This window comes from Anopheles marshallii, chromosome 2 (genome assembly GCF_943734725.1).
Source record: "Anopheles marshallii chromosome 2, idAnoMarsDA_429_01, whole genome shotgun sequence".
In the NCBI taxonomy this organism is placed as follows: domain Eukaryota; kingdom Metazoa; phylum Arthropoda; class Insecta; order Diptera; family Culicidae; genus Anopheles; species Anopheles marshallii.
The window spans coordinates 24733985-24805818 of NC_071326.1; the positions used below are offsets into that span (position 1 = coordinate 24733985).

The 71834-nt window shown below is 45.0% G+C and overlaps 5 protein-coding genes across 5 annotated transcripts in view; 4 read left to right on the plus strand and 1 right to left on the minus strand.

The window, feature by feature from the left end:
- The first annotated feature begins 8619 nt into the window (after positions 1–8619).
- On the plus strand, positions 8620–40145 carry LOC128717407 (uncharacterized). Its single transcript, XM_053811440.1, has 7 exons — positions 8620–8665; positions 11391–11457; positions 23176–23276; positions 28858–28949; positions 29294–29404; positions 38969–39238; positions 39714–40145. The coding sequence occupies exons 1-7, from the start codon at positions 8620–8622 to the stop codon at positions 40143–40145; spliced, it is 1119 nt and encodes a 372-aa protein (XP_053667415.1).
- Positions 24649–26787, minus strand: LOC128707542 (larval serum protein 2-like). The gene has a single exon (XM_053802499.1). The coding sequence runs from the start codon at positions 26785–26787 to the stop codon at positions 24649–24651; it is 2139 nt and encodes a 712-aa protein (XP_053658474.1).
- A 3001-nt stretch (positions 40146–43146) lies between the features above and the next one.
- LOC128706962 (larval serum protein 2-like) lies at positions 43147–45282 on the plus strand. The gene has a single exon (XM_053801907.1). The coding sequence runs from the start codon at positions 43147–43149 to the stop codon at positions 45280–45282; it is 2136 nt and encodes a 711-aa protein (XP_053657882.1).
- A 7038-nt stretch (positions 45283–52320) lies between these two features.
- Positions 52321–57515, plus strand: LOC128717422 (uncharacterized). The gene is made up of 4 exons (XM_053811441.1): positions 52321–52525; positions 54511–54639; positions 57090–57212; positions 57373–57515. The coding sequence occupies exons 1-4, from the start codon at positions 52321–52323 to the stop codon at positions 57513–57515; spliced, it is 600 nt and encodes a 199-aa protein (XP_053667416.1).
- Positions 57516–60830: 3315 nt separating this feature from the next.
- LOC128719678 (dynein axonemal heavy chain 10) overlaps positions 60831–71834 on the plus strand; it is a 42159-nt gene continuing 31155 nt past the window's right edge. Inside the window, exons 1-8 of the mRNA XM_053813306.1 lie at positions 60831–61053; positions 61402–61482; positions 64295–64333; positions 70243–70316; positions 70487–70610; positions 70679–71493; positions 71560–71671; positions 71734–71834. The exon at positions 71734–71834 is cut by the window's right edge and continues 27 nt beyond it. Of these exons, the coding sequence (XP_053669281.1) occupies positions 60831–61053; positions 61402–61482; positions 64295–64333; positions 70243–70316; positions 70487–70610; positions 70679–71493; positions 71560–71671; positions 71734–71834 (1569 nt within the window). The remainder of the gene's footprint in view (positions 61054–61401; positions 61483–64294; positions 64334–70242; positions 70317–70486; positions 70611–70678; positions 71494–71559; positions 71672–71733) is intronic.

The window sequence follows — 71834 nt, forward strand, 5'->3', positions numbered from 1 at the left end:
CGGATGGTTCGGTTCGCTTACGACGAAACAGAAATCAAAAGCAAAATAGTCGTCGAATCGTCCTGCCACCGCTGTTCGCCGGTTGTTGGATGAGGTGCAATCAGTTGATAAATTAACGAGCAGAAATATTGGATAATTTCGTAGTTGACGGTGCACAGGATGGAACTTTTCCCATCGGATTGAGAGTTCAGATTTGAAAACGATGATTCGCTACCCGCATAAAGCATAAGTTGAGTTGGTTAAGTTGGCCAGCGTCAGCAAAGAGCGAACTGGAATAAGCAATTGATGAGTGTGTTATATCGTGCTTACAACTTCACCCACTTGGGGAAAATGTCGTAATCTGTTATTTAATGGGATCACTTCAATGTCTCTGCGAATTATAAAAATCTGTGGCAATCAGAAAGACATTTAAAATCGGCATTGTTTTAGATGTATTAGTATAACAATTGCAAAAGTGAGTTCTTGCATAAATCTTATTAAGTATTTTAATTAGCAATCATTCGTTGAGTGGGACTGGAGTGGGACTCTGGATTAATCAATGTGAATTGCGACCATAAGTTTAGCTTATGGAATTTCTTTGCCAGACAAGGCCAATCAACTAATAATTACTTATTATTGCTTTACTCATGACTGAGATTTATTATTTTTCCCAAGGACTGTAGGGACTCAATGAGCTTCTTCTGCTACTTCTTCTTTGTTAGTGAAACTATGAGCTCAAGAGGTCTAGGCCAATTTAATTTGTTACTCTCTTTGCCTTTATACACCTTTGATCGGACAGTCAGTCCTGCCTAGCCCAGTTGGGATTTTCTATCGGTCCTGTTAAATATGTCAACGGATCGCTCCGACTCAATATGCTTATTAGGTTTCGATTTTGCATTGGTTCTCTTAGATCTTGAGGTTGACTTCTACAACTTGAACGCCTTGTACTGGACTTTAGGAGAATATCATATAATAGATCCAACGTAGATTATATGGGTTAGTAATACTGAATCGTGGCTTAAACTGAGTAACATTAAAAATTCTCAGAGCCACTGCTGTTGGCAGCTGATCCAATTAAACAAAATATTAATAAGTAGCAATTAGAGTTAAGGATGAAACGGTAATCCATAAGAGCAAATAATGCGTGATGGGACAGATACTCATTTTAAATCAATGTGTGTGCGCGTGATTGAAACTCCAAATGAAAATAAAAACTTCCCACGAAAGCGTTAAATGCAAGAAAACAAAAACAAGAAAACGGCACACAAACCCAAACATACCGAGTGCCGTTGCGGATAGTTCGGTAATTAAGATTTTGTAGAACACATTCGTGACATTCGTGCGATAAATCGATTTTAAATACTTTCACCATGAAGCGTCATAAAAATCAAACACCCATGCTCACTCTGTGAGGCCACAGTCGAGCAGTCGCACGAAGTGTGTGCATTTATTTGAATTCTGTCCCAGTTCGGGACGGGAATTGAATTTGCTTGATGACAAATTGATTTTTCTCCCCGTCCCCGATCCCCGGCCCGCGTTTTTGTTTCCCCGTGTGTCTCACGCAACACTTGGGTCCGCTGGCATGCGGGGCTATCGCACACAGCGCACACAGCACGCTGGAGACAATGGCCGGTTCGGTAAACTATGCGACGAAATACAGTTATTTGCAGCAGTGTCGATGCCAATCTGATGAAGCATTTGCCGTTGCCGTCTGGAACGATGGATGGAATTGGTTTTGTGTTTTGTTTTCTGTGCTTTCGCTTGTTTGCATCCCTGTTGTTCGTTTCGCTTTATTTCCGCCTGCCAGAGTGTGTGTACTGTACCGGTTCGGTGCAATGCAAATATCCATCATTCGCGTTGCACGCGTTTTGATGAAACCTTGTCGTTTCTAAACAGAAGGGGACGGCGATGAACCAACCACGGTAAATGAAACAAAAAGGGACACCCCTCGTGTAGAATAAAAGTAAATGGACGATGTAGAATAAATCATAGACATGGATTTACATTCAAATCGACTAACCGGCGGGCGGGTGGTAAAAATTTGCCCAACGAACGCATATGAATATTGGTCGGTTGAACGGGGCACTGCACCCGTGCGCAAAAGAATTTTTAATAAATAGTTTCGAATTCAATATATTGAGGTTCAATGGAGGTTTTGTTTTTCATCTTTGCGCGAACACTTACTAACCCATCATAGTAGTGTTGTTTGCATTGCGTTTCAGTGCAGGTGTTATGTTGTTCCGCCGGACAAGCACACCTGTAAAATGTGACTAAATTTATTTATCTGGTGGTGTGGTGTATGGTTTTTCTTGCGTGATTCGATTTCTCATTGTTTGTATTGAAGAGCGATAAACGCGTTGGTATGGAATAAAATACTTATTTACAGTTTTCTGAGGATATCGTTGGAGAGCATTATTTTTTTCAATTCATTGACATTTTCAAACGATATACGAAGGAACAAAGATTTGATCTGCTATATGAAGATCATAGTCCCTTAAAAGCGACCACACCAGCAAATCTGCCCGCTTCGCCAGAAAACAGTGCCACACAAGAGTAAAAACAAATTACACTAAAATCCCAAAAGGATTGTAAAATTTATTACCCTTCTCTCAAGGTTTTCGCAGCCTGCGACCTGCTCCAACTGATGGAACCATCACAATCACCCGCATCATCATTCTCATCACTCTCATCATCATCATCAGCCTGCCCGGGAAACCATCAAGCCCACGAATGATGTGGAGATTCATGCTCTTCCTTCCTTTGGACGGGATCTCAAACCGAACCCAGCCACACAACACTTCGGTTGGCTAAAAATGCCAACATCCTTAAAAAGAAAGTATGGCTCCTTCGAGACCTTCTAGCGAAGGCCTACACGGCCTCTGCCGTTGTCTATTTGCCGCGCACAGATTGCACGCGGGTCGGTGGCTGCTCTGTGGGGCTGATCCACTGGGTGGCTTCTCACGTGATGGTGTGTAAATCTTGCCCCATCTTAGCTCCCAAGCCACGTCCACGTCCAACAGCACGTCAGTCCGCCTTCCATCCGGTGCGAAACCTTCAGCCAGTACCGGCGGCACGGAACATTGCCCAAGATGTTTCCGCTCTAGTGTTCCCCTGTGGCCGATTTGATTTTATTTTGTGGCTCTTTAAAAGCTTGTATGGGTGTGTGGTGAGGATTATTTTCCCCGTGGTAGTAACTCATGGTGGAGATGGAGCGACCAGATTTTAGCGTAAAACAATGAAGTTGAATGATTGGGTGTTTTCGGTTCGGAGGTGTGAGTCAAAAGAAGCGGCATCTAGGGTGGCCACACTGTAACCGTCATAACCGTCCGGAAGTGTAATAGAAAAAGCCATCAACTGACAGTGATTGGACCGAGTGTGATGGAAGTTGACTGCTCCGATGGCTTGACGGAGGATTCCATACAAACGAAATGCATCCAGATGTATGTTGATAGTGTTATCGAATAAGATGTGAGAAGATCTCTATTTGCCACAATTTTCGATAGAAAAGACTGTTGTTTATAGCCAAGTGCCATAGCATCTTCCGACTATTGTGTACGATAGATGAACTTCCATTTAATTAAAAGCCTGAAATGTAATTGCGTTTACGGGCTAGACCATCCGCAAATATTACAACATCAATGGATTTGATGGTTTATCACAGTTGCGGTTTATCAATTGTGGTTTATCACAGACACAACCACGAAATCTTGTCGTTTAAATCAAAGCTCTTTCTCCCAAAGGATCAATAATGAATACCTACTCTAAATTCTTCAAAAACCACATTTATTAAGCAGATTTACAATCCAATACACCTTCTTATTTTAATAACTCCATCTATCGATTTACATTTGCTGTTTCCGCAAAACAAAGCTCCGTTATTCTAAACGTTTAACTTGTTTGCAACACATCTCCACTCTGGGTGTTTTGGTATTTTTCCCATCACAGTACAACGCACACAGATTGGATTGTTTGGCTTTTTGAGTGTACACTCGCACACATACACAGACAGGCGTAGCTTACGGTGCATTGGTTTGGCGATAGAAAACGATTCTGATACGCAGACAATGTGTCTACTCCCCAAATGTAGTAATAACATTTCATCCGTAGGCTTACTTGGCGATGGCAGTACTTGGCACGGAACAGGCAATCGTAATGTGGAACTTCAGCTCCATTTGTCCACCGGTCGCCACCCTACAAACCACTCTTGCCGATCCCGATACCAATGCTTGTAGGTAGCTGTGTGCGCGTGATACACATTTTGGCTGACATCACGATGACAATTCGGCACGGCAGGAAATGCCGAAGCACGTGGTCTGACTGCTGTTGACTACGCCAAAACCCATTGTTTGCTGATGGATGAACTTGTTGTTCATTGTCGATTGGTACACATGTTAGATCATTAGATATATGGAACCACACCGGGGACTCCGCCGGCAAACGATCCATCCACGCACGGTTCTGGGGTGGTGCCATGATTTGAGGCCCTGATTTGATTACAACGTTGGCGATGTATGCCGGTTGTGCGAACGCAAGACAATGGCCTATGTTTCGCTCTTCGGTGATGTGAAATGTTAAAGGGTGTATATTGTTGGAAGGTTCATCCGTAACATTTGAGAGAAAGTAAATGTAATGGGCTTTTTGTTTGCTCCTCTGAGTCGGTATGACAAGAAAACATATTTAAATTGAGTGATTCCATGTATTTAACATTGAGTAATTACAGAGCATTTACCCAGTTCATCAAATTTATTTATTAAATTGTCCTTTTTCTCGACTTGCATAACAAACCCAATTACACACGCTTGAAGTAGCTTGATAAAAAAATGGTTCATTTGCCGCCAATGAGCTTTTGGAAAAATATAAAAAATTGACAATGTTTTACCACCTTGAAATGAAGAATGTATAGCTAACTTGAACGTTTCTTACTTAAACTTCAAGTCGACCGTGCAGATTCCGGCTAAAGAAAACATCCCCCCAAGGTCAGCACGCTTCGTTGCATACAATCGTTTTTTGCTTTTTCACACGCAGCCTGTACTGTCACCTACGGGCATACTACCGGTTTAACTAGAAACGTTCTTTCACGGATCACCGCACCGTGTGAAAAGCTCTTAAGTGTTTTCCCATTTTAAGCTTCTTTCCTTCGTCCGGGAGTAATACTAACGGGATGGATACACCTTCATTTTTTGTTATTTCATTAGGTAAGATTACGCAGTGAGTTCTCGGTAGAATTACTTACTTCAGTTCGATTCAAACACAGTGACGTTCAACAAAGTGTTGATTATTCCAGTCAGAAGAAAGGCCATCCAGTTACTTTGTATTGTGTTCGAATACGATGACAAGAAAACGTTTCTTACATTTCATAAAACAAAATGAATTCAGCTTAATAGGTGAAATTAGCGTCAACATTTGTAATGCACCAAATTTTTAGCACTGAAAATGGTGTGTTTATTTGCAGCTTTTATTGTGAACCACGTGGAATTCCCGTCAATCACCAGGCGTCTCCATTGGGCGTATCAGTACTGCTCCACGGCGACACGAAAGTTACTGCTTCGCGCATAAAACCACGCCGAATCGACCGCGTAATCGTGGGCTCCTAAAAATACCAAACATGATCAGTAGTGTGACAAAAAGACAAACCGTACCGTACCCGCATCCTAACCACACTTATGAAAATATAACACATGATGCTCAATATTGTTGCTTTTTGTTCAACTTTTTTGTGTGCAGTGTTTTACGTGGGAACGTAAAAAAAGTGATACAGTATTGGGGGAGTAGGTAAAAGTGCGAGAGTGTGGGAAGTTAAGCGAGATGGATTCCAAAACAATACCGGAAAAAAAATCTCGGGAGTTCTACACTCACTTATCTGCCGCCAGATTTGTTTCTCCACTTTTCCCACCACGATGTTACTCCGGCCGTGTGGCCCTTCAGCCTCTTCGCATCATCGTACACACACACATATATATTTCATCACCACTTTATTTCTGGCGCCAGCGAGGAGCCTTTGCTTGAGAGCGCCAAGGATTCACATTTTTTGTGTGCCTCTTTTCGGTTGACTTTCCCTTTTTTTTGGCTGATGTTTTCCGCTCCTTGCCTCGCAACGCTTCTGGCGGTCCTCGCTTCCTGGATATATTGGTTTAGGGTAGGTGCCATTATGCGTGAACATAAAAATGATTTTAGACTCTGTTTATGGATCGGATGTTGTGTTGCCCGCCATGGTTGGATGGGAAAAGCACAGAAACAAAACCGAAAACGGCAACAAACAAAACGAGAAGGGAAAAAAGACGCACACAGCCCACAGGGAAACAGTGTGAAAGGAAAGATGACAGCAGCAATAACGTGTGTTTTCGGGTGGTGTATGTTTTTCTTTCCGTCATGGTAACGTCACCGTTCGTCATTTTAGCCACTGGCACCCGGAAGGACGATGGTGCTTTCTTGCGTGTTTGTGCTAACTTTAGCGGGCGAGAGCGAGCAGGTTGGCAAATCCCTTGCGGGCATCGGTTGAGATTCACCACGGTAGAAAGCAATTTTGATTTATTTCTCAAACACACACGAGCACGCGCGCGCGCGCGATAAACACGTACTGTGTGCTGCAATATTGCTAAATTTGTGTTTTGATTAAGCTTAAACGGCACGGTGCGCTGCAGTGAAACAAATTAGCATCACGAGCGCCATGTTAATTACGCAAACCGCAATCAAATGCTCGCCAACATTAGTGATTGCGTTTAATGGAGTTTTATCGTTTTGTCATTCCTATGGAATCGTTCCAAAAAACAAAGCGTCGCATGTAAAACCCCAAAACACCACATGGGGAAAAAAGCATGGGACAAAAACGCTCCCTTAATGTTGTTAATATTTACGAACTCACACACACACACACGGCTGGGAAGAAAATGGAAGGGTATCCTAATTTTATGGCGTTTTTATGTGGCCTCATAAAGATGTTTGGGGTTTTGTGGCCGTGCGCAAACTCCAGCCACTACTATTAATAACACGAAAATTGTTTAATAACTTGTTTATTTGAGACCATCGTAAAAAAACCCCTGGTACGCTAGTGTTGGTGAACAATTGTGACACCACACGGACGGCAGGCATGTACCGTTTGAACATGGGTTTATAGCATGCGGCCAGCACAGTCCTTAAGATAGCGGCAGCAGAAGTAGCAACATTAGGCCCTTCGCTTCAGTTGGTGCAATAATTGCTGTATGAATCTTCATCCGTTCGCTTGGTTACAGAAGAAATACAGTGCGAAACGGGAGCGCGCGCGCGCTCGTGTGTGTGTGTTTGCTTTTCAGGTCAGTCACATCGTTTCGGCCACAGAAGAGCACACTGAATGGTGTCCCAAAATGTGTAGCCACCGCCCATACTAGACCACACAATGTGAACCACCCGCCTGCGGTTGCCCGCAGGAAAAGCCATTCCCAAGGCAATCGTAAGTCGTAACACCGCAGGCCTCGTAACGGAGTGTACGGTAGCCGTAAATGTGCATATGCTGTGTCCGGTTTTATTATCCTCACTGGTTTGAGTGCGTCCAACGGCGTTGCTGGGACGAGCATAGGGTGAAGGTTTTCTTGGAAAGAATCTTGCTTTGATCAATTATGAGTGCAGGGACAGACGAACATCCACTAAAGGGCAGTTTTTCGGACAACATCCTTTCTTTGAGTGGGTTAACTTTTCAAGTGTGTCTTTCAAGGCGTAAAGGTGTGGAACGATTACTTGAGAGTTTTGCTGTCCGAGGAGAACTACAAGTAGTTGGTACGGGGTTAAAAAAACACTTATGAAAGGTTTTGGAACTGTTGGGAATGTTCAAAGCGTACCAAAGTTTGAGAAAAGCATTAAAAACATCTTCAATCGTTAGTTATGATTGTCTTGAGAGCACATAAATCCTACTTAATTGAAATTATAATATAATTAAATTTGTTTCACATTGTTTTTGCCGGGTAGTTTCCGATTTACCACAAGTTAACCTTAACTCCTGTTAGTTTCAAATTAAATAATCCATTCGAAGATATTCTGTTGTACTCTCAACTGAAATTCCTCATCATTTTCCGGTACCATCAACGTTTGGAACTGAAAGTAAATTTTGTTTCTCTTTCCTGATGTTGCTTTGATATTTCTGAAATCGTTTCAATACATACGCAAGTGTCGCAATCGCAATGTAGCTTAAATCGGTCATGTGGAAACAGCTGGGTGGCAATAAAAATAGTTCACGTATTCGTCCTTGAAATTATATTACAATTTTTGTAAAAACACTTTTCTGCATTGGAAACTGGCTATATTATATATGTCATTAATGTACGTCAAAGCCATAAATGTGCGCGGAGAATCTGAATAATCTGTGCTTTAGAAAAGACTATTGGCTATTTAAAAAGTAATTCGTACTTCTTAGCCTCTTTTTCCTAAACACAAATTGTTCAAGAGCGCTTTTCAAGATCAATAGCTGCTACATTCCTATAGTTATACGTCACTCCATAGAGCATCTACAGCAAAGTATGGTTATTCAACAGCTTTATGACACTTTTCTGTAGTTCCTTTTCTAGGTAGTAATATAACACACACACACACATAAACCGCTTCACTTCCAGGTGCCTTTCAATCAGCAAATTTGTCAACGCATCCAATCCGCACTCCATCACCGGAGCAACAATGTGCGGGATGGGTACGATCGATCTACGCGCCATAAATCACCGATGTATGTGTTACGTTTGGGGCATTTGGCAATTGCCTAGGGTTTCCATTCCTTTCCTCCATTAGTGTAGTTCTTTTAATCAACGACACAACCCCCCTTCACCCTGTTCGCTTTTTCCCCGTTCCGTCTTTTTTTTTTAGTTCCTCAAAAAACCCGAACTGATGGAAAGTCATTTCATTACGTGAGCTTTTTCCGATCGTTGCGTACGTGTTTGCGGTGGTATGCTGTTGTTCGCCGCACCAGTTCACGGTCGGTGCGTAAGTTTATTTGTGGCAAAAATGATGAATAAGCAGTTTGGTCTTTCAGCACCCCCGCAAGACGTGTACGGTCATCATCAAACATCATCATCATCATCATCATCATCGGCATGATCACTAACGTCACCAGAAACAAGTGAGCAGGCAAAAAAAATCAACGTGATACAGTAGTAGATTGCACGTCTGCACCACATACAACATCATCGAATAAAAAGAGAAAAAAAAACCTACTAACGAAGCTTTCACCACTAGCTACGTTAACTTTTACCCGTGGGCCACCGTCCAACGCTCCTCCCATTAAGTGTCGAGTCGTCGAGGTTGTACCCTTCAGGGTGAACATTTATCAATCTGTCGATAAGTTATAACTATTACGAAAACTGGCTCCAGCAATGGACAACCGCAACCGATACGTCCCTCGTATGCTCAGTTCCAAACGTTGGTGCCACCGAATCCGAAATGCGGCGTACAAGAACTCTGCCATCGGACGTCCACCAGCGTGTTGGCACAACCCGGTACGGTTGTGCGGTTCGACGGATGATGTTTTATTTCTTTTATCCATCCCATTTGGTTCTCTCAGGAAGACTAATGTTCGGCCCCTCGGCTACGACCAGGCGCTTGGCACTGTTGCGGGCTGGTCCATCAAATGAACCGAGCCGATTTCGTTTCGATCTGTCATCGAGTAGTGGGCACACCTATTGGGAGTAAGGGCGCACATTCGATTAATTTATTTCATTTTTCTCTCTCTGGTCGATTTTTCCCCCGCTTTCCGTTTTCTCGGGTCGGTTTTCGATTAAAGCACCAACAGGAGCCATCAGATCGGTTCGGGCTCGTATCGATTCCGTACCGACAGACCCTTCGGTGACCCTTCTGTATGACCTTAAGCTTTTTTATGTGTGGGCTTTCTGGAATGCGCACAATGAGTGCCGGGCTAAAAACTGTAGGCTTATTTCCTGCCCAGGCCATTTCAGGTCAGGTTTCTTTCTCGCTTCTATTTGCGTGCGAAATTTTTTTTCTCCGTCGCCGTTTGCAAGCAAATAAATGTTTTTCAATTCACTAAATGAATGAACAAACGAACGCCGTACCGCAGCGGGAACCGAAGAACTGTGTGATTCACTGCGTTTATGCCCGGTCGGAGATGGACACATAGCACGGGTGTGCTGTGCTATCTAAAATCTGCCAAACTGAGCGTTCTGTTTGCCATACATTCGATGACTCTGCCTGCGGACATGTGTGCTGTTGCCGCTGCTGCTGCTGAAAGCTTCATTAGATACGGTTCGCTTGCTATCGATTGACAGTCGTATCGAAAGTGAGGGTGACGATGGTGGTACTTCTCTGGCAAAAAAAGGGGGACAGTCTGCCAAATGGAGATATTTAACGAAACCGTACACGGAGACCGATCGATACGGGTCTCTGCGCGGATTGCGAACCACCCGATACCATCCTCAAGTTTGCGCGATAATCCGGCCCAATAACGTCCGTCCATCTGCTGCTGACCAGTAAGCAGGAAAGGGCAACGCACAGTTCCACCAACACAATAGACGTTGGTGAGTTTGAGAAATAAAAATAATGATACTTTGCACGTTGATGTGGGCGATGTCCGCTGTGCCACGGCTGTGGGCTTGATCTGGGCTTGATTTTCAATCCGATAAGCTTCGCAACAAGGGCGGATTGTAATCGAGCGGTTTCCGAGGCGGGCGGGCAGTTTCGGTAAATGCTACTAGAGGGCCACTTTTCGGATCTATCCCAACGTACTTACGGGGTTGGGCATTATGGTTTCATGAATGAGAACCTGGGAACGGGGCCGGTTGGGTGTGCGTCATAAGCCTGTCATATTTCCTCATTAGCGAGATTAGATTTCACTCAACTCGATGGAAAATTGCCTACATTTACGCCAGCTTGCTGGACATATTGTGCTGAATATGGGTTACATTGGAACGCATGAACGGAGCAAGGTTAAATGAACCGTTCAATTTTCGTTGCACAAACAGAGGTACTGGGACGACTTTGACGGTTTTTGGAGGTAGAAAATAAATGATTGAAGTTTTACAACATAATCGAAGCTGTTTTTATTTCAATCAACCCAACGAAAAGAAATCATTATTAGAAAAGTTTCTCTACTGTGTCTTCCTATTACAGAACGAATTCGTATCGTTTTCTCATTTTCTACTTTCCAAACAATGCGTATTTTTCCAAAGTATTTAGCATATCCATAGCCATGTGCGGCTTATCTAAATTTCAAATTCATCACCATTCGGTTTTTTTTTGTAACGCCATTTCCCTTACGTATTGATCATCAAAGGTTAAGTAAAAAGTTAACTTTTGTCAGTGCCACAGTTTACTCATCCTTCTAGGGACTTTAACTTCCACAGGAAGGCCAATGTTCTAATCGTTGTGTAAACTCACCTCATCCAAAGTCAGTCGAGCTGATTTTCATTTTCACTTTGCTTCTCTTTCTTTCCACCTCTTTGCAGATAATGCGCTCCCATCCCCAACTCGTCCGATAGAAGAGGATATGCCGATGGATCTGGAAGCAAAAATGTAAGCGCCCAGAGCTTATTAGAATTCATCCTCATTTTAATCTATCACATTTTATTCGCTTAAATCTGCATATTGAAGCAGTTTCAACTGCTGCCAGCGTATGGCTGGGAAGTGCATTGAGCAAAGCGTTTGCCCCACTTGCACGTGAAACTTCGTGAAATTCCCGTATCGAAGCCATTGCCCAAATCGAACCCCGAAGGCACCATCGATGAAAAGATTTGAAAGTGGGCGCGTGGAATTGAAAACTCGGGAATGCGCACGGGGAGGAAAAAACCGGGAAACTCTACTGGTCTGGAATCGAGTACGGAAATTTTTTAGGAGAACTTCATTCGTCCGCAATGGAGAAGGAAACGACGCATGAACGAGAGTGAGTTGATTACTTTTTGAAAAACTTTGATTCGAAAGCGAATGATTGGAAAGTTTGGTTAGCATCGGAAAAAAAAATGCAAAAATCCAAACAATCTCGAGAGTGGAAAAAATAAAACAAGTTCGAAGCTCCATTGAGCAGGAGTGCCATTCCCGCACTTCCGATGTTGTTTACGCGCCCAAAATGAGCTTCCGGCAAAGCATGAGCAGGGGGGGCAAAAATATCGAAGCGAGTGTAAATGAATCGAACGATTGGCGTCCCGCGCGATCTCACACTGGAAGTTACCGTCCCAGTTAGTTGTTTGCCGTGAATCTGTTTGCTGGATGTCGTTGATTTTTTCTCTGTTTGTTTGCTGCTTTGCTTCCTTTTCCTGGCGCCGTAAGTAGACGTACGCTTCAAGGTGCATTATATGCAAAAACGGATCGGTGCTTTGAAGTGTGTTTTATTTTTCGCTTACTTGTTGGTCGGCTCACCAAACCCGGCTAGTTGTTGCGTAATGGGTGCTGGGGGTGCGGATTTCGATAAAGACAAAAGGGGTTTTGTAATGAAACTTTCTGCAAACTGCTCGGGCAAACGGAAATCTGTTTGTGTTTTCTTTGATGAAAGGATGAAACTCATTGGAGTGGATTGTTGAAAAAGTGAGAAAAGCACAGAGCATGAGAATATTGTACTGTTCAATATTTTTTTGTTGTTGTATTTTCGTACAATGCATTAATTTAAAAGAGTTGAAAAATAGTTGGCATTCGTTGTGGAAGCTTTGCTGGCAATAAATGTTGTCGAAATATATCAATTTATATTATCGGAAATCTTTAAACAGCATTTGTTTCGCTCTGTTCAATATTAAAATAATTTTGTTTTGGTGAAGTAACTTTTTTTTTGTTTTCAGTTTACTGAAATAATTCGTAAAAGGTTTTAATATGACAAATAAAACGGTCTATTTTTTTGTCGTGCCTTAATTTAACAACCCAGAACTTCGGGGAAGTAGTGGTAAGTTGTATAAGTTATAATAAGATGATGATGGATAAGCCATAGCCATAAGAAGGGAATGCAGATAGGCCATATTGAAAGGTGTACTTATTTATTTGTAGTTTGGTATTTCTTCGTTTCGCATAACTTTGCGATATAAATTGACGATAATTGATGATAATGACCAACAACGTATTTGAGTTTTATTTTCATTTTTCAGAGCTTAGACTTTTTATTAGGTATTCTCACTGGATATAAACCTTATTTCAATATCCTCAATCCTCAGGAGGTCGAAACCATTTCCAAACCAAATATTATACAACAAATAGTACAATACATCATTAAGATACAGATATAATTAATAAAGCAAAGAGCGGACACTCTTATCCACTCAAAAAGGCAAATACCCCAAAATTACTCCTACAATTGCTTGCAGAATGGAGAGAAACCCCTTAAAACCCACCTTCATGAATATGCTCGCCTCAGCCCATTGAGCAACCCAATTTTACAGTCATGGGAAAAGGAATAAAGTGAGTGTCAGCAAAGTTACAACAGCTGATGGATGGGCCGTGCGCTCGCAGCGAGAAAGGGGCCCGCCGTTTTACCTAAAAGTGGCCATATTGTCCCAGGTTTTCCATGCAAAAAAAAAAGGAAAACCCTATGAGGACGACAAGGCGACGAGAATGACTCTTGAATATTAAGTAATCATTTATTTATATACACTTCGACCACGGGCACGCGTAACAAGCGTTATCTCATTTTGAAAGATTGCAAATTTATTCAGCCATGGGTGATGGCACAGAAAAGAAGGAGAAAAAAAGCAGGCCGAGGAGCTAGTTGGCAAGTGAGGGGCAGGGATGGGGACGAAAAGAGGTCACACACAAAGAAGATGTAAAATTGCTAGCTCAGATTTTTCTATTTGAAGGGCGCTTCAGTGTGAAACCGGTATCATTCGCTCCTGATTTGGAACGCACCCGGGTCGCTCGTTCCGATTCTTCACCGTACCAGCAGTACTTCCGGCGATGGTGGGGACCATGATTGAAGGTGAGCCTACCGTAAAATGGAACAGAAAGGGACAGGGGGTAAGGGTGTGGCGATTGGGTGAAGACATGAAAAATGCCCACATTGTCATTTCCCTCGACGCTTCGGCATGCAACTCGTTGCGCCATTCGTTTTCCCACGCACACACTCTGCAGGATGGGGTGGTTAAGGGATCGTAAAGGGAAAGGGGGGAGCTAGAGAAACGGTGTAGAGTGTCTGCCCCGATGGGCCAGATATTTATTTTGTCGTACAGCTCATCCTAATTTATGGTGAAATTTTATTTGTCCCACTGCTGAATGGGCTGCTTTTTTTCTGGCGGGCGTACGATACCGCACTGTCTTTCTCTCTCGCTTTTCCTTGCAAATAGCAAATTGTATGGAAAATCAGGCGGATTTGTTTGGTGAAGAATATGGTTGCGTTTGGATGGATTGCATAAAGGAAAAGGGCATGGTAAAGGAAAAGGAAAGCAAATGTGATGAGTTTGCAGTGGGTAATTTAAATCTATTCGAATGTTCGTAATAATGCCTACGGGAGCATATTTCAACCGGACGTAGGTAATGGATGGCGGTGTGGCGTATGTTTAGAAATAAATTTTCAATAGTGCTCAAAATGACTTCCTTTTAAAAATTATGCCCATTCGTCTTCGGTTTAACAGCAGGCGTTTCAATCTTAAAATGTGGCTTAATGAATAAACCTATAGTGTAATTGGTCATCCATTGCTGGATTGTAAGAAAAAAAAACTAATTTTAATTTTAAATTATCTCAAGTGTTTCACCTTTAATGGTTTTGTATTTCAAACATTAACTAGAATTTAGAAAAAATGATAAATCACATTTCAAAAACTGGAACAAAAAAAAGTTTCATTTTTTGTAGCTCAAGTTATCAGAAATGTCTGATAATTATTTCTCTTGAGCATGAAACATGAAACAAATAATGGCCATTAGAGAAAATGTATCCTTGTTTTGTATTTTAAAAGTTGCTACCTCCGTTTCACCGTTTAGTATTTTAAATGTAGAAAGTAATTTATAAATTTTATCAAAACCCTACTCAGGATTGTGTATTCTTTCTCGTAATCATTCCGAACCAAGAGTTGAAGATTGCCGTTTCAAAATCCCGATAACCATCCTCTGAGCTACGGGATATATCACCGCTTCAGTTTAAAGTCTAAATTGAAACAATTAATGACTTTGCTCAGATAACTAATCGTAAAATATACCCTTCTCCATTTGATACGATTTTTTGAAATATTCCATTTGAATCCCTGCCTTATATCATGAAACTTTAACAAAACATCCCTTCCACTGAATCATACAGGCATGTTTCATTTGTTGATTCAACCCACCTGTAACAGCCGGAAGTGTGCTGTTGCTTTATAAAACACTGTCCAAAGCGGAACAGCTCCAACAATTATGCCCGGGACCAAGTGCTTTCGTCCCGTTTCCTGTAGCCATTGTGCTACGGTGAAGGGTTTAGACGACGAATCGTGTGTGCCCGGATTGTGGTCTTGGATGCGCGGCGGCGGCGACTCTGCGGCAGACGGCAGCGGTCGAAAGTTTCACTTCCGTTCTGTTCCGGATGAGTACCCCTCCCGAAACGGTTCTGCGTTTGGACCGCCCATGCAAGCGATGCCCCGGGAACGATACGAATCTAATCCCCCCAATGGAACGCCGTGACGATTCGTGCTCTTTTGTGTGGGCTCTTGATGCATGTGCGAAACGTTTCTCGCATTTCCAATGGTATTGTTAAGCAGAATCGTTTCCGAACAAAAATACCCGAAAAGGAGGTCAGTTTTGCAAACAGAGTCGTTCTTTTGCAAATTTGACGTATTCGGTTTCGGTAGAAGGTGTAGTTTAGCGCCATTAAATCCATCCGGTTGCAGTTTTCTGTAAAAAAAGACCATGCGACTGTAAGTACACTTTAAGAAGCATAAAGAAATATGCGTGAATGTAAAAATTGTGTTAAAAAGTGTGCCATAAGTTCGACAAAACTAGCTTGAAAAGCTGTCAATTTGGTAACATACCACGAACGACAAACCATTCATCTCTTTAATCCATTTTAAAGGACAACATTAAATAGTTGGCCATTCACCGGCTGAACGTGTTATTACCCCGTCACGCGCACTGATCGGAAACATTGTGGAAAGCGGTGCGATGGACCGTGCAAAATGTTCATCCTTAGGTTCATCGTTTTGCTCGGTCGCTCCATGCGATGGCTTCATTCATATGGCAACGACAGTCACGCCATCGGTTCAACGGACATCAGGGCATCCATGCGACCGGGTGTCGTACCGTGCGGATGATAGGAATGATAATAAATCGCCATTTGGAAAATAAAATAAAGCCACGGAGGCAGAAAAATATCCGCAATCATCCGTCGTCCGTGATCGGTCAAGCTGTTTCCAGGCCACAGCAAACTGGCTGCCGGGATCGAATGGTGGAAAGCTACGCCAGAGCTAATTATGGCGTTATTAGGAGCTTTACGACGGTGGTTCAGTTTTCTGAGCGTCGTGCGCGTACTTCCGGCGCACGTACGTTCGTATTTGGCTGTGTGTGTCCGCATTTATGTGACCGTTAGTGAAATCAAACAACGTTCGAACGGAACGAATGAATGCACCGTTTTCTACCGGTAGTGCAGTTTTAAGTTCGAATGTCCGTTTCGGGAAATCTCCATTACGTTTTCGCAACCGGAACAGTGTTTGTTGGGGTTTTAAGTAAGCGAAGTGTATTTATCATACTTAATTTTGAACTACTTTTATGTGGGTAATTTTTATAAACAAATGTTGTTAAAGTATGTATTTCATGTAAAAAAAAAGATCCTCCTCAATTAAGCTACGAGTTTGCGTAGCCTTTGATCTGTTCAGCCGTCAAGCAAGTAAATGCTTCCATCCATCATCCGATTATGCTGCGTTATTTTGAATACAAACAACAACAACAAAATACCCCAAAAAACCCCTTAAAACATCACCGCCTGCACACACGCACACCCCCAACCACATACGAATCGATCTCTTTTTTGTTGGTGATGCGTCTCAAGAGAAGCGTGGAATTGATTTTTAATAATCCCACCAGATTACCGTAATCCCAAATGACATCTCATCATTAGCCCGCGAGAGCTTTCGTGCCCGAAATCAATCAGGCTGGCTGACAGTGACGCTGCACACGTACGCACGCACCCGTAATGCCACGTAAACCGCCTCTCATATTTCAACAGGAACAATGACAAAAGGCACTCACACCGTTCGGAATACGGTAAAACAAAGAAATCAAATGAAAATGACTGTATCCCCGTATTTTCATTCACTCCGAACTCCGGGTGGCAGTGGGGTAAGGTTTGGGGCCGTGGCTGTCTATGGAGAGGAGTTAAAGAGGTTTTCTCAACAAATTTAATTATTTTGATGGAAACGAGAAAAAAATGAATAGGGTAAGTATAGTAAGTAATCCTTTTTGGTTAAAATAACCTTTATTTCCTTCATATGTTTCTTCAAAACACGTTCAAAACTGTTTCAAATCAAAGCACACCTCGATAAAAAAAACGTTAGCTAAACAATAATCCATTTACTATCTATTAAAAAAACGTCTTTATAAACGAATCTTCGTGTTACATATTCACAATCCTTGCCGCTTAAAATAAAAATCCAAAACATTGCTTACCCCTATACAAACAGCGTGATTGACAGATTTGTTGGCACACAGCTTCATGCTTGCGGTGGAAAACAAAGCACTCGAAACATAAACAAGTCGGCATGTATCTACCCCACAGGGTTAACATCTCATCATTCAGCGCATATACCACGTATGGTTGAAAAGATCACAATACAAAGCGGGGGTTTTCGGTCGGCAAATGAACGAACGGTACACTTACCACACAGCAGAAGCCAATGAACCTGGTTCGGTGGGTTATAGCCATTTTGTTTGGTTTTCCGTTTTTTTTGTTGTTGTTGCTGAGTGTATGTTGGAAAATATATCTCCTGATTGCCTGCCGGTGCTGATGCAGACCATCGACTCGTTTCTCTTCCACCGCCCTGTACTCGGCGGCGTGGCGATGGATAAAAATATGGCGTAAAATAAATAAAAACATAAATAATAGCGAACAGTGCCTGCGTCGCTGCTTTCGTAACAAACAATCGACTCGAAACCGTTTTTCGCCAGCCAGACAAAAGAGAGCACTGGCCAGAATGCGCGTTCGCTGGTGCTGCAAGCTGATGCAAAGCGTAGTATAATAAAAACAGTACTTGCTTTTACTTGGCGAACATATTACACACACAACACTCGCACTCACACATACACGAGTTTGGAGAAAAAAAAACTTCCCGAAAATGGCACGCCAGTACATGGGTAAAGCGAAAAGAAAAATGTGTTTGTGCACCAACAGCATCTCGGGCTATATTCCCGACGAGAGTAAAAAAAAAACAGCACAAAAGCTCCACCACCCACCCAATGGAGAGGTGAGATGAAAAGTGCAATAATCGCTTGTTGTCGGGGTGGAAATACAACAATTGCATTAAGGAAGAGCAATTCATGGTGTTGGTCACAAAACTTATCCACGGTTCACTTTTGGCCACTCACACAACCCCATTCCGCAGCTGAAGATCAAACGGAAATGATGGCGCTTTTTAGTGTTTCTTGTGCTGTACTAAATTTCCCACGCTGGATAGTTTGAGTCAATCATGTCAAAACACTCTTAACAACGATTTGGTTTCAACGTCCACTGCCACCCGCTACATTTTAACCACCACGAACAGCTGTTTCGCCCAGTGTTTGGCCACTCTGGGCGTGAGCCCCCGGCTAACGCTTCGATACGACGAAAACAATTTTTCACTGTCCAAAAGCGACATGATCAGTACGTGGTACCGAAACTTACTAAAATAAAAATAAAATACACAGCAGCAGCGAAAGGATAACAATAAATGAATGGGATCCTTCCTGTACCGATGGGATCGCCCAAGCTGGACGGTGAAGGGGACCATTTTTTTTCTCTGTGTGTGTGTGTCTGTGTTTGTGTGGTGTACACCCATGGAAGCATTTTTCGTAACTTGCCGCACCACGAGGAAAACATGAATAAATGGGAATATTCGCACAACAGATAGCGGAAAGCAGTAGCAGAAGACAAAGGCGGGACATAAAACTTCGGCAAAACAGAGTAAATCGCTCTGTGAAAGGATCAACTCCTCTAGTGCGCCTTTCGCGTGGACAGTGAAGCGAACCGCACACCGGGTGGAAGTGCAAAAACGTAGTTAATCCTATCGAAACATTAAATCTTCCTTTCTTGAACCGATTGCATTTATGCTGCTATGCCGTTGCCGAAAATTCTACTCCTCTCATGGAAAGAGAGATAGAGAGAGCACGCTCCGGGAACTCAATGGCACATTGAAGGAAAGGTGTCCGGCGATGCCCAACAATACAAAAAAAGAAAACAGGGCGACATAACGGCCATCCCTAGTTCCGTTGCAGTTTTTCACTCTTTCGCCTTGGTGCGCTTTTGTCCAACCCGACCTGGCTCCCGGCACACGGTTCTTTGTTTTCCCGCTGGCAATTAAGTGGGCTGGACGGGTTTTCACGAGAGTGCTTTCAACCGTGCCAAGTAGTGGCACTCAACGTGTCTATTTAGCTTAGGCGTAAGCTTTTGTGTACGTCGTGCTTGCAGTGCGGCGGGTGCTGGAGCTATTCTGACTCCTTCCGTTCCAGGATCGCAGCAAACGCTGGCGAGTGGTAGCCGTGTTGCTAAAACTGTCAACTATCCGGAAGGATTGACTAACTACAAAGTGGAGTTGGGATGGTTATTTTTGTTTCCCCGTGAAAAAGGTGGGCCTCTGTTCTGTAGAATATCACTATGACGGATTAAGGGCAGCAGTGTCTATGTCCTATAGCACGGAGATGCGTCCTTGTAAAAGAATGTATTTATCTATGCCTAGCGATCAAAATAGATTGAAGATTGTTAGCGATACTGGATGCCGAAAGAACACTCTAATTTGACTAGGTGAAGTGAATAATTCTCTCGGTTTTGGGGAGTTTTACTCAAGCATGAGTGAAATCTTAAAGGTAATATGGTTTAAGACGATTTATACAAAGAATTTCAAAGGAAAATCATCTTTTAAACTCAATCATCTTTCAACTCAACAGATTTAAGCGTTTAAACAACGTCATTGATCGTAAGTCGCAATGCTTTTGAGAATGGGAATTAATATAAATAAATCATGTTAGAATCATTAATATAGGATTATTACTGCTTAAAGTGAAATAAAGAAAGCTTTTTGTTGCGCCTGAAAACATGCAGTTGGTGGTGGAATTGTTTAATGATGGAAACAATTGGACGTGCCTTAAGCATTGAATTCTTAGCCTTTATATACACAATTTCTCAATAGTATCAGGCTACAACAAATATGGGAATCTTTCAGTACTGTACGTTTCATAAAAGGCACATTATGACTATTTACAACGATGAATAGAAAATTTTCTTCGCTATCAGAATTGTGACGTAAACGGGCTTGCACCAGGAAAGCAAACAAAAACTATCCGTATTGGATATTGAAACCCTAAACAACCGATGCAAAAACGCACCGGTGGCATTTCAATTTCCTTCGAGGCGATCACCTGACGTATGTAAATTTTGACAGTCGCATTAAATCATTCTCGTTTTACTTTCGTCGCTTGCTGTCTCGCGTTTCTATCCTGCACCTCCCTCATATCCTCTCAACAGTTACTCACTACCACTACAAAAACACGTTCATTGAGGTTGGACAGTTTCATAAAACCATTCTGTGTGACCCACCAGTCATCCAACCAGCCAGCACCAGGTACAATGCTTCCGATGCCACCGCTATCAGGCGGAACACTTGAAAACAATAAATTGTACATAATTTAGATTTAATGGTAATGTAAACAATTTAAAATGCTCTTCTTCCAGCATCCATACCGACACAAACCATACTTTCTGGCTGCGATGAGGGAAGAAGTTAGAATCGTCAAGATAGAGGCACCCATTGGACGATGGGCGCAAAATTTGGTGCGAATGGTAGGAACGGTGCGGCATTTCGGCGTGGCAAGATCAGTCGGATGTTTTGGTATTCACACCGCCAGTGTTGCGGTGCCGTGGGGCTATTATTGTGCGTTGTTGGATCGCATTTTGTATGGGTGTGTGAGTGTGTGTGTATGTGCTGATGCTATTATTTTTCTTTTCCATCAGCTACATCTACATTTTCGATTAAATAGCGCACATTCGATGGCCAAGCAAGTGGCACTCGACCATTAACGTTAATGGAAATGTAGCTTCAAAACGGGGAATCGGCGAAATTGCTGGTAATGGAACATCCCAACTGTTGTTGGAATTGAAGTGAAATGATCGAAATGTTTAAAAAGGATATTTAAATTTGCAGTGATTACGGGAAGGAGAATATAAATTAATTTTTATACGACAATTAAAAGCAATAAAAAGTGTTAAAACTTAATTAATTTATCTCTACATATAGAGCCCTCAGGCACATTGCTCATTAAATTTTTCCTCTCCATTGCCAATATCCTTTGTCGACGAATGAACGACTTTCCCTTCTTGACTTCTGGTACGCTACGATCTGCCAAGCGTAGACCGTAAGGTGAACAATCTTTACACGCCGTCAACTGGGCGTCATGTTCCGGTACCGATTTCACTTCAACTATTACCTTCGGGCGAGTTAACCGGTTTGAATTGTGCCGGAGGAAAACAACAACTGGCTAGATAACATGCCATCACAAATTTTCAACTGCCAAAGCTTACGGGAAGGGCAAGGCAGGACAGAAAACACACACATACAGCAGAAAGAAACAAAACACGATCCACTGGAAACGCTGGGAAAAGTTGAACCGAAAACAAACATCAATCATTTCCAGCTTTTTGAGAATCTCATTTACACAACTTTTGTGCTTAAAACGCTGATTAAACAGCTTTTCTGCAATGACGATGGCGTCCTTACGGCAAACGCCCGTTGACGTGGCCCAGTCGAGAGCCTTTCGGTGGTTAGCAATGGAAGACGAATGAGCTGTAGCTTGTACTCACCATCGGAAATAGACGGCGGGGAAAGCGAACTCAGCTAAAAAAGCGGGCTGTAGAGTTGTGGTGGTAAAATCATGACTTGTTGTACATGAGAAAAACTTCATCTCACTACGCCTCACTAAAAATTCCCCTCCCCAACCGTGGAAACGTTCATCGCGCACTGGAGGAGGCATTAAATGAAGGAAGCAACTCTTTCCCCTTTCGGTCGGCTAGCTGGCTTTCGGTTGCTGCACCTTACGCATTTACATCGTCCCATGGCCATGGAGCAATGACGCTGATGACGCTCTGACGCTGGTTTAAAACACAGAAGAAGAAAAAAAAAATCTGAGAACAAACGGATGGATGTTACTTGTACTTGCCCTGCTGGTCGCTTCAAACCGTCGGAACCTCCATCCGGAAAAAAACTCTTGCTGTGTTGCGTTTGTGGATACACCCCACGAGGCAGGCAGCATGGGTAGGTCTAGTACTGCCGCAGTTGTACTGGAATAAATTTGCATAATTTCACTTTTTTCCAACCGGAAGGTTATCATCAAATTATTCCGTTCAAAACTTTTCACCTTCCTTTGCTACGGTTGGTTTCCACTAGGTAGTTCTTCCTCATCGGATGGATATTGTGTGTCTGTGTAATTTTTGTGTGCGCACAATTTATCGTTGTGTTTAAGAAGAGCAGTGAGAAACAAGAGACGATTTGTTGTGGAAAGTATAGTTTTTACTGGATATGCCAACAACAAGTCTGTCCAGCTGTCGTTTCAGAAGTGGTTGGGTTGGCGTAGTCGGTGTTGGAGGTGGACTTAGAATGTATATATTTTGCTGTCGTAGAGCTATAGTTTTTTTAAGAGTGAAAAGAAGTTTATGTGGCCATAAAATTAGCACCGATTGATGAAGTTAAAAAAAAATGTGAACAAAATCCCTTTTTGATTTGAGTGGACACAAGGTTGATGTCTCGGATGTCTGGAGTCAACGACACAAAACCATTTGTCGGTTTGCGAGTCGAGTTAATTTAATGGCTGTGATAAATACCTTAAAATCAGTTACAAAAGATAATTAGTTGAATTATTCCTAAAAGTAAGCAATTGATTGCATGAGAAAGTTTTCGAACTTGTTGAAAGGCTAGTGAATTTAATTTTGTAAGCGTATTGCATACCCGCAGGCGTTTATACTTAGCACAACAAATCTTGGGATATCCCTCAAACACGGTAATTTTCTAAGGTTGTCGAAATATGTGCTATTAACGACATATTTTTATTTTCAACATGTTTATTACCAATTCCGTTCATCTATACCGCAAAGATTTAATTACTGTTTTTTTTCTTTTGCAGGAAACTACAATACACAATGTCGAAGCGCAGGAAACTTGGCTACGGATGGTTTAGTTCGCTTTTGCTCTGTTTAATCGCACTAACAGAAATGATTTCAAATGGTGAGTATGGTTGTTAAATTTGTTTTTAATCGATGCAGGCGATTGAAAATAACATCAAAAAAAAAACAACAGTAAACAACATGATCACTGTTCGACCTAGTTCACTTTCTGCCAGACGTGGATTAACCGACCATCATTATGGAGGTTTTTATCAACAACCTTAGCGTACAATATGAAATAGAAGAAAAAATACCACAATGGGCTAGCGTTGGAAGTAAATAATGCAACCAATCAAGACAAGTGACACGGCGAGACTTTTTAATTGTTCGCAAGAAGCACGAAGCATAAATGATTATGATACGATAATAATGGACAATTTGCTGCTAACCGGTGGCACGGTTAATATACGGGCGCGTCACTTGACCCGATGACCCGGTGGGTGGTATTTCCAGATAAAAACAGAAAATGACGCTGAACCTTATTTTGTTTTCCAGCTAGACTTCAACACAGGAGCTTGGAAGATTGCTTTTGATTTAACGATCTAATAAGCTATGCAAGTTATGCATTCTGCATACTGGCCATAGATTTATGTTTATCATATTGCCTGATACCTGGGATATGATACCTTTCCTGTCATGTGCACATCAACGTCACTACCATTATTATGTTAGTTGTTTGAAAAATGATAATTAAATTCGTCGAGAGAAAAGATGCTTAAGTAATGAAAATAAATAAACTTCTTTTAAGCCTTGTCTCAGCTAAAAAAAACTTTTCCTGGCGTACCTTAACTGGCTGCACACTCTAGTTCTAACTTATTCCACGTAGTATGCACGGAAGTGGCACGTTTGCTCAACGAGTACGCATCACAAATATGTAAAATTTTTAACATGTTTTTCCTTCCATCCCGGAAAACAGTATGGAGGACTGTAACGTACCATAGCGTATGCTCCCTTACATAGCGTGCGAGCGGCGCAGATTCATTACTTGCAATTGAAATTGTCGACCCAGCCAGTGACGGTTGAGTGCGTAGATGCTGCACTGCTCGTAGCGGATTAAGTTTGCTGAGCCGTTTCAAAAATTACGTTCAACAAACGTTACCGGCACCGTGCTGTCTGTTGGCTGAAGTGTTGTTTTCCCAGGATAGCGTCATTTCCAGTTTGCCTACGGTTGTGTGTAACTTTGGTGCGATATGGTTAGGCAAACATTGTATACTCTCTTTGCATAGACACGGAAACGCGTTGCTCGAGGAGTAAGCACATTAAATTAAATTTCATCAAGTACGTAGAAGAGATTTAAAAGGGATACATTCAACTTTGTGTTGTGTAAAATAATCTCCAAGAGTGTTTAAAAAAATTCATCCATTTTATTGTCGTTTACACTGGAACTGTACGAAAACATACAGTGGATCATGCTGGGAAAGCATCGCTCCACCCTAATGAACGGCATTAATCTCTGCCTCCTTCTTGTGGTAGATCGTCGCGTCCAGGTAGTACATGTTGGGTGTGAACCAAACCTTCTCATCGATAGGGCGATCGAACGGATAGCCGAACGGTAGCGAATCGATATAGCGCGCACCCGATCCAACACCACAGTTCAGCGTGTAGTCGTATCCTTCGTGGTGCGGAACAGCCGGTGCATGGTATGGCGAGACAATGAAGAACAGCTGGAACGGCATGCCACCCTTCTTGCCCTTGGGCAGCATCAGACGCGACGGGAAGCCACAGTGGGCCTCGGTCATATCGAGCGGGAACTGTCGCTCACCATTGTACGCATCCATCACCCACTTGTACAGCTCGTAGTACGGTGTACGGTCCTGCACGTACATCGGGAACTGTGTCGACTCGCGAACAAACACATTCAAACCCTCCTTGAACTCCCACTCGAACGTATCGAGCAGAACAAAGTTTTCACGGTTCTCGTTCACGCCGTACACGTGTCCATACTGATCGTACTTGGGACCGAGGTACATGCGCACAATACCCTTAACATCCTTGTTGGCGTGCACGTTGTACTCCACGCTAAATGGCATATGGTTCAGGCGCCACTGACGTGCCTTGATGACAAAGTCCTCACCCTGATAGTGTGCGATCTTGCCAAACTTCTTCAGCTCACCCGTCTTCATCGTGGTCTCGTCGAACACCTCCACATCGACCGCGTTCGTGATGTCGGCATCGGAACGATCAAAGTACGTCACCAGCTTGTCCACATGCACCGCTTCGAACTGAATGTCACCGTAATTCAGCTCCTCCTTCGTGTACGGCTTCAGATGGTCCTTGAACTCCCAGTAGAACTGGACGATACGCTTGTACAGCTGGTAGAACATCGGGTCGCGCAGGGACGTTTCGTAGTGCTCGAGAACTCCCGGCAGTACCTTGTGGTTTTCGAAGTGCTCAATCGATCCACCGAGCAAGATGCGGGCGAAAAATCCAACATACTTGTAGAACCGGCTGTTCACACTGTCCGGGTTGGCCTGTACCAGATTGCCGAGGTACTCCACCGACTCGGGCTTGGTAAGATCAACATGACGACCATCCGGCAACACAATGTAGCCGAGATCGATCGCCTCACGGATGCGATGCTCGTACTCAACGATCTCATCAATGTCCTGATAGTGTTCCGGTGTGCACACCTCGTAGTAGTTGTCCCGGGACGGGAAGCTAACACCGTTGTAGTAGTGCATGTTCGGATAGTACCCGGTAACGATCGGTTTGTAGTAAGAGAACTCCGGAATCGTGCCCAGATCGTTGGACAGACGCTCGAGATAGTAGCGGGCGAGCAACTGCTGATGCTTGTACAGGTACAGCTCACCACGACGATCCTTGTACAGTCCGTACTCCTTGCCGCCCATCCAGAACGGATAGTCCGCATGGAAGTAGTAGTAGTACGTGTTCAGCCCAATGTCCTCGGTGAAATACGACACCTTCTGGTCGACGTTCGTGTGCACATACCAGCCGGTGTAGTTTGTCGGGATGACCACGGTGTACACATCGTCCACCTTCTTCACACCGCTAAAGCCCTGCATCTTGTACTGAGCCGCCTTCTGGACGACCTCGGTGTTGAAGAAATAGTACGGATAGATTTCGTACGGCGCCGGTAGCTCCAATCCCGCCAGATCCTTACGATGCAACACGGCAACGGTGACGGCGTACACGAACATACCTTCGTTCACGTGGAACCGGGCCCAAACGACCGATTTGTAGAACGTTTCCCAATCCTTGGCGTAGTAGAACACATGGAACAGTGCGATCGCCTGCTCCCGATGGTGATCGTCAAGCACGCTGAAGATCTCGTCGAACGGTAGCAAACCGTGCTTGTACAGCGTTACGAACTCCTTCACCGCTTCCACATTGCTGTACTGGTCGTAGTGCTTTTCGATGTCGTACGCTTTCGACACTTCCCACAGCGCGGTGTGCACTTCGTGCTGGTGTACGTGCTGAAACACTTCCAGCATCTGCTTCTGCTTCACCAGGAAATCCTTGTCGGCGTAAGTTACTTTGTCCTCCGGTACAACTACGTACCCTGCGGCTAATGCCGCCAGGCTGACCAGTGCTACCACAGTGATCCCCTTCATTGTCGGCTGAGCGAGTGATGCACTGGGATGATGCGATTCGGTGCTTTTTATACCCGCCCGATGCGGTTCGTATCAGTGGTGGTCGTACGGTGGCCGTCTTCTGATAATCGTGAAGGTGCCCGCTGTCGGTGTTTTGCGAACGTAAGCAGGTGCTAATGTTAACTACTACATAGCCACGTAACAGCATCCGGCAATGTGCTGATAATGCAGTTTTTTGGATTGTTATTCAACTGTACCAACTGCAATGTAAGATTGAGCAAGATGATGTGCGCTAGGAGTAACTTTTAGTTTAATATGTTGCCCAATTACCAGTGATATATGCACCCACATTGTGCCGACTCTAGCGATTGAAAATTCGCTTATCCATTGCATGTTTTATCGTGCTTTAATGGATCTTAAGAGGCTTCCGAGTGACTTTGTGCCAGAATGGAAATGCATCATTATTCAATTCCATCCCATTGATGGTACCCATCGTGTCTTTTAAGCAAATCCCATCCACAATGCACTGCTTTATAATGGTTCCGTTCCTTTCAAGCATTCGATTAGTCGCTGGGAATGGGTGCAGATTCACCTCACCTCAACAGTTCCACATAGCGGTGTACATTTGCCAGAACCGGCTATCGATTTTCCTCCCAGTACCAAGCTCGAAGCAAAAGTCTAGCGACGATAGAGAATGATCTTGAGCTTCGCTTCTTCCGCATTTCTTCATTTCTTCCAAACTTGTGCAGTGCTGTGCACGACCGAACATAAATTCCCAGCAGCGATTGCACCGCCGGTGCATCTTCTTCGCCCAGCAGCAGCATAAATTAAATGCAACACTTTCATTGGGCGCAATGAAACATACTGCATGCGGTTGCATTTACTCCTGCACCCCCAGGATCAAAAGCATGCAATAATTTCAGAAACAATCAATTCGAGATTGTCTTTTTGAGGTTGGCCGGATAGTGTGGAAGTTTTTGATTTGTGCAACACTATCCCACTTTCAATTTGCACGTTCCCGGGTGTGCCGTGTCCGTTGGGAGTGACGACTTGAGACGACTTGAGCTCGTCCGGGAAACACTCAGCGTTATAGTTCAAAAGTTTCATCACTCCCAAGAAACAATAACCTGAAACAATTTCGTACCATCGCCTCCCCTCCCTGGCGCAGTTTCCTTTCCATAAAGTCTTAAGTCTGGCTAATGTCGTCCCGGAAGAGGTTTCACCAGTAACACCGGTGTTTCGGTCACCGTTTACCGGTCATGATGCCATCCACCGAAATGGTACCTTCGTCGACGGCTCGGGGGATGAATTATGGGTTTCCAAGACGATGAATGCCATATGGCCATATCATGGGCAGCAGCATGTATTTGCATGCCCTGGAAGATAAATAGAAGCGCAATGGTGAAAGGACACGGGAACGAGGTTGGGCAACTGTTTGCTTTTGCCTGGGTAAATGCTAATCGACCCAAACACACACACACACGCGCGCGTACACAGACACCGACAGATAGAGAACTGAAACAGGAAGTTATGGGATCACACTTTCGACTTCGAAAGGCTTCGAGTAATTTCCGACGGAACGGATACGTATGGCTTGAGACAACTTGTGACTGTCTTACTGTGGAAGACCAGAGTGGACGAAGGCGATTCTTGCATTTGCATTGCGCCCTGCACCAAAGGGTCCTGCAGAAAACTTACACTTCCTTAGCAATGGCCCCAGGAATGGTCATACTTTCGGGAAAATTCTCTATCACCAACTCCATTTCTCTCCAGCATTGTTTTTGGTGGTTTTAATGTTTTACCGTGCCAGCTGCAGTTGCAGTGTTCGGGCTGTCTCTAAGCGGGCACATCCCAACACCAAATGTACCATCGCAACAGGGGATGGATTGTGATAACAAATGTTAGCATCGCACCTCGTACAAGTGGCTGTACCGTGAGCTTATCAGCTGACCGTTCCACCCGTGTGGAGTGTTCCGTCGAACCAACTTTCCTTACCAAATCTCAGGTTCAACGACTTCGTCTTAGCATCAAAACAACATTTCGCAAAATTTGACTGATATAGGCAAATGGTTGTTCTTACTCCCGTTGCAGTTTGTAGCCTGAAAGATCTAAAAATATTCGTCCCGGAGGCGGTCATAATGGGCAATGCGGCGACCTTATCTTGTCAATTCGAACTGGAAAAGGTGAGTCAGGCGTTCCGGCGTTAAAACTAATCGTACAGGAGGCCAAAGTGGCAAACAAATCAATATTTGGTGCAACAAAAAGCAGTTGAAAACGAACTTTATTCATGGTTTAAGGCGATGTAAGAGGAAGGAGTCATTAAAGTAATAGAACATGTTGCTTTTGTGAAGTCATCTGCTAGCATTGTCTTGTAAGCTGCCAGTTTTGCTTCAAATATTGATTTGTATCATATTAAATGCAATCCCCAAAGAAAGAAGCTGTTAAGTTGCTTTCTTTGATGCTAATCTTTTCATCCTAAAAGTTGGCAAAGCACCCTACTTCTATTCCAATCTCTTCTTTCTTACAGGCAACACTTTACTCCGTTCGATGGTATTTTGAAGGCGAAGAGTTCTATCGTTTCGTCCCGAAGGAATCACCCCCGGCACGTACGTTCCCGGTGTCGGGCATCACGGTGGATGTAAGTAGCGAATGAGTTTTGGACGTCTTACCATGCAATTAATGTAAGACGAACCCCGTACAGAAAATGAGCATTAATCCGTACCGTGGGCGTGTTTGCTTAGAAAAGTTGGCTTTGCTCCAGTTGCTCTAAAAGAAAACCTTCACCATTTCCCCCATCACACGCTAAGCAGCTTTTGGAAGTGTTCGAAAACATAGAAAACAGGTATTAGATGTGTTGTCGTTACGCACAAAAGGCTTACATTTGTTACATGTGCGCTGGTGTGCGGAGTGTTGCTCTTAATTAAAATAAAATCTCACCATCAATAACTACTGAACTGTTCGCCCCTTCGGGGTGGCAACAGCCCGATGAAGATGTATGGCATTCGTTTTACTCTAATGAACGCACCTTTTTTTTTTGTTTTGTCGGTGGCAATACCGACTGTGGGAGGGGAACAAAATTAATGTAAGCCCATCGCAACAACCTACATGTTTTCTGCCTTGCAAGCAAAACTGCCCTTGTAAGATGTACCTGCTTTGGACTGGAGTGTTAACGTGTGTGTGTGTGTGTGTGTGTTGTACAACAAACCCGGTTTCCAATAGCCCGAAGGATTATTGTCACTTGTATGGTTTCCGCTCCACGTTCGCAGCCGGATTAGGGCGCTGTACACAGTCAATGCTGCTCGGATGGAAGGCGGAAAAAGCATAAGTTCTGCTTAAGCGACATCGAACGCACGCTTTGTGCAAATGAAAGCCCAACCATGAAAATCCTGTTGATTCGCTGCGCAGACGTCTTGCCGCACAGAAGATGTTTTATGTAGTCGATGAATAGTTTGGCCGGAAATGCGATAAAAAAATAAATCAACACATACAGATTGGTTTGCCGAGAAGGGTTGAAAAGCGTGAAACATTTACGACTGTTGCGAATAATTCTCGCCCGTGGCTGTATAATTCTGTGCGATTGGAAATGGTCCTACCCCCAAACAGCAGAAAACCCGAACGCCACCTTCACCTGGGGCACATAATTTTCTTTGATTTCCTTCCCCAACATTCTCAACGTTCTGAACCGTCAGTGACACAAACGCGCCAATGGGGTGGAAGTGAAAAGCCGTGGCATGAGAACGGGGAACGTGTTTGGCGGTTATTATAGGGTTTTACTTGCAACCGGATTTGAGAGAAATCCGTTTCCGCGGTCGTCAATAGGGTGGCCGGGGTGGCATGACTGTGGGAGCCATCCACGACGAAGGTTCTCCACACTCTGCGCGATAAAACATCTGCGATCGTGTGAGGTTTTGTGGTGTGCCAGGAACTGTGGAGGCATCATTCAATATCGCCCGCAGTCGATTTCAATCTTAGTTTAGTTTGGCTGCGGGCGAAAGAATGTTTCCTTTCTTGGCCCGCCAAACCTGCTCCATTGGTAGGAAAAAAATAGCTAGCAACAGCTACGCTATCACATCCTGTCCGGAATGCGATCAAGTGGCGAACAGCAGCAGGGCGGGAGTCACGGAAACCTTGCAAGTGTCATGGAAATGGAAACATATGCCACACCGGTGGCAGTTCGGTTCACCCGGTTGGTCGCTACACAATACCTTGTGACGAAAGTTACCGTGACACATTTGCGCCGGAAATTTGTTGGCTCCGTGATTGGTAAGGCGAGGGATCGGGAGTGGATCAACCCCATCAAAGGTGTTATTATGGTCGATTTGTGCTCAAGGTTCATAGGTTGTTGGTAGAAATTTCGTATGTCTAGCTACGATGTCCACAAAACGCACACACGCTCAGTGGGAGAGCTCGCTCGAATTTTGACTGGCTCTTGATGAAAAGCGCTATTAAATTGCTTTATGTCAAGTACAGACCCTAGTGAAAGGAGCTGTATGACGGTGCGCATGTAGGCATCAAATAACATTCGAGTGTATGTTTACTACATTTGTTACTGTTAAATGCTTTATTTTGTACAAAATGCTACAATTGCTGAATTTCCTGATGGCAGTTGCACCATTAACACCCACCAGGTGCAACGTATTAAAGTGTATTGTGGTACGCTGACGCCATTGTCATGGTAATCGGGCCAGGCAGACACAGATCGGTGTCGGTGTGTAGTGTCATCGTACAATTAACAAACACCTCGAACAATGGATGCATTTGGGGTGAATGTTTTATCGGCACGTACGTTTGCGGATCCGGATCCGATGGAAAACCCCCATTCGAAAACCATTCAAACACAAACATCCTTTCAACAGTGTCTGTCTGCCGAGTTACACACATCCTTTTGCTACCATCCGGTTTGATGGTTCCGAGAGTTGTTGCTCATGTACTGTAATGCGTTCAAGCAAGACAACAGCATGAACGGGGGCACGCATGCTGCACATTGGGCATTGCTAGGGAAAAACCGGAATTTAAAAATCGTTCTATTGATGGCCAAACAAGCTTTTTTATTCTATTGTTATAACCTAAGAAAAATTCAATCTCCTTTGTTTCTTACTTCAACGTCAAAGTCAACTCTGAGTTATTAATTAATATTGTTTTTTGTTTTACTTAAATCAACGTCAATCTGAGTAATTAATTAAATTAGTTTTGCTATATGTACTCTTTAAAAATAATCATAATAATCAATCAGAAAAAAGACGCTAAGAATTCCTTAACTAATAAAATGTTTTTAAAGGTCCGAATAATGCCATTATGGGAGTTATGTAATATTGCGAAAATACCTTCGGCAGTAGTTTGTGGATGCGATTTTTATACAAGTATTTCCAAATCACCTCTCACTGGAAACAGGTGCTTAAGGAAGTAGCACTTAAGAAGCTTAAGCACAAGGAATTGATTTTATTATAGCGTTTAAAAAAAAACAAACATAAAATATAGAATGTATGATTATTTTGTCTCAATTCGACACTTATTTCCACCCATTTTTTGACCCTACTCAATAGAAACTGGAAATATCTAAAAAAAACATAAATTTATCTCAAAATTTGTCTGAAACAACCCACTGTGCAATGGTGGTGAAATGACTGCAGCTGCCGTATTTACCACCATATCTTTGTCTCACTTGATGGGTGGAAAGTAATCAACGGCAATACTAAAAGCAGCCGCAAGTTTATTGTTTTACTCCAGGCGGGCTGGCCTGCCTGGCAACGCATCCTAAAAACCGGGCGGGACGCTTTTATGCTGCTCGGGTTGTGTTGTGGCTATTGTGGCAGCATAGCTTTAAGATTTACTCTCATGCGCCCTTAAAGGTGCGCAAGGTGGTGCAAACCAGTGTAAACTGACGATGAACCCGAGAGTCTGTTTGGTACCCTTCCTCACACGTGTCGACATGTGTAGTGCCAGTGAAGCAAGGTGAACGGTTATACGGCCGGAGACAGTGAAATAAAAAGTCCTTCCGTAACCCAGCACCCGACCGAACGGCGCGTATGTCGTCGACGCTTTCTGTGGTTATTAAAACCAACCGCAGCACCGACTTTGCTGCTTCTGCCCGTGCTCAAATTAACATGAACTTGAAAGCCAATCAAAGTCTCGTTACGCGTGCGCAAAGTGTGAGCGAGCCCGTACCCGTAAAACCTGGCACATATTAAAAACGTTTTGCAAAGCGCCATCCTTCAGCGTGACCCTAATTTGAGCCACTTTCGCTGACAGCGACATGGTGCGAAAGGTGAATTAATTTTACAACACTCGGGCTTTGTTACATCGGCATCGGTGCGGTCGTGTGCGACCCATCTGTCCCGTGAGCCTGTCGGCTAAATTATGAAACGCTCATCCCCCCTAGCGTGAATGAAGATGCCAAAATTGTCGAGAATGTTTTACCGTACCGGTTGCGTGACCTACGGTACCTGCTGCAAAATGGAGACAAGTCTCAGCCGAGTCCGGTTTGCCCGTTTTTGAGTGGTGAGGGTTGTTAGCAAACTAATTGGAGTTTGCTTATCTAAAACGAACGCATCTCGCACAGCTGAACAGTGGTTAAATTAGGATACATTGTTAAGAAACCATTAATGCCGACCTGAGCTGAGCGATGTGCCCGGCTAGCATTAACAGGTTACCGGGCCAGCCGCTGAGCAAGGTGCTATAAGGATGGATCAGTGTTACTTTCGTTTTCGGTATTATTAAAATGGGTTGTGTGCGCCAGCACGGTTTGCGATAAAAATCCTTCATTTACAAGCGTTAGTTGAAGATGAGCTTACGTCTTATTTGAGTGGTAATTCTACTTCTTATTTAGTACGATGGCAACATTTATATACGATAAAGTTGTTAACCTAGTTTGTCCAAACGATGGAACTCAATTTTGTACAGACGCAGATATAAATTTGTACAATATTGCTTCAGGTTACAGTGGTGACTGGCTGTTGAAATGGCTATCGCTCACCGCACAGACGACACCTGAACGCCCAGCAGCTCAATCACAATGAAAGACAAAAGGGCGATGAAAATGAAAGGCCCTCGATTGGGGCCGGAGAGTGGGACCATATCCTGCAGGCGGAACATGTCACTCGGAAAAAGGTGGCTACATGATGGTGGAAACAGGGCGAGGTTGGAGAGGGGAGTTTTTCCTATTCACTCGCTAAACCACTTCCGAAACCTTGCGGCCTACCCGGGGGCCCAACAATGCCCCGGTCGCAAAGCAAGAAGTAATTGCTTTTCACTATCGTAAACTGGCAGAGTGGAGATGTAAAAAGAAAAGCTCACACACGAACCAACCAAACGAAACAAAAAAAAAAAGGGAGGAAAAAAACGAAAATGGCCATAGTACAGGCACCGGAACTCGGACCTTTTCCCTCTCACCTTTTGACTTCACTTTCTTTCGGCTCACCTTTTTGGCACCACGGCGAACGGTGCTATTGTTTCAGTACATGTGCTTCACCGGGTGTGCGAGTGGAGCTAATCCTTCGTACCGTCTTCACTAGGCTGTGCCGAGGTGAGACCACCATTGCCAATGTTCACGATCCATCCGGGGTTGAGATTGTACGCGGTGGAGGGTGAAGTTCCGCGTGAAGGCCGGGAATTATTACATACTTTACTACTCTCTTTTGCCTCATGGCCTGAAAAACACACACACATATACAAGCTAGAGCGCGCGTCCGCTTCGGGGTTACAGATCTTGGCAATGAGTGATGCTGTCCGGAGGGTTTATCTATTCACGGGTCAAAACGCCGTCCGGTGCCGCGGTACTGTCGCTAGGCAAATTTGCGATGAGGTGAGCGCATCCGAGGCTTAAGGCCGAGTGGGCGAGCGCTTTCAAGAGTGATTCTTTTGTGTCGTGCTTTCTGCAGTCAACGTGTGCGCGTGATATAGCATCCCCCCGTGGATAGGACGGGCCACGCACCCTGTCTACGATGCGGGATATGGGGATAAAATCGTCCTGATAGGTGGCCGGATAAAAAGCGCTTCGACACTGTATTGTACTCATTGAGTGCCATTTGTCTGTTATGGAAGAGAAATGGACCCACTGTACGTTGGGTGAAAGCAATGTGAGACAAATGCAACAGGGGGATGGGAACGAAAGGTAGAGGAACTGGGGGCACATCACCAATTTCCTCCCCCCCCCCCCCCCCCCCCCCCCCTTCCATCTTTCCGCATCACTGCTTTGGAAGCTCGGCTTTCCAACGAGGCGCAACTGTTCCCCGGAGCGAAAGAACTCTACGAATGTGGGCCATGGTAGAATAACACAAAGTGCTTTTTAATTAACATCCGTCATGTGAACAACCTACCCCGTCATATGTGTGGTTCAGGGTGAAAAGGTTCCATTTTACAGTTTATACATCGAGCACCGGTGCTGGGATGGAGTGCTGTACAGTTATCTACACACTAGCTCGCCCAACCTGCGTTAAAGATAGTTTTTGTAGATTTTTGTTGTTGCTAGCGTTAGCCCGAGCTCCGCCTGGCTTTATTGGAATAGATAATGGACATTTATTCAAATTGCCCGATGAAAACCACCGGCAAAGCAGAGCGTTAGTCAGTCACACAACAGTTTCGCACCGGATGTACTAGAAAATGGCGTCCAGAATGCTGCTTCTGTTGCTGGCATTTAGGTGTGTGGCATTTCACACCCTTTTCAAGTTTAATACACAATTATGATACAAAATGTATTCAATTGCATTTCAATTGGGCTTCAACTCGGCTTCTACTTCGTGCAAGATAATTATGAATAAGAGATGGGAGAAATCTTTTTCTACTTATTAGGAAATAAAAATTCAAGTAGATCATTCTAATTTGACAAATGTAAATAGAAAGATCCAAAAGTTGTACATATAATTGGCTATATCAACGATGGAACTCGAACGTCCTTAAATTTGTGAGTGACTCTACTGAACCCGAAAGCACCGAAGCTCACAACTTTACACTATCGTGCCGAGTAAATTGAGCTCATTATAAAACTTTCCTCCATTCTGCTGCAATAAATGGGGCGAGGTATAAAAATAACTCCCATTCGAGAACCTTGGCAATTGGTTTCGGTCACGATTTCCTACAAAATATCATCGTTGTCTCATAACAAGACCTTCGTTGGTGTGAACCGAACGTACTCAGCACAACACACCAACCAGCTGCTACGCTCAATCTCAACCAGGACGGCAACAGATGATCCAATCGTGGCGTACGAAGGGCAAAAAAAAAGGATGCTCGTCTCATCTTTACGATTGCTTCCGGCAAACAAGTGGGGCTGGCAAATATGGTCGGCACTCTTATCGAGCCAGGATGGAAGTAATTACGTCTAACTGCTGTAGAATTCATAAACATAATGAGAGAAATTATTTCCATCTTTCGTTATCTGCCGTTTCCCTTTGGCTCATTGCTTCCGGTGCTGTACGGTGCTGGTGGTACCGTCCGATACCGAGCACCTTAGCCTACCTTCCACTCGGTGGCGGAAGCGATCAGCGAACCAGTGGATGGGTTTGATCTTTCATTTGCTGATGAACAGACAGATGAAAGCGGTGGATTTTAAACAACAGGTCGGCCAGCGGTCAGAGAATTCCGAGCCGGGGAAGGATTATTAAAATCCGTTTTTTTACACTTGAGTCGCTGAGTCGCCTCCATCGCAGTAGATCTGGTTCCGGTCATAAAACAGCTGCGTGATAATGGAGAGCCTAATTTACGAAAGCGGCCAATTGTTGGCCAACCGCAGGCAGACCAAGGGGCGAGGCGATTGAGTGCGGTATCCGGTCTAACCCGTGCCATGAGTCGTGCCACTAGTTCATCGGTTAACGGATGATGTTATAAAGCGATTTCACTTCCAGCAGGGCCTCCTGCTGGGAAGATTCCCATTCACTGTTACACACTTTTTCCCCGTACTCGACTCCGAGTAGTTCTTGCTGTAAAAGCTACGTTTTTACATTGCTTTTGTGATCAGCTAACGATTGGTGTTGCATTTCGCACCCGGTTGCCATTCGTTCGGACTTAGCTAGGACTACGCTTCCCGTACTGCTGGTCTGTTCTTCCACGACTAGCCTCGACACGATAATTAGTCGACCCGGGCTGGCCTGAAGCACACGCTCGCACACCAGGAAGCTAGTGATAAACCCTCCCATAAAGCACCATGATAATTAAAGATAAAAACGGCGGAAATGAGTGTAAAAAAGTTGGATTGCTTCCTTAGACGCTGGATGGCGATTGGGCAGGTACTGTATCTTTGCGGCGTAACCGGGGCTGGGGAGTGTAGTTTAGTTCCGCTATTGTACGAACCGTTCACCACTTTTCGACCCGCGTCGGAGATGGGGCGCAGCTAATTTTCTACCAGCTGAGTCGAAACGAACGAACTTTTGGCATCCTTTTTGTGCGCACGGAGGAGTTTTTCGCCATTTTTATTTTTTGTTAGTTCGGTACCCTTTGGTTGTGCGGTACGAACTTGCCCCGGGTGGTGGTAGTAGTTTTGATGAAAGTTGATGTACACTTGCTGCCGGATGTTCCCCGCGGCACAGGGGGCAAGGGTAATTTTGGTAAAGTGTGGCCAAATTTGCTCGCGAAAAGCAACGCTGCGGTGTGTGCGGAACAGTGGTTTTTGCACGGATGGAAGATAATGTAGTGTTTGGGTAAAAGTTCATGTTTTCCATTGCTTTCACATGGTTGTTTTTTTTTTTGTTTCTTTTGTGTGTCAGATTGCGCAGTTTCGTTGAAGTTTTTTGCCCTGCTTGTATATTTTATATCGAAAAGGGAACTGAACAAGGAAATCAATTTGCATAGCATCAGTAATAAAAAATTAAAATAACTGTATTAAAGTGAAAGTTTGTGTAAAAAAAGCTTTACAAATCTATTTAAATTAACTCGAAATTAAATGTAAAACAAATGAACAATAACTGTTGGAACTAATGTAGGCAAATGGTTGTGGTTCCATTCTATGCCATTAAATCTTCTTTGACTGAGCCCTCACGACGAACCAGACAAGACATCCTTTTGGCTTGTTGGTGGGTTAGATGGTACTTAAAGCAAGCCCTTTGGAATCTAGAAAGTAGTGATGGGAAGTTGGAGGTTGCACTGATCCAATGGAAACCTCAATAATCTTTACCGATTTAATAATTTAAGATTTCATCCTTCATCACCTTTGTAAGGCTAAGACGTTCTTGTGTGCTCTAGATTAGTCCTTCAGACAAATCCGATGCAATAATCCGATCAGACAAACTTTGTAGGATTTCTCATCAAAAAGACCGCATTATTGTCGTTTCACAAGAAAAAAAACCAGACGAAGATTTCGATTTTGATGATAATTTCTACCTCATACCCCAACAAGGAAATCCTAAATTAAATATAATATATTAAAACTATAATACTACATTATAATATCCAAGCACAAAAACTATTCGGTGAAGCGTGGCACAAAGAAACTTTTTGGGGCACCCGTTCGAGTCTCATATACTTCCAACAATTGATGCTTCCATATCCTAATTCCCTTGTGTCCATTAAAAAGGTCTTGAGAGTACCATTGATTTGGTAATGGTGTTCCGGCTTTCGGGACTGTTCCATGCAAATGATCACTTCCACAGACAACAACATCGTGTTAGGCATATACCTTTTGAGAACTTGTGTATAAAGCTCATAGTTTGGTACACTATCCTTTGTCCAGCCGGCATCTATTGTTGGATATCTAGCATCACAACAGACGATGGACGTCGACCACAACCTTGCAAAAGTACTCGTCGTTCGATTCTGCAATCGCTGCAGCCTAGTCATTTGTCCTTTACTGCCAAGAAACAAGATTGTCGAGTAAAAATCGAAGTGTGGTAGGAATAGATGAAAGAAGTGCACCTCACAGTATGTCAAACTACTCAATTGCTGAAGCTCGTCGTATTTCCTTTTGACAGAATTGATTATCCAGATTTGGATAGATGAAGTCCGCAAAAGTCAGAACTTATGATTAGAGCGCAAAAAGCACTTACTATTTGCAATTTAAGTTAATCATACTATTCCTTTGATGGTAGACAACAATACGGACAACAAGATATACGCGAACTCTCGTTTATGAGTTACCACAAGTTCCAGTATCACATATCCGCACCACACAGCAATAACGTTTCACGGCAATACGGCCAATTTCAATCCTCCAAAAAAGGAAACAAATCAACACATACACTCCTTTTTCTCATCCATCTGTTGCGCATAAACACAGGGCACACAATCGGATGCCACGTCCGTTACGCTGCGGGGCGTAACCCGCGACCTAACCGGTCAGTTCCAGTGCGAAGTATCCGAGGACGCACCCCTCTTCCACACCGACATCCGGCAGGCACGTATGCAGGTGGTCGAGCTGCCCAAGGAGGACCCGTTGATGCAGGTGGACAAAACGCACATCACTACGCTGGACAATTTCCGGGCGGTCTGTACCGTGGGGACATCCTTTCCGGCTGCCAACATTACCTGGTACATCAACACGAAGCGGGTAAGTGAAAAGGTGCAGTGGGCGTTGGAGAGGTCAATCGATACCCGGTCCGGTTCTGATATGGATCGGGGGGCATTATTTGCTAACCATAAATTGAAGTTTGATCCACTCGGATGTACCGAACGGAAGGAGCAGCATTCACGTTCGATACACGTACTGCTGTGTGCGTATATTTAGTTCTGATGTTAGCAATGGACGTATCGAAAGCGATAGCTCATAGTGATTCACAAACCACCAGCGCAGCAACTGTTTTGCAGGCGTTTGTTCCTTTCCGGTCCGTGCGCTCAACAAAGTACGCCAAACGTCCATTTCCACGGAGACTATCACGTGGGTTTGCAAACGGTCACTATCCCTTTTCTAAGTGCAGTGTGTTTGGCATGTTTGTAAATATGTTTTTTTTGTACTTCTGCAGCAGAATCTGCAACTGAATATCTTCTCACACGTTGTACCTTTCCTTTTCTCCCGATTCGCATAGATTCACCGATCACCGTATCAACGCATCACGTACCGTTCGTACGAAGGGACGCCCACCTTCTCCTCGCTCGAGATGTTCCCGCACAGTCAGGTACTGCAAGACATCTACCAGTCGATGCCACCGTTCCACACCAGCCTCACCGTCATGTGTGAGATCTCGATCTTGCACATCTACACCAAGAGCGCCCAGCAGCGCATCCTGGTGAGCGATCTCGTGACGACCATCTCGCCGAACCTGCTCGGCCTGGATGGTTCGAACAATCGGCGAAAAAACAACGGTGACCCAGACAATTCCCCCCTGACCGGGGGTACCGTCCGGCTGGCCGGTCATACACCGGTGCTGCTGCTGCTGCTGGTACTGCTCGGTCTGCGGGCAGTCAGTACCGTGCTGCACTGGCACGGACAGCTGACGGATCGTTCATCCGGGTTGTGATTGGTGACTGCGCAAAAGCTGTAAATATGAAAAGCGCCCATCACCGACAGGAAGCTAAAGACGCGAAGGGTGGCGAGGATAAAGGTGTGTGCGGGAGTGATGATAAATATTACATAAAAGAAAGCCAACGTAATAATAACAATACCAATAATAGGAACGATCTTGATACTCAGTATGTGTGTGTGTGTACGTGAGCGAATCTCCTTCTCATCCTCAAAGTCAAAAGGCGTTGGGTGATTGCGTATTGGTTGTCGTTTATTTTTCGCTTCTCAGAGGGAGACTTGCCACGTAAAGCATGGAAGGAGGAGAGAACAATAATCCACTCACAATTGGCGAATATGGCTGTTAGTGGACGGACAGAACTTTAAGCAGAGAATAAGCTAGTATGTGTAAATTGTATATGTCATTGAGCTTTTTTCCCTCATAATTTCCACTTCCTCGAGCAAGAAAAACGACGACGACCCCGGGGATGCATGATGGACCCGCTGGAGGTAGAGAAATGAGAAAACAAACAAGCGTTCCATTTACCGCACTGTACTCACACCATGCTCCAGATCGTAAGAACTCTGCTGCTGGCTAGAAGTTTGCTCGATTTTTTACACATTCCGAAATATATGAGAATCGCTTTCAACTCTTTAATTTATGTTGTTTTCCTACTCGATAATTTCCATTAACAGAAAGCCCAGAAGTGGTGACAAAATCGAACTAAATAAAAGAGTGCAAAACAAAACAGAAAAGAACATCTCTCCGAAGAGAAATAAAAAGCGGCAGAGTTCTCAAAATCTTCCGTTTAGTGATCGGGAACACGTCAAGGTGTGTACGGTACGGTGATCCGATTGCTTTCTCCCAGCGGACGGCTGTTAATCGTTTGGCTTTACAACACATATTAGTCCTTTCCCTGTTCCGAAATTCCGACAAACTTGTATATGGGGTAGTTTTGTAACGCTGATTGTACATGTAAAAGAAAGAAAAAAAAGAACACTCACATTACACCTTCCATCACTCAAGTAACGAATGCGTTGTGGTAGCGATGCTCAATACAAAAAAAAGAAGAAAACAACAAAAACAATGGATGACAGTACTAAGGCTTGCTTCTCCGGCTAGTAGTGCTGCAGGTTTAATTTAGTTCAATTCGCTCGCCAAATAGGTGCAGCATCAAACAGGGAGTGCTAGTGACCGAGACGAGGAAGCGATTAGTTTGTAGTTGAACGAGTGCTAGGTAATAATAGGGCTGCATCGGGCTGGTTACAGCGATGGAGACGCTGGCCGGAGAGTTTCCATTCCAGTAAAAGAGAAAAAACGGAAAGGGGCTCTCGTTCTTGTAAGTAAGTGAAACTTGTTAGCTGAGGCGCGTAGACAAATGTAAGTATTATTATCTGTTACTAACATGAATGTACTGGAACTAATCGATACAAACCAAACTAACAGCATACTAAAGCAAATAAGCCTCCGCAGTACAGTGACAAAAAAAAATGCCACGAGCCGGAGGTAAATATGAAAACGGAAAAGACAAACAGAAAACATAACTAACGGAAGACTCACAAAACAAGCATTTCCCGTTGCATTTAGACTGTTATATTGTGCGATTTGTTTTTTTTTTCACTCCCAATTTAGCGTTTTTTTTTTGTGTTTCCCCTTTCTAACGTCTCTCATTATGAGTTTTCATTAGTCAGCAACCCATTTCATATCTTCCCATCTTTCCCTTTTACTAAAGCGATTGACACTTGACACGTCAATTTGTACGATGTGCATGTGCAAGCTTGATCGCATCACAGTCCTTCCTATGTAAGGATCATCTGTCGGTGAGTGGCAGGATAGTGTATTGGCAGCACAAAGTGTATTGCAGCGCAGGTACTCTCTACGGTACCCTCTCTACGGTGTCAAACGTAAACTAAGAGAAGAAAAATAAAACGCTAGTTATATAGGACATTGGACATCAATCGCTTCACACCAGTGTAACAATAGTCGGAAAACGATCGGTCATTCAACAAAACGATCGCTGCAGTAAAGGAAGCAAAAGGAAGGAAGCAAATAAATTGAATAATGCTACGATTTAAAAAGAAAAAAAAACCAACACACACACACACAAACCCCTAGCAGGAGACAGGAAATACAAGTAAGTAAGAAGGGAAGATGAACGTAAAATTCAGGGCATTTGCTATAGGTTCGTAACACATCGTTGCATTACATAAGTAACACGTAACAAAGAAACAGTCAACAATATCTGAGTACCGGCGTGGCGTGAAACGTAGCAGCTGGACATGAATGCATGCATTACTGCACAATCCGTAACAGGCAACTGCATTCAGTACACGATCCGACATGTCGGAACAAAACTGAAAAGGGAAAACTTGTTTTGTTTTACCCCATCACATGCCACAATAAATGCCACAAGCAGAGATAATTGTGTACGCGGTCTGGGACGAGTCCTGGTGGAGATCGTATGATCGTACGGACAACAAAAAAGCAAAAGTTAAGAGAATAAATATTATTATTAATAAAACATGTGCTTCTCCACGATTAGTTACTCCGTGTATTACGCCATCCGAATGGACGATGATGCTTCAATTTATTCTTTGGGGTGAGTAGCCGTAACTTTTTCTTAATACAGCAAAGTATTCAACATTATCACTATCACTGCAAGAGTCTCAATGTCTGGCGAGTGTCCCGAAGAATGACCTTAATGGGTGACGCTTATCGCAATACTGCACCCAACCTACGCTATCGCGTTGATTGCATCCATCTTCATGCCGTACACCTGAAGGTTACCGCAGATGCGAAAAGAAGCACCGAAATCCTCCAGTGTTGATAACGACATACCACAATTTGGCAGCACAAGATCAAGAGGGCATTGCTGATAGTTGCCAACTGCATTAGAAGCGATTGTGGTTGGGACGATGTTACCTATATAAGGAATCGTACGGGCCACAGATCGGCAGTCAGTTCGAAAGCAGCTGCACATCTTCTGGCAATTGGGGATCTGAACGCCGACACGAACACGATGCGATCGTTCGTAGCGATCACCGTGGTGTGCCTGCTGGCCTGTACCGCCAGCGGCTACTACATGACGAAGGAGGTTAAGTACGCCGACAAGCCATTCCTGGATAAGCAGAAGGCCATACTGGAGATCTTCCAGCATGTGCACCAGCCGGAACTGCACACGCACCTGTGGGAGGAACAGAAGTCTTTCGATCTGTCCACGTACAAGGAACACTTTACCAAGCCCCAGGTTGTGGAGGAGTTCCTGCGCTTCTACAAGTATGGTCTGCTGCCGATGGAGGAAATCTTCTCGCTGTACAATGAGCACCACCGCGAGCAGGCGGTCACGCTGTTCCACCTGTTCTACTACGCCAAGGATTGGGACACGTTCTACAAGACAATGGTGTGGGCACGGTTCCACGTGAACGAAGGTATGTTCGTGTACGCCGTCACCGTTGCCGTGTTGCATCGTGCTGATATGAAGGGCATTGTACTGCCGGCGCCGTACGAAATCTATCCGTTTTACTTCTTCAACGATGTCGTGATCAGTAAGGCACAGCGGTACAAGATGCAGGGCTTCTATCGCATGAAGAAGGCGGACGGTGTGTACAGTGCGTACATCCCGAGCAACTACACCGGATACTACGTGCACAGCAATCCGGAGCAGCGCGTCAGCTACTTCATGGAGGATATTGGGCTGAACTCGTACTACTACTACTTCAACGCCGACTACCCGACCTGGATGGGTGGCAAGGAGTTCGGACTGTACAAGGACCGTCGCGGAGAGTTCTATCTGTATCAGCACCAACAGTTCCTCGCCCGCTACTACCTGGAGCGTCTGTCGAACGATCTCGGTACGATTCCGACCTTCTCGTGGTATGAGCCGATCGTCACGGGTTACTACCCGTACCTGCGCTACTACAACGGTGTTCCGTTCCCGGCCCGTGAGAACTATCACAACGGCTACACGGAGAAGCACGACGTGATTGACGAGATCACCGATTACGAGCGTCGCATCATGGAAGCGATCGATTACGGATTCATCATTCTTCCCGATGGAACTTACGTGAACATCACCACTCCGACCGGTGTTGAGTACCTGGGCAATCTGATCCAATCGAACGGAGACAGCGTCAACAAGCGATTCTACGGTTACTTGGAGAAGGTGGCCAAGTTCTTCCTCGGCGGTTCGTTCGAGATGTTCAACGAGTTCCGCGCAGTGCCGAGCGTGCTGGAGAAGTACGAGACGGCCATGCGTGATCCGGTGTTCTATCAGTTCTTCAAGCGTGTGATTCGGTTCTACTATCGCTATGTGGACACTCTGCCCAGCTACAAGTACGACGAGATCGGCTTCCCCGGCGTGAAGGTGGAAACGGTCGAGATGGACAAGCTGGTGACGTACTTCGATAACTTCGATGCGGACATTACAAATGCGGTCGATGTGGAGGTGTTTGACGATAGCACCATGAAGGCGGGTGAGATGAAGAAGTTCGGCAAGATGGCACACTACCAGGGTGAAGACTTTGTCCTGTATGCACGCATGCCCCGCCTGAACCATCTGCCATTCTCCTTCAAGCTGAACGTGGTGTCGGAGAAGCCCCAGAAGGCGGTCGTGCTTGTGTTCATTGGTCCGAAATACGATCAGTACGGCAATGCGTACAGCGTGAACGCGAACCGGGAGAACTTCTTCCAGCTGGACCACTTCCTCGTTGATCTGGTGGCAGGCGAGAACGCAATCACCCGCAACTCGCAGGACTTTAGCTGGTTTGTCAAGGATCGCACCACGTACTTCGAGCTGTACAAACAAGTGATGCGTGCGTATAACGGTGACTACAAGTTCCCGCTCGACATGTCCGAGGCCCACTGTGGTTTCCCTGCCCGGTTGATGTTGCCGAAGGGCAAGAAGGGTGGTATGCCGTTCCAGTTCTTCTTCATGGTTGTCCCGTACCATGCGCCAGAGGTAGAACGTTTCACCGGTTACGATTACACGGTGTCGTGCGGTGTCGGTTCCGGTGCGCGCTACATCGATTCGCTTCCGTTCGGCTATCCGTTCAACCGCAAGATTAACGAAGCAACCTGGTTCACCCCTAACATGGTGTACTACGATGCAATGATCTACCACAAGAGTGAGACGGAAGTCAACTCGGTTGTTGTCTAGGGTACACGGTTTGATGTCGGAAGTTAACAAGTTACGCTCTGGAAGTTTCGGAAATACAGTAAATGAAAAAAAAACTTTCAAACTGGAATCTAATCCCTTTATTATATGGAAATTTTATTTTGGCAAGCATGCTGCATTGAAGAATATTGTTTAACAATTACCCACCTTTCTGCAACGCTTGCTTTGTGTACTGCCGAAAAACGTAACCATCGTCATCCGGTCGGGATAGCTCGTCATCAGAGGAACGAATTTAAGATCTCAAAAACATGAACATGAGAAGGGTTGAAAGATATTTTTGCTCCACTTAATCGTCAATCGACCCTTATAAATTTTGATCACTGCAGAGAGGTCTTTTCATCCATCACGGCGGTTACGCAAATTATGCAATGTTGAAGTCTTTGGATAGTTAATAATCCTGATACGGGCTGCTCTGAGACTTCTTTGGAACTGCTTTGCAGCTCTTAGATGGCCTTAAAAATCTGAATGCTTTAGTCGTTTAGTTTCAATATAATGATAGACCAATCATTACTATAAAAATGATCGAACTGTACAACGCATACAGCCTTTCATCTTCGGCTCGTTGATGTCGGTTGGTGATGAATGATTTCTTCAAACATCGGTATAGTACAACGTAAAAGAAGTACTGATATATTACTTAGATACAGTAGCATGAAGTGCTTTGGAGCTTGATTGGATCGCAAGGCTCCGTTTTGAATGCAAATCAAATGATTTGATTGGGCGCAGGGAAATGTTGTCGCAGGCTACAGACTCAAAGAGCTATTTTGCACCGAAGGTGTTCAGTTACAAGCAATTATAGCAACCATCCGTTAATACGGTACAGTAAGATCCAAAGTGGGATTTTGATTCCACGATTTTAACCTAAATTCTTGTGCTGTTTCATTTCAAACATAGACTTTCCCATGAAGACCCTAGCATTAAAGTCCATTAAATTTAGGATATTGCTATTAAAGGTTTAACGACCTATTAGATTATGCCTGCCATTTCTGGTTTACTAGACTTATTTCATCACTAAGTCGGTTAGTCAATCTGGGGCACAGTACGGATAGCATTTTATCTCGGTCCTGTTGGGCAGGACCGGCACCCACCCCAAGTAAAAAATAAGTCCGTCCACAAATCGTGGATTCTATTTTTCCTTTTTCCTGCCACAATTCAACACATTTAATCATCGACAGTACTACACCCCATCATTTTAATAGTGCTGTTGATCATATGCATAGTTGAACAAATTGATTTACACATGATGCACTGACCGACCGACGGTCCACACGTTCAATCTCCATTAATCATTGCATTCACTTGAACCACTCGACAAACTTATCCCCGGATGCGATCGCACAGTATCGCTACGCGTACATCAATGCTTTTTGCAAACGTTTTCATTCGTTTCGACCAGTGTTTGCGCGCATTCAACGTTCCGTATGAAGCGATTTATCAAACTCCCGCGTGCTCGGTTGCTGGTGAGGCTGGAAACCTCACCGGACGGTGACAGGTCCCCTCACGGTTAGCAACTCGACAGTGTTTAGTAATTGATTCGGATAGTAATTGTTGCAGCACGATATCAACCCATCCTGCCCTTCGGTGGGAACAGTTTTATCAATTTATGTCGGTTATTTTAACCTCCCGATGATTGCCGCTATTCTAGGTCACGCCATCGACGTCGATAGGGATTGGGGGCAGGACTCACACACAAAAATTGCTCCCCCCTCCCCCCACTTCAGTTTGCATCCAACCGAAAGCTGCTTGCAGCTGAACGTTAGGCAATCGCGTTAGGAAACTCCCCCGGTGGGCCAAGCATTTGCCTGCTGGTGCCGCATGCTGCCGGTGGTTACTCTTTAGCACACGCACTTTAATGTTGAATGAGCATTTTAAGCGGTTCTCGTTCGTTCGATTCCCACAAATCCAAAGCAACTGAGCTGGGGTTTCCGTGCATGTGTGTGTGTGGTAGATTTAATTCATGATTTGCATAATTCATTCTGAAGCAGTGGCTCCACTTTTCCCATCTCCGGTCGATAGGGTAGTGGCTGGAACCGTGATCAGAGCCATCTCGAAATGTTATCGAATTTCGCTTGCAATCGACTGTCATCCGAGCTACCAGGCTTTCTGTTCGATGGGATGATAGAAATCTAATCATAATTAGATGAACAAGCCGGACCAACCCTCACACACACACTCGCTCGCCCGCTTATAGGTGGTAATGGTGGGTCGTGGTTTTAGGTGGATGAAACAAAAAAAAAACGATTCTCGATGAGTGGCTTGACGTTTGACACCGGGATTGGTGTCTGAGAGCAAAAGCTAGACGTATCGACCAGCCTACAGTGGGCTGGTACCACACACTAGAGCGAAACACACACACACTAGCCACTGGGTTGCGGTTAGCATTAGCCGGCAGTACATTTGGCAGGATCGGCACACTGCTCAATATTGCAACCGTTGACTCCGTGGTTCGATTGTTTGTGCATCCATTCGATCCGGTGACCGATAATAATCATTTCGCTCCGCTTCACACGTATGCTGCGTGCGTATGCAAATGGACCGGGCACAGGGGCACCAATAGGGGGCGAAAAGCGATCAAGCGATCGCGTGGTGATGGCACGGCCCGTACGGGGTTAAGCTGTGTTTTTGGTTCCCTTGCTGTACGGGAATCAATTGGAATCAATAATTTAAGTAGGGTTTAACTATGAATAGGTTGATATTTGCATTGACATTTTATCCGATTAAATGACGAATCCTTGCGGTCAGGTCAGTATGGGTGAGCGAGTGGCAGTAGGGCAAGGTGGTTAGTAGGTCAATCGGCAGAGGTATATCGTGTATAATCGGGTACGAAATGACTGAGGTTTTAATCACCAAACCAGCTGGCCATAGCACCATACAATCTGTGTTTCAACAACGTGTCCAACAATGAACAATGGTTTGTAATTATTTTCAGAAATAGGATTAGCTCAGATTTTCCTCTAATGCATTGTGCACAATGGATTCTAATACCTTTCATGCTTCGTGTGCGTAGGAAATCTTATACTCGATTGAATTTCTTCTAGTACACCCAAGAACACTGTGGGTCGAACAATATACGGGCGGTTCTCTATCGGTATGAATCATTTACGATATGGGAGAAGTACGCCAAAGTCCACGCCGGCTGATGCTTTGTGCTATCTTTAGCCAATTTTAATAGCAGTGCGTTTGGCAAAGGAGAATGAACTACGAACTGGCTGAGCGGTTTAGCGCAGCAGACATCCTACCGTTGGGTAATTCCTGAACTATACGATGATTGGGGATCAAGACCGGACTCATGCCCTCACGACCCATTCAATATGAGGCGTTGAACAGCGCAGCGAGCACGTTGGATCAAGTTTGGTTGGATCAAGTGGAGCTTGAACTGTCGGAGATTTGTTGCAACTCTTCCCGAATTGAGCTTCCTGGAAACAGATGGGTGACCTGGCGAGTATGACATGTTGAAACCGTACATGAAACTATTCACAATCCAAGAAGAAGAAATAGAAATAAATTGAGGAAGGAGAAAATAAGAAGCAAATGAAAATTCCAAAGAAGAAGTGAACATAACGATTAAGCGCCTCCATTCGCTTGGTTTGTTTGTTTGGCTCCAAGGTTAACATAATTCCGCTGTGACCAGACATGTTTTCTTCGCTTTATGCATCATAAAAAAGGTTTCATTTTATTGTGAGCAAATTTACGCATTGTCGATCTTCTTGTCGAATTTCGCATTGTTTCTTCAAATCTTCTAAAGCTGTAAAGAATTATTCTTTTTTTGATAGAATTTTTGAACTGGAACTAGAGGAATAAAAAGTTCTGCTTTCTTTTCTATATAAGAGTAATCGTTTTTTGTGTCATTGCCTCCAATTTTTGCGTATAAAAGGAAAAAAACCAACATTATCAAAGTATTTCTACCGGTTATTTCGCCTATTTCCAGAGTTCGATTTGGTTTGTTCTGTTTTATGTTATAGGTTATTTTCGTTAATTTTCCATTAAATTTCATGCTTCATTTAATGCTGAATTGATCACAACATTTTACGTATGCTTCCATCAAGATTTTGGCATGCATCACGTAAATTAATTTCCATTCAAAATGTGCAATGCATTGTGCGTTCAATTAAACCACCCAGAATAAATAATCAACTGCCATGGGCTAACGGGCTGCAATAACATTATTACGCAAGCAAAAACATGTACTTTCATCCGCACATGTGTGTAATACGAATCTAATCAAAATTAAACAATTCAAATCAAGCTACCTTTGGTTTGGAGGGCAAACAAAGCCACGAAGGGATGGTGCGTTGCAAATGGAATGCTCACGCAAAATTTTCCAAACACACAAAAACAATCGGGTTCATATTATTGGGGGGTAAAGTTTTTTGTCCACCCACCCCCCCATTTATCCACTTATCAACACTATGTGCACTCATTTAATCCAATAAAATGCACCAAATTACCAAAAACCATGTCACCTATCGCGTACAAGCATCTACAATCGATTACGCCATTAAAAAACATACATTTGAAAAGGGTTGGCCACATACCGGCACCAGCACCCCATCATGTTGCCTGTTCCCGGTTGGCAAATAATGGTTTTATTGGACCGATTATTATGTGGGTGCATTGACACAAGTCAAATCTGTCCTAATGGGTAAGCGCTACGGTACAACCCCGTTCCATGTGGAGTTTTTAGGTGGTTGGTTTTTTTCCCAATGAGGCCACAAAAATGGCACATCTGTGGCGCAGAACGTGGAAGAAAGGTATGCGGGGAGTGGAACATCACACATACACACACACACACACACACACACACACACACACACACACACACACACACACACACACACACACACACACACACACACACACACAACCAGCCTCATCCGACACGGCTGTCAAGCGGATTATTTTCACGCGTATGCCGCGTCCTCGTTCGGGAGCCCGCACATGTAACTAACATTAGTCCGGATTGCCGACGGGAAAGAATCCACTGCTTCAGCACGGCAAAACCACCATTCCGGTCGGTAATATAACAGGGTTTTTTTTTGCATTTGGGAGCTAAAACTTTCACTCCCACTACCGTGTCCCAACCAGAGTAGTTGAAAAGCATCCATCCGTCCTGCGGCTCTCAGGGAGGAGGTTGGGTTTTTTGTTCGGGGTGAGTTACATAAAAAGTTAATTACTTTTCGCGACCTCGCTACCAGCGTGCGCGACTCCTTATGACAGTGTGATGAGTGGCTGGCGCGTGTGTGTGTGTGCGGGGACTATTGGGTGGCAACAATGGTGCTATCAAGCTGCAAAACGTTGTGGGAAACTCGTGTCTTACACGCCTGGTACGTCAGTAATCGTTAGGGGCCGTACCGCCATAAGGAAGAATTTAGAACACCTCGCATACCGGGGCGACGTGTCGGTTCGGTCTGGTCCATGGCTGGTGGCGGTTGGGGCAGGAATTTTGCCACCCACACTAGAGCCAAACCGAGTGCCTTCCGGTTTTTCAGGTTTGTGAATGCCTTTCCAATGAACCGAACGGTGCGAAGCCGTGCGTTGAATGGGCTCAGTTAGGATAGGCGCGGATCATCGTGTCGAAGCCGAAAGTATTTTCGGTGCTTTTTCACATAAAACTCACCTACCCCGTCGTACCGATCGGCCGCTGGGATGGGTCATGGAACGGAAAACCTTCAAGTGTGTGTGTTTGTGCATGGCTTTGTGACAGCGTCCAATGTGTGCGAACATTCGATCGGTAGTCACTACCGAGTACCGTCCCGTGCTGTGACGCTTGGGTTTAATTTCCACCCACCACTGTGTCACTTCGATACGCACCACGGTGAAACGTGTACGTGAACTGGGCCACCGTCCCGAGCTGTCCCGCGCCATACCTTTAAACCAGCAGAAAAAGAAGAAGAAGAAGAAAAAACTCACTCTGGGAAAGCCATTTTTATGGGCAAACTTTTCCCACCCATGCACTTTGTCGGTGAAGCTGCTACCGTGCGGAGGAATATCACCACAGCCTGCCCCAGCAAAACGTCTTCATCGTGGTGGATAATTAATTTGTGCTCAAGCCGGAACGGAGTTGATATCGGTGGAGTGTAAAGTGTGGTGTGACATCCAATCCAGAACGTGTTACGATTGTGGATCGAAAACCCCGGGCACACTTTATGCTGGCACCACGGTGCGGAGCCATTTCCTTGGGTGCTTAACAACGGGTGTGTCACGGCACCAGCGAATTATCCCCGGAAGCTTCGGGAAGCTAACTTTAACGTTATAAAACACACCGACAAACAGCACACTACTAATTAGTTCACCCCGTTACGCGGGCCAGCCTCCAACGACCGCAAACCGTGAGTGTGTGTTGAAAGTGTCCAACGAGCAAACCCCGAGCACTAGCGGCACCTCTACGTGCCACGGATGCAGAAGCTCACATCACGCGGGCTTCGGTCGGTTTTCTACTCCCGGGAAGGAGCGCTTTAGCGGCTGGTACCCTCATCCTCCTGCTGTGCACATGCACATGTGGATAGGAAGGCAAAAAGTCCAAACTCCAAACTAAGCGACCACCCGCGCGTGTGTGTGTTTCCGAAAACTGGGATTTTTCGTATCGAACAGTTTCGCGGCTTCGGTGTAGTGGACGCGGGAAAATCATACCGCAACACATTACGCTGCTGTGGTACGAACGGAAGGTGTAAAGTTAAGCGGTGACCACGTCGGAATATTTTCCCTCAGCTCGGAAACCGTCTGGCGGTGAGCCCATCGACGGAGAGTGTACGCGTTAAGATAGTGTGTAATTACAACATCAACAACTTGCCGTACTCGACCGGATAGCGGCGTGTGAGCTTTTGTCGCGTTTTCCGGCACTCTTTGTCCGGTTTATTGTGGGTCGACGAGCACCCAGCCGCGACTGGTTGATCCTTTCACTTGCATTTGTGCACACCGTTGTTACAAGCCAACGTGTCCCATTCCCATTGTCTCACAACCGTGTTCTCGAACCGTGCCCCGTGTGTTCGTACCACGAGCGAGTTGCTTAAAATTCTGGCAATGATCTTTGGTGATTTAGTATGCTGCGTGCATTTTGTGGTTCTGTTGCAAAGCTGCATTGGCGCACTGGTGGCACCACCCACGGTTGGTACCACCGCGTACGCTCTCGTTGCAGCACCGCTCGTACGACAACCGCCAGCAGCAGCCGGGGGCGGAATTCCACCGACAAACCGTAGCGGACGGTACACGGACTCGCTGCCCGGAGGTGAGTGAGTCGAGCGAGTTTGGCAAAGGGGTTAACGCTTGGGGATGTGGGAGGACAGACGAACACGCACCCCCGGGGAACGTGATCCTTTATCCCTTTCGGGCATTGCATTTGTTGTTTCTGGGTGTTTTTTCCTTCTCTTCTGATTGTTCCAAGAGCGAACACCCGTTCCGGAGTTGCTAGAGTACGTAGGATGGCATGCCTGCACGTACATCTTGGACACAGTGTGGATACGTGAGCACCGTTTAATACCGTGCTGGTGCTTCATTAGTAGACTCCGAGAAGAGGGCACAACAGGCAAAAAAAGCATTTTGAAATTTTAAAGCATTCCAAAATAAAAAAAATAAAAGGTGCAAGTGTGGACGTACAGTAGTGCATTATGACACAAAGAAACTGTTTATAATGTCGGTGACAGTGGTCACATGTTTCCTCCGCAGTCATATGTGCAGAAGTGGAGTTGAATATGGTGCATTGTGAATGTTTTTTACCTTAAAACTTTGCCACGTTGAATGCTGGAAGTTTAAAGTTTTTGTCAGCAAACCGAATGTTATTAATTACACGAGGGTTAGTCTGGTAGGTTGAAGGGTGGAAAATGATACTGGTCTGATGGATACACTACTGACAACCTTGTGTCTATCAGTGTCATCAGATTGAGATCTAGCGTTTTGAGTTATTTATTTAGCTGTGAATGACAGAAAGTCTTCGATGCAGATTGATGAATCGGAATGGCAAATGATCGAAGAACAAAATTTGACTAGTTTAATAATCTTTCAGTGTTATTAATAACAACACTGATCCTGAACTCATCCAACACTTACCTAATAAATGTAAATAAAATACTAGAACAATTACAGAAATAGGAAAAAACAAACTGATTTCATTGACTTATTGACTGATAGCAGTACTACAATAGAAAATTGCATGAATTAGAAATGTTCTAAGGTAGAAACTAAAGTAGTTCATGTTCGTGAGGTGAAGAAGTAAATTCATCATTCAAATGACTCTTAACAGAAGACTAATATGCTTTCACAAAAGATACTCATCAGAACCCAAACGCAACATTCATGTGTTCGATAAAGTTTCAATTATTGCTATAGCAAATTAAATACTTCGCCCTAAAGCTGTTTAAGCTCGTGCTCGACTGGCAATAGGAACAGGTGTCAAATCGATCCAGCAGTACTCCGAAAAATTATGGCCCTGGAACGATATTCCAATTAAATTTTGATCGTCGAAAACATCGAAACTTTTAATTTATTCATCAAAAGCAAACTGACATAAAAATTAAATCAAACTTCAAACGAAGTTACAAGATGCTGGTGCAGGTGTGAAACAATGGACATCTATTGAGAAAAATTTTAAACTACTAGTAAACGAGGTTTTTGATACACTTTTGGCAATAATCTCCTTTTCGGTAACCATGCTTAATGAGTTTTCTCATTACAATGCAATTTTAATAGAAGTGTTTCACTTTCTTTGTGTGGAACGTGCTCTTGTTCTACGTCGCTCTATCTCCGGCACTGGATAATTAATCGAAATCACTGCCCGTCACAAAATGAACCTCGACCCATCATTTTACCTGGGTGATAATTAATTCATTCGATTAAAAGTCCCGAAACGATGGGCTGTGAACTGTTCTACGCCATGCCATGCCATTGTACGATCGATTGACTTGATCCAAAACCCTTCGTTCGGTGCGAAAAAGCTAAAAAGGAATTCGGTACAGGTTGGCTCGGATTAAATTTTGTGCCCTCCATGTGTGCTACGGTGAACGATTCCACCCGATTTCCGAACTATACACCACCATGTGACTCGTGGAACGAACCAAACGGACGGAAACTCAAAATCACATCCTTTTACGACGTTCACTTTACGCTTCTTCTGTATGTTGTTTCATGCTTATCGCTCCTCGTCTGGATCACCACCGGATCGACCGGATCGCATTTGTGTCTCATCGGAACATGCACGTGCGGCCGACGCCGGGGCAGAGCTGAACGAGTACTGTAGAACATCACAGGACTGCCGACAGTATGCTCATGTTTGTGACACCCGCAAGCAAACGTGCGACTGTGCCGAAGGATACCAACCGGACGAGACGAATCGTATCTGTCTCGGGGGTGAGTAAAGGACACACAGCCGGGTCGGTAGTGTGGTAGGTGCCAGTAGTTGAAGAAGCAGTACCGAAATAAGTGAATTTTCGTTTTCACACTTCACTCACTCGTCCAAACGACCGAACGCAAACGGCCATTTCCGAACCGGTGCTGGTTCTCAGTCATCTTCAGCATACGGCAGCAGCTAGTTGGGGGGGACCCATTTGAGCTTCATTCTTCGGAAAACTGTTCCGTTCCGCACATCCCTCTCCCTGGCGTGTCACCAATCAACGACGTAGGGGGTTTAGAGTGCATGATTGAGACCATTGTATCTTAATAACACGCACCGAAAGCAAATGCCGGCCAGACGCCAGACTAGTTCGGATCGGGACGACACACCGATGGACGGCACCGGACACGTTCGGGAGGGTTGGGGAATACAACACCAAAACTGTCCATAACGTCTCTATTTTGTGCCGAAGCTTCACTCCCGTTCCACCTTTCTTCGTATCCACACGCGACATGTCCACGGATGTGTCAATTTCCTTCCTACGCCTGGACACACCATCGATCGTGTGTCTTTTGGCTCGGCATTCGGAGACGGCAATATCATGTACGCACATCGCAGGAAGTGTGGATAGTGTTGCAGTTACGCACATTGCAATAAATTTCCGTCCATCACTGAAGCGAAGTTTAATATTCATCGCACACAAGTTCCGGCTACATTTGTTTATCGGTTTCCAGGGATGATTTTCCACAAATGAGTGGAGCAAACCGTTCGGGAGGAAAAAGCATCTTTCCCACCAGCAAAATGGAGCAATAAACCTGCAAATCCCAACAGACGACTGTTCGTCATGTTGTTGAGTGGTTTATTTTGCTCTTTCTTTCTCCTGTGATCACTTCTCCACGATCGTCTACACGACAGCCAACACGGATAAGGTGTTCGACATTCGAAAGTGTATTTAAATAGCGCCATTTTGTTTGTCCTAATGGAGCTTTTGTCCTCTGCTTAAGGTGCGATTGTCTTTTGGCCGTATGCGTCAGGATGTTTGGTGTTGGAGCGATTTACGTAGCTTTTTTTTCATTTTTTTCGTCCGAAGTATCAAACAAATTGAATGCATCATCCGACAAGACTTGTGCTGTTCGGCTTATCTGCTGGAGAAAGATTGCTACGCAGCACAACCTGCCGTTGCCTGCGTGATCGTGAGGAACAATAATGCTGTGCTCACACAGAACGCAGACGGTGAACAAGCGAACGAATCCTCTCACGGTAATCCGCTCCTTGGAGCACCACACCACTGTTCAAAATAACAATCTGCTCGAACAAAAAATGGAGATATTGAGCGATGGGGGAACCACAAAGGAAGAAAAGAACAGCTTTTCCGGAAAACAAGATCGACTAATCGGTTGCTGCACATTTGCACGGTGGTTCAGGTTTCGATTGCTCTTCTCACATTCGGCGGCTTAGAGTTCGGTTAAGATGCTGTTTCGGTAGAAATGCTGCACGTTTGTTGCACTTTGTTTTGTCTGGCCTGTTTTCCCTCACCAAAGTCTACTCGCTGCATTCTTGTGTTCGTGCGGAATGGATGGCATTAGGAAGAACAGCGACCGGAGGAAAAAATGCGGCCATAATCGAATTTGCTGACTACTGCCATCCTTGTGTCTTCCTTGCAACTTCTCAGCGTGTGCTGCACATCTCACCCCGTAGCTTTCCGGATGATTGGCTCTTTGATTGGTTGCCAGCATTTCTTTACTGTGCTCGAGCGCTATAAAGTGCGCTAAAGTGCACCCGATGTGCTTCTTAGTAAGGCTGCTGAAATCCGACCCCCTCCTCCCCCATCCCCGCTCTCGCCCTTCCATTTAAAGAAGCGAGGATGCGTTTTTGTGCAACGTATGCAAAATGTCTTATCATTTGTTTGCGATCTTCAGACATTGGTAAAAACCCACCGTACACCACTATCAGTAAGCGTTCAGCAAGCGTGAGTGCATGTTGCAACGCACCGTAACCCAGCATCTCTCCGCGTACCGGGTACGGTTGTTTGCCTGACCCAATAAAGTACACGAAGGGAGTCAAATGTTTGGGAAATTGGATCTTGATCTTGATGCCGGAGCACTTCGAGAGGAAGTGAACGTTTTAATGCGATGTGAACGAACCTTTTCCGGGGAGGGGAAGAAGTTTTAGGAAGTTCACCGTTTAGACCAGTAAAAGGCTTTTATCATGAATAACTGAGATGGGCGGTTTTTGTGCAACTAGCACAGTATTCTTTCACCTTTCGATCGCTTTGCCTTTAAACGGATTTCTAGCTTACAATCGAAATTTTTCGCACAATTTTGTTCCCAACACAAAAATCTGCCCTCTCCTCAACAATCAATAATACGATGATTACACACACATGCACACACACACACACACACACACACACACACACACACACACACACACACACTTTTCTGTTCTTTCTCCGAACGACATATAGCCGTGGGACGCCGATGTTTGTACGATAGTCACTGCATCACGAACGCTTACTGCAAGGGACAAATGATCTGTACGTGCAAGCGTGAGTACGGATTCCTCGCCGATGATAACTGGTCATGTCAAGGTAATTTATCACCTCACTATTACGTGCATCGTGTCCAACCCGCAGGCCCGCAAGGCATTCTGAAGGCACTGCTCCACAAAACCGTAAGCATCTTCACGTTTTTACTTTGGATTTTTTTGTTTTCTCTCCCTCGCTTTCCCAATCCATCACCGACCGGCAGCATCATCCGCAATACAATCCGCTCACATCAACCCGGCAGCGATAATTCTTGGTGTAACGCTTCCTCTGCTGGCAGCCAGTGTCTCAACGTTGACCACATGGTGGACCGGTGCTAGAATGCACACAGCGTTGCACTGGGAATAAATTCATTTATCGTAAGATTTAATTAAAACGCCTAAGAAAAGAAGGGACAAAGTGCATGCAGGCCCCCGTATTTATCGTTTAACATTTTCAGATGCACTTCTGCAATGCACCTGTTTCTGCAGCGCACCGACCTTCGTACAATAGACTTACCGTAAAACGGAAACCATAAGCTCCAAACCATATCTGGACAAATGTTTTTCAACCCAGATGCAGGGAAAAGCATTTCCCGTCCACTCACTGCTCGAGTATTGAAATAGAAATGCAAACAAAGAGAAGAAAAAAGACAACCACTCATCGAATTGGAGTTCCTTGGCAACCCTTTCCAAGCCGAGCCTGAGCGCTGATAAATCTGCATCGCCCCTTCGGATCGAGAATCGCTTGCAAACATACAAACGCTGCTCGACTGCAAGGAACGATACGAGGCCAGACGGTACCCCGAAATGAAGGCATCAGCTGTCGATGTAAAATCGAAATAAGATTAGTTTATTCGTGAAGTGCATTCTCATTTCTCTTCCTTCCAATAGAATCCAATAAAGCGAACTACCGCATCGAAGCGCAACCGGAGTACGGAACCGGAGTTTTTGTTCTGCTTGCTTGCGGGGAAGCACGACCCTGGCTGGAAGGAAGAAGAACAGGAAGGAGAATGGAAAAGAAAGGAAAGAAAATCGAAGAAACGCATACACTTTCCGCCAAGATGGCACACAACGAACGGGCGTCGTGCTGCAGGAAGCCCGAGAGTTCCGCAGCATACTAGCGAATAAATATTCCGTTGCTTACAAATAAATGTCGAATTCGGGTGATCGGTTGTGTGTGGCGATGGCGAATGTGTTTGTTTGCTTCGGCAGAACAAATGTTGAGTGAACGTGCCCTGGCGCACTTTCTTTGCATTTGCCACCGGTGGAAGAATAATGGCAACCACCCGTGTTGCACGGAGCGAAGCGTACCGGAGCTGGAAAATGTTCGTCAATTCCCACGGCGGTGCTTCACGTGCTGCGAGAAACTGGAGGGCAAAGTTGTTGATTATTTCGTGTTGTTTTGCCAATTTTGTTGCCATATGCTAATAATGGTTAAATATGAGAATAATTATTTATCAACCAGTGTGTGTGTGTTTGTTTTTTTTTTAAATCGTTCAAATTCATAAGTTTAATAAGCAAATAAAGGTCAACCTGTTATCAATACACTGCTTTCTGGTGCTGAATTCATTTCGAAATATACTAACAAATATTTAATTGCCATGATGTTTTTGGTGCCTGCAGGAACGCAGGCAATTATTTATCCTAAATTGATGAATTATAAAACACTACACAGGAAGGTGATGTTGGGTAACTGTTTTTTTTTTGTTCACGTTGCGTATTATTTTAACTGGCATTCGTACAGTAAACATCAGTGATAAGTGTAATAATAATATCAAACCGCTTATGATTTCAATAGTGATCAAACGAATCGTCCGAATCGGAATACACAGGATTGAAATTGCACCACCATGTTCGCACCTTTGCCATGTCCGACGAGTGCTAACGCTTGCTAATTTATACAGTGCGCTGTATCGGGTGTCACACTCCAGCGTGAAACTGATACCGCTACTCAAAAAAAGCTGATTGACGGGAATGCTGGGTGCAGATTGCTGCACCTTTGCAGCTCTTTTAAACGCACACAAAACAGCAACCCGAACCGGGAAGCATTATGGCCACGGAAGGGCAATGGCAATCGAGTGCCAGAAACGACAACACAAATTAGCGCGCAATATTGAAATAATATAAATTTCAATAATTAATTTTATTTATAAATTCACTTAAAAACCAAAATCAATTATGCTCATTGCCAGCGATCCAACCTGTCCAAGCGAGCTACCGGGCGTGTATGTACATTCCGCACGCTGCATTTTATTTACCGCACTACGGGAACACAATCTATAACGCTGAACGGGTGCTAGGAAAATGGGCACTGCTCACATGTATTGAAACATTTCAACTGTATGTTCCGGTAGGTGCTTCTATAAAAATGCGCTCTTTATGTATTCCACTTAAGCAGGTGCAAAACAGTTCTCACTGGGGGACTTGTACTATCTCACCGTTGGAGACCACAAGCGAAAGAAAGAAAGAAAAAAAATCCCCGCCTCCTCCTCCCACCACGATCAAGTGAAAGCATAATTCCAATAAATGTTAATTGATGCCAAATTTTATTTACGATTTCGGACGTGGTGCAGACGTCCGCCGCACCGGGACGACACGGTGTGTAATGGCGCCGGCGAATAATGTGTCATGCCGCGCAAATGGCGCCATTGTGGAAGTAATTCGATTTACGCTGCATCGGTTGCATTCGAGTGGTTGGCAATGTAAGAATTGAGGGTGGGCAATTGTAATTGATATGAAGCAATGCATGTTATTGCGCTTTTGTTTCGGTGGACACATTGCAGTGAGTTCTTTAACTGAAATGTCGTATTAAGCGTGAGGATGAAATGAGTTGGCGAAGGTACATTCGTGATGGTATAATTAGATGTTATGTTTCAATGAACCTTTGGGAAGAATTTTTCACATGAATCTTTAGTGAAGAACCATTCAAATCATTAGTTGGTTTTCAAAAGATTGAAGATTTCACAACAATTCATGAATCCTCAAAACTTTTTGTGCCATCCAAAGTTAATGAATAATAAATGAATTTTAAAACTTCCAACTCAGGTCTACGCAATCGAATGGTAGGTATACTTAAGTTTCGTTCTTATAATAAATCCGATTACAGAAAACAAAAAAAAGCCTCAAAACCAAAAGAATCATGACATATGAATCATGAATCTTTGGTGATTCATAAATATCTGAAGATCCATCATTGTCGAAATATTAATTAACTTAACGAATTCATAATTCTTCACGATAGATATGTAGAGTCGTTAATTGAATTAAAAAAAGATTATGAATCCAAATCAGATTTACCCAACACGAGAATAATCTGTAAAATCGCATTAAGACATCAAAAACTTTACCAATGCAAGGTTATCAAAACATTCGCACGTAAATGCGCGCACACCCCAACGTATAAACCGATAGTTGCCTAGGCGTAACCAAGACGCCCGGTTGCTATGGACGCCATCGCTTGTATTGTTTTATTGGTGAGTTGATATGCATCGTCAAAAGACGATGAATCGTCAATCGTCATCGTCAAAAGACGAACCAATTTTCACATTTCCACTCGAGTAGTGCTTTGAGGAGCATACGTTTTGAATACTTTCTCGTAAGCTGCAGTAAAAGAATCGGACCGTTTGGGTTTTGTGCCGCAGAATACAAGTTATTTTTAAACGTGTTTGACATTGTGCAAAGGATGGATTTCCGTGCCATCTGGATACGGGACCGGTTGTGCAAGATATTGGGCGTTTTCGAACCGCGCTACATTGACACGGTGCTGAATGAGCTGTACGATGAGCTGGTCGCCTTTCTGGACGATTCCGTCACCGATCAACGGGACGACCATAAGCGCATCCTGTTCGCGTACCGCACATTTTACGAGCGGCTTATCGAGGAAAAGGTGACCGCTTTCGAACCAGGTACGTAAACGGGAATGTAAAATTTTCACCATCGTCCCAATTTTAACATTCAATGTTTTTTTTTTTTGCTTTTTGCCATTTTATAACCTCACTTCTGCTTTGGACCGAACCGGAACGCATCGAAACGGTGGTCCCAAAAATGTTTGATCATAAATCTAACAACGCCCACCCGGTCTGCCGTCTCGGCCATACGGTTCAACGGCAAAAACCCCCGGTCCACCGACGATGAATGATGGTTGGCGATCCCTACAAATATTATATGCATGTAAAACATGGCAATCATCAAACATACCGCCTGCTCGGATCGGGCCGACTTTGGTTCGGGTTGTGATTAAAAACGGGTTGCAGCGACGGCGGGACCATCGCAACCGGGCACGTCGGATCCACCGGAACAGACCCAGAAGGAGAAGAAAGGCAAAAAGGTTAAAGGTGGGTAATTTTTCCTTCAGCCCCTCGATCCGGGGACGTCACCAAACCCCTACATCGTAAACCGTCTGCGTACGGACGGGTCATTGTAACAATCTTTTATCAATGTTCTTCCCTCTGCAGTTTGCACGCAAACATTCATATGAGTAATAGCACACTCATACTTCCTGTGTTCTTAAAAAAACTCTCGATATCTGGAACCCTTTTCTCCAAACTGCAGCTCCAAAGACCATAGTGTTGGAGTGGTGTTGAGCGGCAGGGCACTTTACCCTACCTGCCTTTAGACCACCTTTAACAGGCTTCTGGGATAGTTCCACGGGAACTGCATGCTCCTCATTCCCGTAGCTCGTTTATATTCTCAAATGGATTTATAGTTTCGGCCGGCCCCAGAGATCGGGCCTTCAACTCTATAAGTCTCGGCAAAACCGGGAGAAATTATGACACTTTCATCTAGTCGGGCCGTAAATTACCGATGTCATTCGATTGCTGCCTTGGTCCTGCTACTCCGGACCTACTCCGTGTTCTTTCGATTTACCCGTGAGGGTGGGTTTTGTATTTCATTCCTCGCTCCCTCGCCATATCCGCAGTAGTGAGGAATATCAGTGTGTGTGGAGTATTTTCCAGTTGCGGAAAGAGGAACACAAAAAAAAATGTCTGAACAGAGTTTTTGGACCCGTTTGTTAATCGATGAACGGGTTAGGGGAGAACACAAAAAAAAAAGTTTCACGAGTCACCTTTTCGTCCTTTCCTGTCTGCAACACTGTTTTTGTTAGGTTATTTTCTTGAAATAGCATTCTTTCACCACTTTTGGATCACTTTTTATTTCCTTCATTTTCCTTCATGCTTCTTGGTTCCCAAAGGTCTATCTTCTGGATCTGGTTGAGACACCTTCGGAAGAAAAGTTTTCTACCCCCGGTGAACCCAACTTCTTCAAGTTTTCCGCGTGCAGTTTTTTTTTTGGTCCTTTTCTTTCCTTCCGGGTACTATGCAAACTTCCGGCTTAAGCAGGGTCGCTAGTTTTACGTTCCATCTTCTCCAGGTGTTCACCGAAGTCCCGAACCCTGCCATCATTGTTTCATCACATAAATTTTCGGTAGATCCTCTCGTGCGAAAAATGACTTTTGGAGTACGTTATGAATGCATGATTGCCTCCTATTTCGGCAGTAGAATGTTCTTATGTCCCGTGACTGCACTGCACCCTGACTGACTGGTTGGAAGTGTACAGGTTTCCGCAAGCTTTACGATCTGCTACGGCCACTATCTGCCTGGGATTCAGATTATGCATCTTATCTGCATTTTTGCAGACGTTTGGTGCCGTGAAAGTATGCCATTTTGCTTGCAACTTAATGGCTTACTACCGGTCTTTGCAATAGTTCAATTTCGGTTGATTTGAAATGCCTTTTTAATTAATTTTCCAACTGGAAATGTGTCTGCCCAGTGTTGAAAGCTATTATGTTAGAACAAATGAGGTTTGCAATTAAAAGTTATTTCCAATCCCTAGTAATTAAGCTGAATGTCCATTTGGCAGCTCAATCCAATTAATAAGTTAAGGCTTCCACGAATTTACTCTTACTATTAAGTCATTAATGTTAATGGATGCATATAATTTCAATAACTTTAGTACTGTAGAGTTGTTAATTTGAACTTTGAATTATTTCCATTCACGGGGGATACTAGTTTATATTCGTAGCAACAACCTTCACGCGCACAGTTTTCCAACAAAATATGGGTAACATGATTGGGGAAAAACATTGTGGCAACACAATAACACACCATTGCAGGATAAACCTTGACTACGAGGAAATGAATACGGATGTGAGCATGGCTGCCTTTCATATCCTGCAGGCAACACGTTCTGGAAGGTTAATTTGATTTATTTATGTTTTTCTTCCGATCGTTCGAATCGACCCACCCGTACCACCGCCATCCATAACTTCCCTTTGCCCACAGAGGTGTTTGAGGTGGTACGCTGTAAACTTGTACTGCTACTACAACACTGTCGAAGCCATGCTGACACGGCTTCGGTCACTATTAGTCGACTTACCCCGGTGTGTACACTCGAACAGAGCGTCGTGCGCAAACATTGTGGGTTCATCACGTTGCCATGCTGCAGGCACAACGTCGTCGTCGTCCCTTACGTGTTGTTATTGTGTCTCCCAAACCGGGCAACAGGATACAGAGCAGCATCCGGCAAGTGGTGCAGTGTGTTGCGCCAATATTAATAGCATTATTGTGTCGCTATGGGGTATTGCAAAAATGTGCCAACCATGCCAGCAGCGCTGGAACCGTGTGAGCCTGATTTGCTCGCGCGCCTCACCAAGACAATATCATTGAGCGGGCGTTAAGTTACAGTAGCGTTTCGAGTGCGATGGTAAGCTGCTGGGTGATGTGTGCTCCACGATGAAGCTTGGTGCCCTTGGTTGAAATGCTGCTGCTTGTGACTCGCTTTCTTAATTATAACATTTTACATGCTTTTGCAACCTGCACGAATCCATAGTGCACAGACCATAGTTACCTTCGCTACACAAAATACTTCAATTTGTACACTATCTTTCTCCCGGTTCAGGTCCAGCAGACGATGCGGATGATGGCAGTAAGTGCATAACGTAGGAAAATATGTTGATACAGTACTTAATGCACTTATTTTTGCACTTGATTGAGTTGTACACTGTACATTGCATCATGTAGTTGTGTTGTTGTGTTTATTCATATTGGAGTAATGCGCTTGAAGGATTCGCGTACATCTTGCGATGACCGCTGTAAAGCATCTTGCGATAGTTTTTGTTTATAACATCTACCATTTATCTACCCACAGACAAGAAAAAAGGAAAACCAAAGAAAGGAAAGAAAGGAGGTACGTATTGTAAACTAAGCGAACAAGCAAAAACAAAAACAAGCCATTTGAAGAGTAAAATCGTACCGCAGCGTTATGGTGTGGTGTTTAGGAGTTGTCCAACCGAAGTTGGGTCCTATTTTTATTCTTCCTTCCAACTGCTGGGAGTTAGGTTCCAGACAACTTTGCTTCCCTACTTTACGATTACTGGCAGAAGGATTTTCTTGTCGAATATCGGAGCGATTACTCGCAGAAGGTCTTCCTCGTCGGAGATCGGAGCGATAACTCGCAGAAGGTCTTCCTCGTCGGAGATCGGAGCGATAACTAGCAGAAGGTCTTCCTCGTCGGGGGCCGGAGCGATAACTAACTTTTCGTTCGGACATGCCACCGCTTTTATATTGTGCTGGCCATGTCTCGAACTTTCCTGTCTCCTTTCGTGTTTGATCCTGTCTGTTTTTTCGTTTGTTCGAGTATTCCTTCGTTCCTCTCCTACAAACAAGGATCTTATTGTTCTAGCTTTTACCGGTTGCTAGTTTGGGTTTACCTAGGAACAAAGGACTGATTGTGTTCGTCGTGTCCAGGCAAAACTTCCCAACTAGCAATTTGTTTAGTACCCTCATTTTTGCCTAGGTGGCGCTATTTTGTGTCTTGGCTATTTGCGATGCTCTGGTCGCCACAGTACTCCCCTCCTAGACCGGTGTTATCGGTATCGTAGTGGAATTACTACTCTTCGTTGTGATCTCGTAACGCCGGTCGATATGGTGTCGTCTTTTTTCCGTCGTAAGATCGGCGGAGGTGGGGTACCACTGGTGGTCGTATCGGCTGTCTTTGGTGATGATGGACTGGCCGGCTCTTGGTTTAGGGATGGCTGTTCGGTCGATGCGGGATGGTCTATTGGCGATGTTTGTCTTCGCGCTGGATCGGGTGCATCTTCGGTCGTATAGGCTGGTTTCAGGCGGTCGATAGATATTAACGCGGTTTGTCCATTTACCAGTATCCGGAAAGACTTTGAATTACGCTGAAGTACCCTGTATGGTCCCTGGTAGGGTGTAGTCAGAGCGGGTCGAACGGTGTCGTTACGCACAAACACGTGGGTACATTTGTGCAGATCAGCGTGAACAAATGTGGGTCGATTAGTATGCCAGGCGGTTTTCGGTGGTCGTATGCTGCTCATCGCTTCTCGTAGCATTTTGACGAAGTCGGTTTGGTTACCCGATGGTGGCTTTTGTGCGACGAATTCCGCAGGGATGGTGAGTGTTGTACCGTAGACGAGTTCTGCTGGTGATGCATTGATGTCATCCTTAAAGGTGGTGCGTAGTCCCAGCAAAATAAGTGGTAGGTGTTCACTCCATCTTATTGCATCTTTGCAGCAAATGGCTGCTTTCAGGGTGCGATGCCACCTCTCGATCAGTCCATTTGCTTGCGGATGATAGGCAGTCGTCCGGATATGCTTCGTTCCGAGTGTTCGCGTTAGCTCCTTGAACAAGGAAGATTCGAACTGTCTTCCTTGGTCCGTGGTCACGTACGAAGGAACTCCAAATCGGGCGATCCAGTGATAGAGCAGTGCCGAAACGACAGTTGGTGCTGTTATGTCCGGGATCGGAACTGCTTCGGGCCAACGGGAAAAACGGTCGATGATCGTCAAGCAGTAGCGGTTGCCATTGCTGACTGGAAAGGGGCCAATGATGTCTACATTGATGTGGGCGAACCTTGCGGCAGTTGCTGGATACGCTGTTAGGGGGCTTTTTGTATGGCGCCCTACTTTGGCTCGTTGGCAAGCGATACAGCTCCTTACAAATTCCTGCGTCTCTTTTTTTATGTCCAGCCAAACGAATCGTTCGGTCATCAATTTGGCTGTGGCTTTTGCTCCAGGGTGACTCAGGTCATGGACGGCGTGAAGAAGCGGTTTCCGGAAAGACTTCGTGATGTAGGGTCGAATTATTCCACCAGGGCAGTCGGCGTACAGCGATTTGTTGCTTCCTGGAATCGGTGTCTTCTGGAGGTGTAGGTCGGTTGACGTTTTCCCGCTGATTATATCGGCCAGTTCGGGATCGCTGGATTGATCTTCTGCCAGTTTTTCGAAGTCGATAGATGGTGTCACCTGTATCGTTTCGATGCGTGAAAGAAGATCGGCGGTGATATTCTCTTCTCCAGCTACGTGATGAATGTCGGTGGTAAACTGACCGATGAAGTCTAACTGGCGCACTCGTCGTGGTGAGGCGTTATCGTGTGTTTGCCGGAAAGCGTAGATTAGAGGCTTGTGATCCGTGTAGATCCGGAAGTCACGACCCTCCAACAAGTGGCGAAAATGTCGTACGGCGAGGTAAACTGCTGTCAGCTCTCGGTCGTAAGTTGAGTACTTCATCTGTGCTTTCTCAAATTTTTTCGAGAAGAATCCTAGGGGTTGGAGTTGGCCGTCGACGAGTTGGTGTAAAACGGCTCCAGCGGCGAAGTCCGAGGCGTCGGTCCAAAGCGATAGCTCTGCGTTGGGAGCGGGATGAGTCAATAGCGTGGCGTTCTGTAGTTGCTCTTTGCAGCGGTCGAATGCTTCGGTGGCTGAAGGCGTCCAAACTAGTGGTGTTTTGTCCTTCTTTTTGTTCCCCGGTGTCATCTCTAGCAGGATCCCTTGTGTTTCCAGGGCGTGTGGTAGAAAACGGCGGTAATAATTCACCATGGCGAGGAACTTTTTAAGCTCCATGATGGTGGCTGGCTGCTTCATCTCGCTAATGGCTTGCACTCGTTCGGGCAGAGGATAAATTCCTTTTGCGTTGACCAAATGACCCAGGAAAGCAATTTCACTACGGCCAAACTCGCACTTAGCCGGATTAATGGCTAACTGATGTTGCTCCAGACGCTGGAATAGCTGGCGCAGGTGGTCGTGATGTTGTTCCTCTGACGCCGATGCTACTATCATGTCGTCGATGTAGGGGAAGACGAAATCGAGACCTCGTAATACATCATGGATGAGTCGCTGGAACGTCTGCGCGGCATTCCTCAAGCCGAATGGCATCGTGGTGTACTCGAACAACCCGAAAGGGGTTGTGATTGCCGTTTTCGGGATATCTTCCGGATGTAGGGGGATTTGATGGTATGCTTTGTGCAGGTCGATCTTGGAAAAAATGATCTTTCCTTGCAAATGCATTGTGAAATCCTGCAGGAAAGGCAATGGGTATCGGTCCGGGATCGTCTTTGCGTTGAGGGCACGGTAGTCTCCACATGGACGCCAAGTTCCATCGGCTTTCCTGGTCATGTGTAGTGGGCTGGCCCAGCTGCTATTTGAAGGACGGCATACTCCGAGCTGTACCAAAGACTCAAATTCCGCGCGTGCTGCAGCATACTTTTCTGGAGACAACCTTCGGGGACGTGCGAAGGTTGGTTGACCGGTAGTCTCGATGCGGTGTGTGATGTTGGTCCGTAAGAGTGTTCCAGGCGCAATCGGTACGGTCAGTGCGGGAAACTCTGTGAGTAGGTTGGCCATCGGAGAAGTTCCGTCGCAAACCTTGACGGTTGGCTCTTCTAGATTACGATCGGGCTCTCCGGGCGTCTGCAGCTTGGTAATGGCGTCCACCAGGCATCTGCGGCGAAGGTCCACCAGGAGGTGGAAATGTTGAAGGAAGTCGGCTCCAATGATGGCGGTGCCTACGTCTGCTATCACGAAGTTCCACAGGAATGCTCGTCGAAGTCCCAGGTCCAGGGTGTAAAGTGATTCTCCGTATACTTCTATGGGTGTTCTGTTGGCAGCAAACAATTTCATTGTAGATGGCTTATACGAGCAAGTACTGTGTTGGCGAGGGATTACCGAGACGTCGGCGCCGGTATCTATGAGGAAGCGTTGCTTAGTTCGTTGGTCTACTACAATAAGGCGATGGCTGGTGGTTGCCAATGAGTGGACTTCTCGCTCGTCGGATAATTGTCAGGTTGAAGGAGATGGCGTATTGTTTCCATGTCGTCGGTCTTTGAATGAGCAGGGAACTCGGCAGTTTCGCGCCCGTTTGCCAAAGTTACGATGGTAGTAGCAAATCTCGTCCGGATTACGGGCTGGTGAGTTAGCCCAGTTACGTGGTCGAGACTGGGAGCGAGAACGAGAATGTTCCCGGCGGTAGGTTTGCCTCAGCACTTCTTCCAATCGTTGGCTTAGCTGGTTTACTTGCAGGGTCAGGCGTTCTACTTCCCCGCTCTTTACTTCCGACACGCTATGGTATGGTCCGGTCCGATGGTAAAGAGCGAATGAATCCATTACCGCGTCGGCAACCTTCACCTTCTCTTCCACATTATTCGCGGCGGCAAGAACGGCTGATTGGACGTACGGAGGCAGACGGCCGATCCACAGGTCGACCAGCGTAAGGTCCGTCATCGCTCCACTCGCTGTGCGTCGCATCTCGGCCAGTAGTTGAGATGGCTTGCGATCCCCGAGGTTCATGTCTGCTAGCAACCGATGCAGTCGACTTCGTTGTGATTCCTCGAAGTGTTGAATCAAAGCTCGCTTCGCAGCTTCGTAGCGGTCGGTACTAGGAACGTTTTCCAGAAAATGTCGTACTTCTGGGAGGATGCTGATAGGAATCTGCGTTTTGAGTATGTTGTAGCGCTTGAAGTCACTTCTCGGAGAAATGTTCCATACGTCAAACCAATTCTCTAAAGCGAAGAAAAAGGTGTGGATGTCGGCGGCGCTCAACTCGGGCGGTTTGAGCCGCATGGCGTTCATCGTCTGAACTTCAGAATCCTGCATCTCGGTAGTTGCGTCGTGCGTAGTAGATATGTCGAGCGTCCCGGGCGGCGTAGTGAGTCCGGTAGCGGGGCTGGTTACGTCGGAGTTATCGTTCCTGGTTACTTTATTGTTTGGGCTATGCAACATAGCGGCCACGATCCTCCTTCGCTTGTAGCGTAAACACGGATGTTTGAATCAGCGTTTGATGATCGTCACCGTCCCGATGTGGGATGTAGCGCGGTGGTGTGGAACGGGGTGCACGTACGAGTCGACGTAGTACCTAACAGTGTTGGTACGAGACGTCGCGGGTCCGGGCCGGGTGGTACGCTATAGCCAGGAAAGAATCGGATGGTTCCTCCCTGCTCCCGTTGATCCTCGGTGTTGGTATGGTGGTTCCAACGAGGGCCTTCTTGAAGGCGGGTTGTGGAAGGAATCACGTCGGGGTCACCAGTTTTAGGAGTTGTCCAACCGAAGTTGGGTCCTATTTTTATTCTTCCTTCCAACTGCTGGGAGTTAGGTTCCAGACAACTTTGCTTCCCTACTTTACGATTACTGGCAGAAGGATTTTCTTGTCGAATATCGGAGCGATTACTCGCAGAAGGTCTTCCTCGTCGGAGATCGGAGCGATAACTCGCAGAAGGTCTTCCTCGTCGGAGATCGGAGCGATAACTAGCAGAAGGTCTTCCTCGTCGGGGGCCGGAGCGATAACTAACTTTTCGTTCGGACATGCCACCGCTTTTATATTGTGCTGGCCATGTCTCGAACTTTCCTGTCTCCTTTCGTGTTTGATCCTGTCTGTTTTTTCGTTTGTTCGAGTATTCCTTCGTTCCTCTCCTACAAACAAGGATCTTATTGTTCTAGCTTTTACCGGTTGCTAGTTTGGGTTTACCTAGGAACAAAGGACTGATTGTGTTCGTCGTGTCCAGGCAAAACTTCCCAACTAGCAATTTGTTTAGTACCCTCATTTTTGCCTAGGTGGCGCTATTTTGTGTCTTGGCTATTTGCGATGCTCTGGTCGCCACAGGTGCATAAAGAACAACAATGTGCAATAATGCACAACGACGTGCAAAACATCCACCGATAGCAATTAGTCGTTTGTTGATTTGCTCAGCATCGCCCCGACCGTTGTCTCGGGCAGCGTCGTCAGCGTTGTCAGCGTTCTAATTAAAAAATCCTTCTCGTTTTCCCACCCCACTCCACCACTCGAAACAACTTTTCTAATTAGACGCTGACCATGAGATTACTGGTGACGCCGGATTCCTTGGGGCGAGCAACGATAATGAGCTGGTGGAAGTTACAGTAAGTTTAACGGCGATGGTGGCGAACTGATGATGGCGTTAAAACTCGCATCTTGACGAACGCCCCACCGCATCCGGGCCCCATGGGTGTGTTTTTGCTACATTGTACACTAATGGAAAAGTAATGTTGTTGTTTTTTTTCCGCCACACACACACGCGCGCTTTTGGTAGAAAATTGTGCCGACATCGATCAAAACACCAATCGTTCACATTTGCTTTGGCATCATACCGGAGGAGAAAATTGATCCCAACATTCGCTACGTGTACATGGTTCGGCGGTTATGCACACCAATCGGTATGTTAAGTAGCAGTTCCGGAATGGATCCATAATATCTGGTAATCATATCGCATTGTTTGCCGCAGGGTCGTTCCAAAATCTGGAGGACTGTATTGCGGAAATGCCGCGTAAGGTGATCGTCGGATGCATTAGAGGCAACTTGATACACAGCGCGAAGGAAATGCTGGAAAGAATTTACCGGCCCGGTGTGGAGTTTCAATTTCACGAACCGGACACGAAGCGCCCCAAGCCGGAAAAGAGCGTCAGCGCGGATGAGGAGGAACCGGCGGACCGTTCATCCAGCAGAGCAAGTGTCGGTTTGATTGACTACACCCGCCCGTCCGACTTTCGCATGAAGGCGATGCAGGCGAAAAAGATCACACCCAGTATGGCGTTGCGCGAAGAATCGGCGCTGGAGAACAGTAGTCGCCAATCGTTGGCGGACACGCCGAGCAGTGAATCGAACCTAACGCAAACGAAAGCATCCGAATCGACGACGGGCGATAGTGATGGCAAGTTTGCACCTGTCCAAACCTCCTCGGAACGTTGGGACACACTGCTGGAGGAGTCGAAGGTAAAGGGTCAGGTGGAACGGTGCAAGCAACCACCGGCGGAGCTTCCGCCGGAGGAGAGCCCAATGAAGCAGAATCTGGAAGCGAACCTGGAGAAATTCATCGACACACTGCAATGGACGATCGATCATGTGGAGTGTGCGTTTGGGCTGCCAACGCAGTACAATGCGCCTCATCAGGAGAACATCACGGTGGATGAGGATAAGTTCAAAATCAAGGTCGATATAGGGAGGACAGCGATTGAAGATTTGACTACGCTTCAGCTGGAGGAGATCGTCGAAGGATGGTCAATCTACATCGGGAAAGTGCTGCGAGAGTCCAGCGAGAAGGTGACGGTGGGAATGCGCCATTCAATCAGTTCGCGGTACGATAACTACGTTTTCTTCTTCTGGCAGGAACCGACCGACTGCACACCGATGGCGGAGTACAATCTGTGGATCGAGCGGGAATTGCAGTTCAATTCCATCGTAGAACAATTGAAGGCTCCGTTCGTAATTCAGGTGTTCGGTACGGTTTTATGAGCTTTGGAAGGTTGAGAATTATTCATTAAAAGTTCTATATCATTCCAGACGCCCTCAAAGATAATCAGAGTAACATCATGAAAGCCTGGCCGGACCGATTTCGCAAACTAAAGGAAGCCTTATGTTTGGCACGGGAAAACGTCGAACAT

What these genes read in the sequence shown, in the direction of transcription:
- LOC128717407 (XM_053811440.1), top strand. Translation starts at nt 8,620, where the DNA reads ATGTGCGGGATGGGTACGATCGATCTACGCGCCATAAATCACCGAT. An exon ending in ATGGATCTGGAAGCAAAAAT is followed by an intron (nt 11,458 to 23,175) that starts GTAAGCGCCCAG and finishes TTTCTTTTGCAG; the next exon opens with GAAACTACAATACACAATGT. An exon ending in GGTACATCAACACGAAGCGG is followed by an intron (nt 39,239 to 39,713) that starts GTAAGTGAAAAG and finishes CGATTCGCATAG; the next exon opens with ATTCACCGATCACCGTATCA.
- LOC128706962 (XM_053801907.1), top strand. Translation starts at nt 43,147, where the DNA reads ATGCGATCGTTCGTAGCGATCACCGTGGTGTGCCTGCTGGCCTGTACC.
- LOC128707542 (XM_053802499.1), bottom strand. Translation starts at nt 26,787, where the DNA reads ATGAAGGGGATCACTGTGGTAGCACTGGTCAGCCTGGCGGCATTAGCC.
- LOC128717422 (XM_053811441.1), top strand. Translation starts at nt 52,321, where the DNA reads ATGATCTTTGGTGATTTAGTATGCTGCGTGCATTTTGTGGTTCTGTTG. An exon ending in CACGGACTCGCTGCCCGGAG is followed by an intron (nt 52,526 to 54,510) that starts GTGAGTGAGTCG and finishes ACGCCGGGGCAG; the next exon opens with AGCTGAACGAGTACTGTAGA. An exon ending in TGATAACTGGTCATGTCAAG is followed by an intron (nt 57,213 to 57,372) that starts GTAATTTATCAC and finishes ACCGACCGGCAG; the next exon opens with CATCATCCGCAATACAATCC.